Source organism: Notolabrus celidotus, chromosome 4, assembly GCF_009762535.1.
Source record: "Notolabrus celidotus isolate fNotCel1 chromosome 4, fNotCel1.pri, whole genome shotgun sequence".
Taxonomy (NCBI): Eukaryota; Metazoa; Chordata; class Actinopteri; order Labriformes; family Labridae; genus Notolabrus; species Notolabrus celidotus.
The window spans coordinates 31064465-31136553 of record NC_048275.1 but is presented as its reverse complement, the minus strand read 5'-3'; the positions used below and the strand labels follow the sequence as shown (position 1 = coordinate 31136553).

General features: G+C 39.9%; 2 protein-coding genes across 10 annotated transcripts in view; one reads left to right on the top strand and one right to left on the bottom strand.

Moving 5' to 3' along the window:
- The window catches only part of LOC117811677 (ankyrin repeat domain-containing protein 1-like), a 7497-nt gene extending 2315 nt beyond the window's left edge, over positions 1–5182 (bottom strand). For 2 of the 3 annotated variants that reach the window (XM_034682100.1, XM_034682101.1), the window contains exons 1-7: positions 4173–4525; positions 2836–2964; positions 2299–2406; positions 2017–2115; positions 1799–1897; positions 1591–1689; positions 1174–1272 (exon numbers count right to left, since the gene is read on the bottom strand). In XM_034682100.1, coding sequence (XP_034537991.1) covers positions 1174–1272; positions 1591–1689; positions 1799–1897; positions 2017–2115; positions 2299–2406; positions 2836–2964; positions 4173–4385 — 846 coding nt within the window. In that variant the 5' untranslated portion in view covers positions 4386–4525. Of the gene's footprint in view, positions 1–1173; positions 1273–1590; positions 1690–1798; positions 1898–2016; positions 2116–2298; positions 2407–2835; positions 2965–4172; positions 4526–5075 lie in introns of those variants that run through there. The other variant, XM_034682102.1, reaches the window with a different exon arrangement.
- Positions 5183–25055: 19873 nt separating this feature from the next.
- Positions 25056–57284, top strand: pcgf5b (polycomb group ring finger 5b). Of its 7 annotated transcripts, none has more exons than XM_034682717.1 (11): positions 25056–25093; positions 25185–25235; positions 35188–35458; positions 39427–40238; positions 41318–41414; positions 41768–41823; positions 44858–44917; positions 45540–45724; positions 45894–45992; positions 47909–47998; positions 56825–57284. In XM_034682717.1, the coding sequence occupies exons 4-11, from the start codon at positions 40124–40126 to the stop codon at positions 56870–56872; spliced, it is 750 nt and encodes a 249-aa protein (XP_034538608.1). In that variant the 5' UTR covers positions 25056–25093; positions 25185–25235; positions 35188–35458; positions 39427–40123; the 3' UTR covers positions 56873–57284. The 7 variants fall into 7 exon arrangements, with proteins under 7 accessions (XP_034538608.1, XP_034538611.1, XP_034538607.1 ...); XM_034682720.1 differs by having other exon boundaries at positions 35154–35453; XM_034682716.1 differs by having other exon boundaries at positions 35154–35458.
- The last annotated feature ends 14805 nt before the right edge of the window (positions 57285–72089 follow it).

Genomic DNA, 72089 nt, shown 5'->3' with positions numbered 1-72089 from the left:
ACTGACTAAGTGAGAATGGAACTTGTACTGTGAAATGTCTGCTACTGGCGATTTGTTGGCTGCACTTGTATGCAGATGACTGTGTAGTGTCATTGACCATAGCTTAATCTCTATTTACATTCAACATATATTTGGATTAAACATAAAGATGTAGTCTGGACTTTCAACATGGGAAGTATTCTTGTATCCGTTCGTAGTGCATTTGAAGACTGAGTAGTATTGACCAATCATGTATCAGCAGGCTTTGTAAAACTCTGTGGAGAGTGAAAGCAGGCAGAACGCACACTGCTGCGATGACATTGCTGATAATGGCGCCTCTGTGAACAGATATCTGCATGCTGGGGCAGCTAACAAAATAGGCAAAATAGCCAAATAGACTCCACTCTGTTTTAATAAAGTCAATTAGCAATTTGATTTTTCAAGTACCTGAATTAATCTTTTAGGACAAACTTCACAAAGGTTGCTTATTTTCCTTACAGATCTGGATCATAAAGTTGTCATTTGGCAACACTGCTGAAGAAAGCCAGATTGAGACTTCTGTGTAATTTATAATCTACCTTTTGAACTAAAACCGACTTGAAACAGATGAACGTTAAGACACCTTTCCTGGGGAGGTAATAATCAAGAAATGACTGTTTATGTTCGCCCAAACTTTCTGAAATGCTTTTGGATGATATTACTCATACCACAAATGGAAGTTGTAACACTTGGGGTTCCAAAACCAAGATACCCCTACAGATTCCGACATGGAGAGACAGAGACTACCATCATGCGACCCACTTGGACAAGCAGAGATTGTTTCAACAAGAAAAACCCAATTAATGCTTTGCTAATGTTGTGATCTCGACATGCAGTTGGTGTGCTTTTAAATTCAGCAGACCTATTTCTGAGGGCATTGTTAGGGATTCCCATACAAGACAATGTTATCTGTATTTCATGAAGTGCCACTGGTTTCCACTTTATTTCTAAAGGAAATGAATACCTAATCTTAGGGAATGGTCATGTGGTGTGCTTTAAGTGGGTCTTTTTTAGAGGCTGTAACATGTGAACATAAGTGTGTGGAAACAGCCTTTAAAAAATCCATAGGGCATGTCTGCACTGATGGGCAGAATAAACCTGTTGCATACTAGTTCAATGTTTGGTGCATGTTTTGGGGTGTTTTAGTGGACTTACACAGTTCTTGGTGTTGAGGCTTGCCCCATACATCATCAACAGCTTGATCATCTTGAACCTGTTAATTCTCACAGCATCGTGCATGGGTGTGTCTCCGTCCTTCAGATAGAGAGAAAAAAACAAAATCAACATTTTATTCGATAATTAGGTAATTCTTTTTTTTGGCTAGAAGGATCAATTTGTGCTTCTTTCACTGTATAATTTACAACATCTGTCAGGGTGTGACATACATCAGGGAAAATGTTTTCATCATGGTTGAAATTTATGATCACAAAAAAAATACTAACAGCTCTTTCAAACTGGATAAGCTGCAGAAGTCAGTGACTTGGAAAATTTTACTGTTTTTTAATTCACAAATTATTTAGTTTGCAGAAATTTCACAACTTTATGGGGGAATTGTGTTGCTTTAGTGCTTACTCTATCTTTGGCGTTGACATCTGCTCCACAGTGAATGAGATGCTCAGCACACTCACAGTGTCCCGTCCTCACGGCCACATGGAGAGGAGTGCTTTGCAGCTGAGGAAAAGGAAGCAGTTCAGTTTCATTGATTGATGCCAAAAAGAAAAACACAAATAGAGCCTTGGGTAGCTGATGACCTAGAGCAACCCCTCAGTGTGTGACCTACCTTGTCTCTGAGGGTGAACTTGGCTCCCTGGTCGAGGAGGAGCTGCAGGGCGGGCAGGCTACCTCCTCTGCAGGCCCAGTGAAGTGCAGTAGCGTCCAGCTGAAACGCAAACCCAGCTGTCAGTTCAATACCACCAATGTATTTGTTTTTCTGTTTGCTTGTTTGTTTGTTTGTTTGTAGTGCATTTACAACAGAAAATAAAAAGAATCGTCAGTCACCTTGTCTTTTTTCTCAACAGCTGCTCCTGCCTCCAGAAGTTTTTTCATGATGTCCACATGTCCTTTAAACGAAGCTTTGTGCAGAGCTGTTCTCTGGAACTGGATCAAATAGAGAGATTCTTTTTAAATACATACTTTCTTTATGCTTTTCTTTTTAGCTTACAGACTCGGCTCCACTTTCGATGTTTTTCAAAGAAGTTTTTTTTTTTCTAACATGTCTTGGAGCATACTTAAACGTGACCATGGAAAGTTTCCACAGGCAGGCTTTGCTGTGACACTCACGTGGTCAGCTGCGTTTGGGTTTCCTCCATCACTCAGGTACTTTTCCACAACAGGCAGTTTGTTCTCCATGGCTGCTGACAGAAAAAGCTGCTCATCCACATACTCTGGCTGGAAGGTAAATAAAGAGAAGATAAAATAATGGCAGAGTAGCTAGGCTTGTTAAAGACTCAGGCTAACATTTTTGAACATAGTATTTCTCTTTTGATAAGAAAAAGTGCAGGGTTTGATTGCAAAAATTAAATTAAATTTTTCAGGTTTGGGAGATATCAAGGAATATATGTTGTGTTTTTATTTAAGAATGTTTATATAACTACTACTTGAATTTGGTGATAATGCCAGTTTCTTATATCTCAGCTCTCTGCAGGTGGCCACATGAGGGCTCTGCTGCGCTTCAAAATCTCACATTTCCTCAGAGCCACAACATAAAACTGCATCATTAGTGTATAAAAGACATTTGGGGTTGATAAATTTATGTTTCTTCCTTGAAGTGCAAAAGTTTTTGTTAAAGTAAGATATTAATTGAAAGCATAATCTCACCACAATCTCAGGCTGTGGCTCGTGTTTCTTGTGGATGGGCACCCTCCTCTCCCTCCTCCTCTTCTTCAGCTGAAGGATGTTGAACAGGTCATCCACCGTCTCCAACTTCAGCCGCCCGCTTCTATCCGTCTGACAGGACAGAAACAAGAGAGACGGCTTCAGCACACAGAAACAAAAGTAACAGAGGAAAAGTGATGTGATGAGCCGCTTCTGTTCTTCTGTTTAAGGAATACAAATCAGGGTGAACTGGCCCTAAAGACTCAACTAACGGTGCACTTCACAATTCATTGTACTATGCATGTTAATAAACAGTATTCATAATATTTTATTTTGATGGTTTGTTCAGGTGTGTCCATGTCTTAATTCTTATTTATTAATCTTCAATAAACCCCTAATGCTAGAACAAAGCTCAAAGTATCAATTATTAGGTTTAGATCTAATGTTACCCAGATAAGAGCTGCTCAGACAGATATGTTGTTCTCCCAAAAAACCACTAGGTTGCAGCATGAACCAAAAGACAAACTCAAAATTTACGTCTAAACACATTCACATACAATCATCACCTTTGTTTGTACAAGCAAATGCACTGCATGAGTTTCCTTTGACAGGTAGCATTGGTTAAAGCTCCTGTGAAGAGTTTTGAGATTTATCAAGCAGACTAAATGAATAAAATGTCCTATAAATCCATGCAGGCTTGACTTGAGCATGTGCACAGGACTGAATTTGGTAATTTACCCATCTCTTCTCCAGCCCTCACTTCTCCTCTTCTTGGGATGCAAAATATATGATACGGAGCCATGTCAGTCTATAAAATATGATGCACTGTTTTTCAGTACTTTTTGAATAAATGAGGTATACATAATAATATCTGCACATCATAAACACTGAGCCGAAGGACCAACACTGCTTTGAAAGTGATAATTGGTCCCATTGGAGCATTATTGTATTATAGTTATAATAAAAACTATATTTTTATTTCACTCAAGCAGAGTGAAATAAGTAGTAGCTTTTCTACTACTGTAGAAAAACAAATACAGGCAGTAATATGTACCAGCATCTGTGACTAACCAGAATGAGCTGGACAATGATTGATATCAACCCAAGGCCTAAAAGACTGCAACTTAATCCACATCAGACAAGAACACCGTGATAGCACTACATGCTCTTGCATCAATGCATTTTTTAAAGAAACATTGTCAGGATAGTCGGCATATCAAGCACAGCTTTTCACTTCATCGCTTTAGTTTGACTGTTTTCATTCAAATAAGTGGTAAATGAAGTATTCCTGTATGTGTTCTGATAACTACAACCACTGTTGTTGTTGTTGTTGTTCTTACATTGAGCGCAGCCACGCTAACTTCCTCCTGTTCGCTGCCGCTGTCACTCTCCTCCGACAGAGCCCCCTCCACCAGCTCGCTGTGGGACTTGCAGTCATCCTGCTTCTCTTGATTCACTGCTGCCTCGTACGCGCCCCCTTTGAAGTCCTCTGCCTCTTTGCCCTCTGCCCTCTTACCGGACACCTGAAGGGGAAGATACAGTGTTAAATACATAAGAACATAACAGATCCTTAACTGTGTTCATTTAAAGTCATGATTAGTTCTTAGTGTGAGCTCAGCAGGAGAGCGTTGGTTGCAGGTTCTCTCTGCCAAATAGTGATGCTAACAGAGGAATGTAAACACAGCACAGCTCCAACACAATAAAACACACACCACTGACCTCCTCACTGCCTGTTTGAACGTTACTGAATGACTCATGTCACCATCCAAAATGAATCACTTTACCAAACTTTGCACGACTTGGGAAGAGAAACCCCCAATGAAGACACAAAGTAAAGTAAAAGAAAATTATGGAAGTGTTCTGATTTGTAGGTAAGAAGAGTTAGGCTGTCTTAAGCTTGTTGTGGTTCATTATAAGAAGCAGTATTCATATCCGTTTTCAAAGATAGAAGAAGGTATGACTAATGAAAACAATTTTTAAAAATTGTAACATAAGTTAGACGTAAATGTAGATTATTAAAACATTTAAAAAAAAAAATGGATCTAAAGAATAAAACCCCAGAAACGTATTCTAAGCATCATGAGCAAAGTTATTGCCATGCCTTATTTTCTTGTCCTAGTATGTCAAGAACACAAATTTGAATCAAATATTTGTTGTTACAACAAATTTGAAGAACTGTATAATGGTTGAAACCAACAGTAAGTCAAATATTGTCACATATCAGAAAACCTTCTTTAACTCACCAGTTCCTCAACACTGTGCAGTCCCATTATTCTTCTTTGTATGAAGTAGTTATATAGCACTGAAGGTATCTGTAAGTAGAGTAAAGTCCACTGGTCCTCTGCTCTGATGTTCAGTGTGTCTCTTTCTGTCTGCAGCCAGAGCCTCGGCCTCTTATATCTCCACCTAACCTCTGCAGAAAAAAAAAGAGGGGCCCGTCACTCAAGTCAGATCACATTACCGCCTTCATGTGCTCATTTGGCATGCTTACTGGTACCAGCATCACCCCCACCTCACCTCCACACCCAGACCCTCCCACCATCAGCACTGCCCAGTTTGTCACCATGCAAAGACGGATTTGAGGTAGGAAGGGTCACTCTGACTCACAGGGTGACATTAAATGACACAAAAGAAGAAACAAAGTGATAAAACCTATGTATTACCTTTGTCACCCCAACTTATTTTGTACAATATGAATTTAAATAATGTGGAATGTAGAAATATACAGGGTGACATATGATATTAAACCTTGTGTTGTGAGCTCACTGTTTATCTGGTTGAGCTACAGCAGAGCAAATCAAACCACGCCAACTTTCATTAGTTGTATAGACAGTTACTGAACAACATAAGTGCACATGCAGTTTTTTTTAGATGATTTTGCCTCTATCATTGGCTCACCAAACATTTGCATAAAAAATAAGCCTCCTGGGAGACATGTGAATTCAGTTCATATGCTCTCACAGTTTGTTGATTTGAAATAAAAATCTTTAATGTCATTTCAACCCAGCAAAGTTCTGAAAAAAAATCTAGAATTTTTTGTTTTAAACAGGAGAATAAATTAGTAGCAGAGTGGGAGGTTGTGTATTGAGGTAAAATCTTTTTTAATAAACCGTGTTTCTCTACCGAGTGAATCACCTTCTCAGACATAGACCATCTTTGGCAGGGTCCCGTCATTCTGGGCTTGCGGCCACAGAAATGCAGTGATATCACTGTTAGGAGACAGGTTCATGGTGGTAAGAAATAAATAGTCACACTTGCAACCGGCGCTCCTCTCACTCACTGCACTGCAGCCAATCACAGGCCAGGGTCGAAGGTCAGCAGGATTCCTGACTGACTGACAGTCGGCAGCGGATAACGTCATATCAGGTGCTGCCTTCCTTGCTTGTAAATGTGCTCACAGTAGGCTACATTACACATCTGAGAGCGATGTACAGTACATGTTCTGACAGCGATGACACCTGACGGGATGTGACTGTCACAAGCTGCCTGAGCTGACAAATCAGAGGCCAAGGCGGGATGCAGGAAGGAAAAAAATAAATAAATATATATATATATAAAGGGATTTATTAATGTTGTAATGCTGGTTCAAAGTCAGGCTCAGATACAAAGTAATTTGAAACTTGTTGACCTTAACTTCTTTGAACACACTAACAATTACTGTAAATACAGAGAATAGTTATAAACTGTTCTTTGTGAACACAGTTCATTACTGTAAAAAATGATGCTCAAAATTAGAGTTAATTGTGTACAAAATGTAATGTTGAGGTAAGGAGTTTTATTCACTGTGTTTGGACTTTTAAATATATAGATGACTAATAACATAGTGGATAAACTATACTTCATTCTTAATGTTAGACTGAACAAGGACCCTCTGTGTCTACTGTTTGGGTTGCCAGATCCACAACTCACAAACACACATTCCAAGAGACTTTTGTGTCCTCACTTTCTGTGACATAAAAAATATATAGCTGAGTTGGATAGACCACAGACCTCCAACAATAGCCGGGTGGCACAATGTTATTTTTGACATACCTTTGGAATATCTGACATACAGATCAAAGTGTATGATCAAAGTATTCTTTTATATATGGTCCCCTTTCCTATGTTGGCCCTGGACTGGCAGCCATTGTGATGAAAGGTTTGGTAGATCACAGTTATGAAAATCTAACCAACCTGTCATAGAGTGGTAGGAACTTCAAGAAGTAACTTAGCATAAGTAATGATGATGTACTGTGCAGGATTGCTACACTTGGATGCTGTCTCTGATTTATTTATTTTCCCATATTGCTTGTTTGTACCACCTGTACACAAACATGTCACTTACTTACTGTATGTGTTGCTGAATGTTATTTGTGAAATGCAGAAACAAACTGAGACAATAATCAGTGTAAAATGTGAAGTAAAAAACAACACTGGCTTTATTCATTTGCTCTTCCTTAAGTCCTTTCACATTAAAACCAAAGTATCAAGCAGATGTTTGCAGCCATATTGTCTGACCCTCCAGTTCTTTTGAAAGTGAATTTATAGCTGAGAGATATTTTTAAAGCTGACCTTGGGACTGAAGTAGACGGCAAAAGGTGGAAACTGTTTTGAAAGGAGACCTTCAGAGCTACTGCATACTACTTTGAACGTCTAGCTGAAGATGTGTCTGCTGTGCCAGGAAAAAAAAAAAGTTCAGCGTCTTGCCCGAGTGCAAGAAAGCAGGAAAGGCCAGGCGTGTGGAGCTGCACCGACTGTCCTGACTCATCACGGAATAATGAGCAGGGACATTACAGTGGTCTGATGGTTATTTTCAAACTTTTCAAAGTAGCTTAAGGTGTTCATCAAAAAGGTTGGTTTTGTAACCTGTTAACATGCCATGATCAGTCACTCTGGTGTCTTTGATATATGTTTTCACAAAACTGTCTAAACCTGTCTGAGACCCCTAAGCCAAGGGATTATTTATTACCTTTTTTTCAGTACCAACATATATCTTAAATTCCCAACATGAACGTATTTAATTAGTCTTTTCTGAACATGTTGTGGCTTCTTATACTGCTAACAATATACTTGAGTAAGCTGGTGCTACACCAATCTTACAACCCAAATTCTATAAACGTCTCTATAAAAGGTTGAAACAGCCTTTATTGTCTCCAAGGGAGAACTGTGTCTGATGATGTCTATGAATAAATCTCCTCAAGTGATGTCACTTTAGGCAATCTTAATTAGGGCCAGTGTTATCATCGAGTCACAAACCCGGAGACCCAGTAAAGTCTTGAGTGCCCAGTGTTCAAGCCCATGGGGAGTCTGAGTCACCAAAGAGGAATCCAAGTCAGGCCTGAGTTGAGTCCCCATTACCTGGTGATTTACAAGGAGGACCACTGTTTTACTCAAAACTAGTAACACTTAACCTGGATTGACTGTGTGGGACCTTTAGGGTGTGTAGAAAACACATTTAATTTATAAACGCTAGATTCTGACTGATCCTGTTAGCTTGCCTGGAGATTTAAATCATCAGTCAAGATACAGTGCTCTGCATCATGCTCTCAGTGGGGTGACACACTCGTTGATTCTGCAGTGGTGGGATCACTGCTGGTGTCAAATAAGCTCAAAAGTACCTGCAGCCCACCAGCTAATAATCAGAATTTTCCAAAGTGTGTCCTGGACGGATGGCTTGGAATTCTGGACTCATGACAAACTTGAGTCCAAGTCCTGGTCTGGATTATACAACACTGGATGGTCTCAAGACTGCTGGTGTCAAAGACTGCTAAAGCCCAGTAAAAGTTGCCATGAAGGACGAGTGTTATGCCTCAGATCAGATACATGCTAAATGATGGTATTCGTTCTGCACATGCTCAGTTAACATCATTAAACTGAGCTAAAAAGAATACTTTCACAGCATCAAACAAATTGTTTTGGGGGTTTTGAAAGTATTACAAGTGTTTTGCATGAAATGCTGAAACAGAATTTGCAGGTTGAATTTTTGTTTTGATGTCTCACTCAACATGCGTTAAGTTGCGTGAGCCTAGCTTGCACACAGTGTTCCATACTAGCTGACAAAAGTGCATTTTAAATAAAGTTTTTTGAGTCATAAAATATTTTTTCTTTTGATCCCATATTCAAATAAAGAAAGATTGACCTGCATCAATAGCATCTTCACACTGATTTAGAATGAGACTATTTTCAGCAAATAAACAAAAAAATCTTAATATCTTTAAATTTCTAAATGGTACTGAATCAATGAGAAATAAAATAATAATATTATATTACATCATTTTCATCAATACATAAAAAGATAAGTTAATGTTTTTTCTTATTGTTAAAACTTGGCCTACTTGTCTCTGTAACTGTAGTGTTAAATGCATCAAGCGCTGCAAGTGTCCCTGGTCTCCCCTACTCTCTGCCAGCAGCATCACCGGCCAAAAGCCATGAGCAGCATGAGAAGAAGCAACTTTTTATTCATTTATTTTTGTGCTGTGATGAAGTCTGTGATTGCTCTGCTGACAGTCTCACAGCTCCGTCAAGTGCAGCAAGATCATGTTTTTGCATGCATGAGCACTTGGCACATTGAGTGAGACAGTATATAAATAATGTGGCTCACCAAAATAAAGTCCCTTGTGCCCATTTTAGCGGCCGCTCCCTCCTCTCAAACATGCTCTGTATATCCTCTCATATTTGTCAGCAATCTAAAGGGGAGTGTGAGGATGACACTATCTTTAAATGGTGTGTGTGTGTGTGTGTGTGTGTGTGTGTGTGTGTGTGTGTGTGTGTGTGTGTGAGTGTGTGTGTGTGTGTGTGTGTGTGTGTGTGTGTGTGTGTGTGTATGTGTGTGTGTGTGTGTGTGTGTGTGTGTGTGTGTGTGTGTGTGTGTGAGAGTGTTCGGTGTCTGTGCAGCCTGGTCAGCAGCATGGTGTTAGTCTTAGACTGGTTTGGCATTAAACCCCTAGGGATGCATCATGGGATTCAGCAATTATAAATAGGACCCGTGCCGAATTGTTTCTCTGGAAATATATCTAGTTGACTCTATTATTAGGCTCGTAAATCCCCCCTCACCCAGTATCCTCATTTGGAGGTTGGAGGGGGCACTGCGTCCAAGAGATCGCTTGCAGCACCTCAGTTCTGTTTACGAGTGTGTCATCAGATGAAGACTATCCTTCACTCACAGACAAACCGTCCGCTCATAATTTACAACACTGTTTGCTTTCTGACAAGAGCCTGCAGGCGCCGCAGCCCCCTGACTGTCCCCTATTCATCTGTCTGAGAGAGCTGTAACTGTGACAGAGATGAAATTTAAAGGTAATTTGTCAGACTGCTGACACGTTTCAGGGAGGACAGGAAGTGGAATGACAGCAGTGATTGGACGAGATAAAGAAGTGACATGAGCAGGTTGGAAGAAAGATAGTGCTCCTTCTTATTCATATGGGAAATTCGGGTACATGGTTTAAGCATTAATAATAACTAGCACTCTAAACTGAATGCCCAGCTTCCCCAGTCATTGTGTTTTTATTGGATGATTTTATTTCTCATGATTTATGTTTAAAGCCAGCATTGAGTTCCAATTCAGGAAGCGTGCAAGGTGCATACTAAAACTGGAAATTCTGGTTTCAGCGAAAGTCATCTGAAGAAAATAAATACAATTTATTTGATCAGACTTTTGATAGTAATAACTTATAATATGATACAATTACTAGTAAAATGTATAAAGTTGTTACGGCTCTTTGTTTGTTCTGTCTTCCCTCCCTCTCTGTCTCCTTCTTCCCTGCAGTTTTCTCTTAAATAGAGCAATGAGGTTCACCTGACATAGGACTTTTTAAAGTTCACTGCCGCCTACATGTAGGGAAGAGGCATTTGAGTTGGGGACTGCTGTCCGTCTGCCTCTCCTTTAGGGGATTTGCATGTGCTTTTGTTGTGTTAGAATTTAGTTGATCTTTTTTGTATAGTTAATTATTTCTGTCATTTTATATTAAATCCCTTTTTGTAAAGTGTTTTAAAGGTGTTTTAATGTTGTCATATGGGTCATGTGTGGGATTATTGTTAGCCTCATAGGGCCGCCGATGGGTGGGGCATAACAAAAGTGCTTTAAATGAAAAAGCAAGGAGTACATTAGTCAAAAATATAACAAAAGTAACCAATACAACAAGAAGTTCAAATTAATGAACAGTTTTTACAAAGTAAAGTAAAAAGAAAAAAAGACACATATGTAGCTTGGAGCTGGACCGTAGACTGTATAAAACTTAGACATCGTCTTTCTGACATCATCCATTGGTTTTCAGAAAAATAATGGACCCAAAATGAAACCTTGATATTTAGAGAAATAATACTAACTTAACATCCACAAAGAACACCTGTATATAACTACTCGATATGTATTAAGGATTAAATGCCGATGCTTATCCCTCCCTCATTCTTTGTTTCCTCTCTGCAGGTCTGTTCTTTGGTTTTTAAGACCCTCAGAGTCTAAATTATCTGGCCTCCTGTCTAAGCTAAAATCATGTTGGAAATGTGTTCTGTTTGACTTATTAGGTCCTACAGAGAACATAAATGTTAGGAGGAGTTTAAAATGTAACAGTGCTCAATGACTCATGGACAATATATCCAGAACAACCCCAGCATTTTACTACAACAAGATGACTCTGCTGATGCACAAAGCTGTTTCAGGACCTGATTTTCAGGTTCAGGTCTTCCCTCTGGAAAATAACTCCTGGAAATAAAGTTTGTTGCTAAGCAGCACAATCCAAAAAATGGTTTACTGGAAAATAACGTATTTGTTGCCAAGCAACATTATCTTATTGGATGTGTGAGAAACCTCTGGGAAATATGAAGCCGTCAGTTTGGGATTAAAACATTCTGACTGTCTCAAATCATGACTCATGCTTAATAACACCTTCATCAGTGGGCTGAATTGACACTGAAGGGCTACAATGTCAGAGAGTTACTCATGAGTCAACACTTATATGTTTCTTTGATTTTCAGTACAAGAAAAACAAAGAAGCACCAGAGTGGAAGAAGAGAGGAAAAGGTAAGAGACTCATGATAGATAAGAGTTTCAACCCTGATCTTTTCAGCACTTATCATTAACTTTCTATAATGCAACATATCAAATGATGATATGAAGGAGGTAAAGGATCAGCAGCTTATGGACCTACATAGAATTAGACCTCTGAATCAACTGCTTCCCTTAGCTTTACCGAGCTTTACAGTGAGTTTGAACTTATTGTTAATCTGTGCAGCACACACATTGGTGTTTGATTGCTCTCACCAACTCAGAGACTCTTAGAGGAGGGCAAGGTACTTTTTGACTAACTGCTGATTGGGCAAATTAATGTAGTAAATTTAGCTTTAGCCAAACTTTATGGCTGAAACAAACAAATATCTTACAAAGCCTTCTTTTCTCTGTGACTAATTTCTCCCTTTCTAAATAACTTGTTAAAATGTTTAGGGGTTGAGGTATTTTTCATATTGCCCTTTTTTTTAAATCAAAACTTATAGATATGCGTAGGATCTTGGAGAGACAGTTGATTGACTCTAGGTGTCTGTTGATGTCCTCTCAACTAATTTCAGCCACTGAACCTGACCTCCAGCGATTATGTCCTCTTCTGCCCCCCCCCCTTCCTAAAAAAACAACTTACTCTGAACTTGAGGGTTTTTATCTCAAGCGTCTCAAGTTGTAAGAGAAGTGCCTGTTTGATCATCCTCTGCATTTAAAGCAGTCTCACAGATAACAGAGCGGAGACATCTGATGTCATGTATTTTGAATCCCTGAATACAAGTAGCAAATCATGTTGTTGTGAAAAGTGAAGGTGTGAAAGTAGAGATGATTAGATTGAGATTAGAACTCAGTGTTTTACTCGTGGACACATAAACATAAAGATGGGCTTATGGTTAGGTTCTTAACTTCCACCAAACATCCCTTAAAATAGACTTAAACTGTAACCAAGATTCTAAGTTTCGACTGGCGTTAGAAAAGTGGAGGAGTAAATTTCTCCGGCTCCATCACTCTGTGTTTCTTCTCCTTGTTCTACTTTTTGCACCTTGCATTGCTTCTGAAAGGACAGACTGTGTGTGTATGACATAGGTTGTTTTGATGCTCCTCTTAATGACCATGTAAGAATGAGGTCAGCTTGGATGTTGTGGCATGAGTCCGAGAGGTCCGAGCTGTTGCCCACCCCCCATATAAACACTTCCTGTGAGTGCTAATGGAGCTTAAGAGTGAGGTATCGCACGTGTATTAATAGTCACAGAGAAGTAATGAGGGTATTTAAGAGAGTGGAGATGTGATGAGATTAGGAAAAGGATACATACGCATATATGGACACTCATAAAAGTTGCTCATCAGGAAGATTCACTGCTCAAGGTCACTGGGTAACTGTGTGTGGCTTCACGTGTTGCCATGTGATCATCCTAATAAAAGTGGGGGCAAAGGTCAAGTGCAGGGAGCCAGCATCTGCTGAAACCAGACACACACATAGACACACATTCTCACAGCTTAACCCTTTACAAGTTATTTCTGACTGTCACCTCTGATGATGTACCATCTGTAATCCTTCTGTAATCTCCTTCACACCTCAATCTTAGTTCATCTCTGCTACAACACAAAGCGGTTTAATAAAGGAAGGTCCAGCTGGTGACAAGTCAAAGACAGAACCAAATAAGAGGATGGAATCTCAATCTCAGGGAAGCCATTCTTAGCAAACTTAAATTAAAACTCAATGTATAATCATAATTTAAAGTACATTCACATTAAGTTTGCAATATTGCTCAATGTTAAGTATGACAACTGGGTGTAAATCTTTAATTCTTAACTTACTACATTAATCATTTATATGGATGTCTTTTTAAAAGTCATATACTGCATAATTAGTCTGGTTGGTATATTTGAATGAACAATAAACTCAATTTCTAACAATGGTGCTATTATATGATGAACAGATTTCACACACCTATTGATGATAGGGTTTTTTTTGTTTGTTTGTTTTGTACATTTGGGAAGAGTTTTTTTTTTTTCTAATTTTTACTTCTCAAAAAGCAAATATAAATCACAGCACAATTGTATACTTGGGCATTTTGTTTTTTCTGAACATACAAGAACAAGAATGCCCTCCCTCTGTTCTTAATCATAACATCTGCCACAAGGCAAAAACAATCTGAGACAAAGTAATCAAAATTTTCTCTCATTTCGAAAAAACATCTGAAAATTTCAGGTGGTACTCTTTTTCTCTGCTGAGAATCTGGTCTGTTGACCTCAGAGTTGAATTTTATACTAGGCAATTTTTTCATTGAAGAAAAATTCATTAGGAACAGATCTTATTATCTTGGGAAGAACAGGGGCGTATCCAAACTTTTTTTTTGAACCTAAGGGGCTTGGTTGGGGCACTGACTATGCAGACTGAAGGCTACCACTTGCTCTGAAAATACCCCTGGGGATGAAGAGAAGGACAGAATACAGGGAGCGAAACTGTTTTTCAGTGCACATACAGACTCTTTAATACAGAGTTACAAAGTTCTAAACCAATATCCATCAGGTAAAAATACCTACTCATTAATATATTGAATCAAGACCAACAGCAAAGAATGTGACTCTCTGCTTTAAAAACTGAAATCATTTTGAGGTTGCCAGGAGTTAATATTGTAGTGACATAGTGTGAAGTTGCGGCCCCTAATGCTGAAAGCAGACGCTGAAGTTAAACCAGACATAGGGGCAACAATCCAGTGGAATTAATTCATGTTAGTCCGTGTGTGTGCACGTGTGTGTCTTTGGGTATGTATTTTCATGGATACATGTCCACAAGAATGCCAACTGCTTGCCATAAACAGGTGGAGCGGGCGCAGTAACGGGCGTCAGAGGCTGTGTGGTGAGGAAAGGCTTGCAGACACCAAACAGCAGCTTCAGAGGGATCAGTGTTGATCCACGGTTCAAGGTTAAAGACAGAGGGAGTGAGGGAGGGGGGCGAGGGCTAATAATGACCGGTGTACTAAAGTGCTATATACACTGCCCGAGAAAAATGCCTGTCATGTGACGCTCCTCTGCAATGAGGTCAGTGCCATACCAAATTAATTTACCAGATTAGTAGGACCTGCATTAGTATCCTGTCTCTACAGTTGGATACTGTTTTATAGAAAAGGATTTACAATTCTGTTAAGGCTTATACTTTACTGAAATAAACAACCTCTGATCATGTAAAACTACAACAGCAGAACTGAAGGTGTGTTTTATAGAGCAGAATAACGTGTTTTCTTCCAAGTTACTGTAGTTGTGAAAAGTTTAACAATGAACCACCAGGAGTAGTAAACTACTTTGCAAGCTCTGTAAGGTGTTTGTTGTCTTGCATAAAATCACTTTGTCAGTGTGGATGTCTGAGTGCCTGTTCTGTTACTCTGTCTCATCCTCCAGGCTGTGCCCCCCTGCTGCCCAGGAGCAGATCTGTGGTCAGAGCTGCTGTGTTGAGGGAACTCCATGCCCTGGTGCCGATTACACTCTGAAAATAATCCCCATTTGCTCATATCTGACTCAGCTGCTGTTTAGATGCCACAGGCTTCATCCAGAGGGTTGGGCAATCACCAACATTTGGCAACACTGGATACAGAAATAGGTGAAATTTGAATGGCCTAAATAAATCTCAGGGTGGTGTCCCGGCAAGGGATGACTTAGCTAAAGACTAAACCATATGCTTAGAGTTTGGTTGCAGAATTTGGAGTTGCTATTTCAGACTAAAACTCAGTCAGTGTAACATATTCAGGATTAATTGTCAATTATTACCCGGCTGTGTTAAATACTTGATTCTGATTGGTCAAAACCACATAACAGTAGTGTGTTATTTCTCCACAGTAAAGTGTTTCCAGGAACAACCTGTTGCAACATGTCAATTCAAATCAATTTCCAGAAAAGAGTACGGCACATTTCACCACTGCCTGTTGACATTGTGGCAAAGAGGTTTCCGATAGCACTCTCGTAAACAAAATTAAGGATATTTTTTAGAATGAACTCACTTTATTTAGACAGCACAAAACTTGACATTGAGGGCTGGCCAGCACCAGCAGAGAAAAGAAAAGTGGAAGGAAACAGCACAAACTAGTGAGGGATGTTCAAACACACAAGAAGCTGAGTGAAAGAGATGTTGACCAAATTGAAGAAAACATGAAGCAACCACAACCCACAACCCACAATCCACAACCCGGTTGGGCTTTCACAGTGCTAAAGAACTTTTTAAGTAAAAAGGAAACCGACTTTTGTGAACCACACATGGGGGAGAAGACCTTCTTCTGGTGTTGCCATTATTTTCTTTACCTGTTAAAAATGCCAAAAGAAGACATGTTTATTTTGATTGTACTATGAATGAGACTGTTACGTTTAATTTGATTTATAAAAGTAAAGCAGGCCAATGCTAAGACTTTACTAAGAATGAAAATGTTAAATTTATCTAAATCGTCCCGCATGATAAGAAAACTTCCGGGCATTTTTTAAACTGTATATATGATCAATTTAAAATCAATGAAACACTGTAAATTACATATTTAGGGTCAACTTATTTGTAACTAGTAGAAGGTCAGGTCACAGACTAGGTAATGTTTAGTGAGTGATTGGTTATGCAAAGTAGAATCATGACAGGATGAGATAAGACCAGGGTTAACTTTGGCAGTTAATTTAGATTTAGTCTTTGTCTTTTAACTATCTTCACTCTTCTAACACTTTTAACTTGTGTAATAGCTGGATTCCTTACCTTACTCCAAGTCAAGGGAAAAAACGACCTTTCTCCGGCCACTATGGCAGTATTTTATTTCTTGAACTTTAAAGCTGCTGTGAGGAACTTTTGTTTTGTCTTACTAAATGTGCTCTCTGACATAACACAAAACTAGCTACGAACAGAAATTGAGGTTTTGACACATTGACATATTAAAGACAACCGAAGCAAAAATGAATATTGCACCCCTTTGAATGTGGAATGGTCCACCACCAACATGTTAGTCCCTTCTTGCCTACGGAAACTTAGCTTGTTTCTTATATGATAAAAAAAAAAAAAAAAGTACTTTTTTAGTCATGCCATTATTTTTGTTAACAAAACTAATTCTGGATCAGACCGTGATGTGTAATGCCCATCAGGTTGTGACAAGATGACCCCTACGTGAGGCCCGGAAGATATTTTATTTATATTCCAATAGCCACCAGGAATACTCTTGAGACAGCAAAATCAAAGGGTAAAAATCAGAAAGAAATTACTCGAAATATACTAGTAGGTTAATTCTGAAAAGGCCATAGATCAGACTGATTGATTGATGGTTATCTTTCCAGACAGTAAGCAGAAGGTATGTCAGGAGGATTCACAGATGCTCTGTTAATAATATAATTAGCACTGACATAGCCTTAATCAGGGTTTTCAAACCATGCACTGGCACATGTGCACTTAAGCAAGCACTGTAAAAACTTTTATCAGGATGAGGACAATAAGTTAGGACAACAAAAATAAAAAAATACCACACATTCACCTGTCAATACCATGGATGCCTCGACTGCACTGGGGTTAAGTATCATGTACAAGGATAGCCAGGGATCTAACCACAACTCCTCTGATGAGGGATGACACAATCTGAGCCACAGTCCGCCCAACAATACAGTTCGAATTGCACATCAGCATGACTTTATGCCTAAAAGAAAAGTTAAGATGGTAGATCCATGGGATGATAATTTGGATTGGATTAACCCTCCTGTTATGTTCAGGGTCAGATTGACCCTTTTTAAAGTAAAAAAAAAAACAACGTTAAGTGTTTTTTCGGTATGAAACTTCTTCTACTTGCCTTAAAGCTGGGGTTGGTAGTCTCGGAAAACCAGCATGAATTTGAATGTAGCATGTCTTCAGGACTCTGTCTAACCCCTCCCCCCCTCCCCTCTGAGCTCCTCCAAAACGACGCCCCCGCTCAAATGCACGAGCGCCGCTGATTCACGACCATATGATTGTGACTGATTTAAAACCGGTCCTCACCAAAACATAATCATAGTGAAAGTTAAAAACACAAACAAACATGGCTGCTGTTAGTACTCACAACTATCATGCTAGCATTATCCAGTTGTACTGGAGACACGTTATGAGGAGAAAACTATAGTACATATAATACTGTAACAGCTCTACTGTTTGTTAAACGTGTTCAGTGTAGATGTTCTTAATTCCTACAGTGTTGACAGTTAGTGAAGGCAGCATCAAGGAGATGATTTGTGAAAGAGTGTGCGAGGCGAGCGGGAGAGAGGAGAGGAGAGTCAAGAGGAGAAGTTTTCATTCATTCAAACATTGATTGTTGTTTTGTTGGTTGGCGTGTTCATGGCCGACAGTGACCGGTTAGTAAAACTCAACGTGTTCACGAATGGGCTCGTCATCCCTACAGCGTCCGGATGGACGCTACAATACATATACATTTCTGTAGGACTTACTGAATGTCATTAATTCTTTTGCTTGTCAGAGCCCCCGTGGTGAGAGCTTTTTAGTCTCTGATACGGACTACAGTCCTGAGCAAAGCACCTCACTGGGTCAGAGGGGACAGGCCCGAGGTCGAGCGAGAGGGGCAGTCAGTAGAGTCAGGGGAAGCAGAGGCAGGGGACGGGGACTCGGAGTGCACGCCAGGGAAATGTACACGCAGGAGGATTTGATTGGCTTAAAATTTTGGGATCCAAAAACGGTGATTGGTTGGTGTTTTCCCAGGTTTACTCCGGCTGTAGATAGCAGCTTTTTTTCGCTGTTTTTTAGGAACACATTATGTATTGATTACCATCAGGACATAAAGATCATTTTAACCAGTATAACAAAAGTGTATCTAAATCTGATTACCAACCCCAGCTTTAATTAGCATAATCAACATATAAAATAAAAATGATTCCTTTCACATATTTGCAACGCCCCCTGCATGTTTATATTGCATAGATACTGTCCGTGGATCAATTTGACCCGGCAGTCAAAGTGGAGGATAAAAGGAGTAAGAATTGTCAAATAGTAACTGTTTCTGCATCCCCAATCAAGTACACACACACACACACACACACACACACACACACACACACACCCTCTCCCTATCTCTTGACCTCATCTGTAAAGTGCGAGAATGCAGGTGTTGGTTGGCATGACTTTTGATGGGAACCTTCTCTGTTCCCGTGGGCAAACTCCACCCACATTGAGGGGACTCTCAGCAGGGTAGTGATGTGTCATGGTCAAAAGCTGCGGCCCTGAGAGCCCATCCTTTATAGTGAATCAGAAGAGCCGGCTCACATCGAGAGAGAGCCGGCTCCCAGTTTTTTCCTTTCACTGCTTAGCTCTCAGTGCTCAGCCTCAGCTCTGTTCACAGCAGAACTTTGTTTTGATTGGTCAGCATGGCGGCCATGCGGCTGATCACATGAGGATATAGGATACAGGTGATGGAGGGGAGGCTGTGTATCGTGGCTACATCTGTTCCTTCTGAGACAGTCTTCTCAAAGACCGGGCAAATACTCACTGAGAGGAGAAATCGGATCAGCCCATCCAAGCTGAGGCATCTGATTTTTCTCAATGCCAACCTGCACTGAGGACATTAATGATGTCTGCTCCAGTTTGGTTCTGGTTCTGTTTGCTTGAGTTTGGTTCTGGTTCTGGTTCTGTTTGCTTGAGTTTGGTTCTGGTTCTGTTGCTTGAGTTGGTTCTGGTTCTGTTTGCTTGAGTTTGGTTCTTGTTCTGTTTGCTTGACTTGGTTCTGTTTCTGTTAGCCTGGGTTTGGTTCTGGTTCTGCTTGGTTGAGTTTGGTTCTGGTTCTGTTCTGTGGATATGTTTGCAGTTTTTTGTTAATGTGTACAATACAAAAGTTTGATTAAAATAATAAACAAAAGTAAGAATGGTTTTGTAACAGAATAAATGCACAAAATTGGGCAATCATAAGGCTTCTCATAAAAGCACTGTGTGTAAAGGGTTTTCAACACACAAACCATTATTTTTTGAAAGTTAAGGTAAAACATAAGGCTATAAAAGATCCTAAATTAAGAGCCGTTCAGGAGTCGAACGAGCCGGCTCTTCTTTGGGAGCTGAGTCAAAAGAGCTGGCTCTCTGAAAAGAGCCGAACTTCCCATCACTACAGGAGGGGAGGGGAAAAACATATACAGATTCCTTGCAAGGGAGTCCTACCAACATTATACTCTCCATCTACACATGATACACTCTCTGTCAGAGCTCTACAAAATGAGCAGCAGAAGTAAACAGGTGATAACCCTGGCACTCCTCTTTGATCATGACAGTGAGAGAGACGAGGGTGTGTCTGAAGATGAAGACCATCTTGTGGTCAATTCTGAGTCTGATGATTCTGATTATGAACCACATGAGGAAACAGATATTCATATTCCTCGAAGCAGACATTCACATCAAAAATGGGGAAAGATACAGCGATCTTCATCCCAAATATACGTCAGGCAAAACTGTCTGCAGAAAACATTATAAAGACAGAGCCACTATGATAGCAGTGACTCGTGTAACAGACATCAAGTCAGCTTTTGAGCAGGTCATGGTAAATAGTAAATAGTAAATGGACTTGTACTTATATATCTCTTTTCCAGTCTTCTGACAACTCAAAGCTCTTTTACATTACTCGCTCACCCAATGATAGTAGAGGCTGCTATAGTAAGGAACCATCAGTATTAGCTAATCTTATTCTAGACATTCACACACCGCTGAACAACTGAGGGAGCAGTTTAGGGTTCAGTGTCTTGCCCAAGGACACTTCGGCATTTGACAGCAGGAGCTGAGATCGAATGGAGACAAGGCATTCAGAGGTTCTTTCCATTTTAGGCAATATATACCTTCCAAACCAGCTAAATACAGCATCAAAATCTGGACAGCATGTGACAGAACAGGGGTCTCCTATTAATTTATCAACATCACTTCATAAAAAAGAAAAATACAAATAATAAAAATGTAATAAACAAAAATCTATGTCATGCAAAACTATTGTATTTATATTTTGGTCTTTCAAATGTACATAAAAAAATGCTTAACATGAATTTTCATAAAAAACGAGTGAGATATTAATAATGAGATTAAAACAGGTTTATTGGGATTTTTTTTTGGTTCTGATACTTCTGGATAATTAAACATGCCCCGGGTCAAGTTGACCCACACACATTATTGCTGTAATAACAGGAGGGTTAAAGTCTTGGTTGCAGGAGTTCTTTAAGAAATCAAAGGGGCCTGCGATGAGTGTCGTATAGTGAAGTTTGAGTCTGACATGATACTTTGAGTCCAAGAGGCTAAGAGTAACATAAATCATTTTCTGTTGATGTTTGTGAGGATTCAAGCAAAATCTGGGCACAGTTTTGCAAAGCCCTAAACTGATGCATTCATGGGTCTGAACACCAAATCAGCAAGAGCATGAGGATAAAAAGCACAGGATAGAAGTATGAGCTACAAAGATGTTGATTTGAGTCCAAACACCTGCCCCTCATGCTACTGCAGCTCTTTAGCTCTCTGATTCAGTTCTCACCCATACAACAACTTATGGTGTTGCTTGCAAGTATGAAGGTGTTGCTCTGAATGTGACTGGTGTAAATCATGCAGAGAGAATAATGAGTCATTCAAAGTGATGATGACTGGAGATGAGTCAGTGGAGAACCTGCTGAAGGAGAGCCAGAAAGCGAAGATGAGAGGAGGGGAGGGTGGTTAAAAAAAGAAGAGGTTAAAGAAATGGAAAGTAGCAGTGGAAAGGGTTTTAAATTTAGATTTAGAGAAGAAGAGGAGAGAAATAAGGTAGTAAAGCAAAGGAGCTGAGGAACAAAAGAGGGAAATGTGGCAGAGGAGCTAGAAGAAGAAAAAAAGGGTTTAGGGCTTTAAAGGCTGAAAGAGGCAAATGAGTAAAACAGAGACCATTAGAAAAGAGGAAATGAATTGAAGGAGAGGGGAATTCATGAAGCAGTGGTCAGTAATTGGGGGGTCCAGAAGTCGATCCACATTCCTGTAGAGTGAGGACAAAGAGTAAGGGCTGCCAGTAGTGGATGTAAGAAACAGAAACACTCCGATTTGAAAGATGGGGAGCCCAGATGTGTCTCTTAGGACTCTCTTTAGTAGATTTTCCCTCTATTAACATATCATCTTTTTTCTTAACTCATCCTCCCATTTTTCAACAGCATTCGTTTAGTCTTAGTGAGATTGTTCTTCAGATCAAATGTTTTCTCGGTCTCTATTTAGACCAGCTGAAATATTTCACAAACATTGTGATAGAACACTATTAATTTGTACACAGATATTCAAAATCCCTAGATGATGAATCCTACTGACGTTTTCTGATCCCCTGACACTTCATCTAATGTGTCCCATCAGTCATATACACTGTTCAAATGTCAAAAACGAAAAATTGGGAGCGTTGCTGGAATATTAGTGCTCTGTGATATCTGAATGCAAGAGGAAGAAACACTTTGCTTTCACCTTGAGAGCTTGTAACACCAAGTGGGCTAACATTACAGCAGAAAACAGAACACACTGCACACAAAAGGTGCAGCTGTGGCCAAAATCTGCTTCTGTTCCTTCTCCAATTCTTTTTTGTATCCTCAATTTTTCATTCCCTCTTCTGTGGATCAAGACTGGTCAAAAGAAACATAGTTATAGGTTGCAAATAATCACACTGGTGGATACAGTCTTTGTCAGTCTGTACAGTCTGTGACTGTAAAATGTCTCCAGAAGTGCAGTTGTTAGACTCTCGTCTTTAAAAACTTTTGAGGCTTAAGCTGAGTACACACTGTGAGATAATTGGGACGATTTTGGGCCTGATTCTCACCTTCTGACAAAAGTCAGCATAGTTCAAATCTTAGATGGTGTTACATCCCAAAATTGGTTTGGAGATGAAGGGAAGTAACAATATAAGTTAAACCCAGGGATGGAAGAAAAAAACCAAGTAAGCAAATTACAGAATGTCAAGTCTAAAGTTTAGCTTCTTTCCAGAAGCTGTGAGACTTGCAAACTCTCTACTTAAGTCTGTCCGCTGCACTTTGCTGCTGTGACAGCATGCACATACTGTACATATGCACTTTTCTTTTTAACATGCTGTTTTTAACTATGTTTTTTTATTCGAAGTGTGTATTTTTACGCTCCGGAGGAGAGGACGTCTCACTTCTCTAAATACAAATCTCCTCGTTCCTCTCTCCTCTGGTTTCATTTCCTTGCATATCTGGTGGGCGGGACTAAGACGCGAGGAAGAGACGTGAGGATGGGGGGCGCATCAGGGGACAGAGTTCAACAAAGAGACACCTGTGGGGAAGAAGATGTTCCTGAACTTGGAGGTTTTGGTCTTGAGGCCCCTGTAGCACCTCCCAGAGGGCAGGAGGGTAAACAGGCCGTGAGCTGGGTGACATGAGTCTTTCGTGATGTTCCCAGCTCTCCTGAGACAACGCTTCCTGAAGATGTCCCCAATGACAGAAAGTGAGGCTCCAGTGATGCGTTGGGCGGTTTTCACCACCTTCTGCAACGTCTTCTGGTCCGAGACAGAGCAGTGTCCGTACCAAACTGTAATGCAGTTGGTAAGGATGCTCTCGATAGTGCAGCGGTAGAAGTTCACCAGGATCTTTGAAGAGAGGTGGTTTTTCTTCAAAGTTCTCAGGAAAAAGAGACGCTGGTGAGCCTTCTTGACCAGATTGGAGCAGTTGGTCTTCCAGGTGAGGTCCTGTAAGATGTGGATCCCCAGGAATTTGAAGCTGGTCACGCGCTCCACCTCTGCACCGTCGTTTTGGATGGATGAGCGTATGTCGGTATTCTTTCTGAGATCTACGATGAGGTCCTTTGTCCTTTTAGTGTTGAGCAGCAGGTAATTTCAACCCACCACACAACCAGGTGATTCACCTCCTCCCTGTAGGCTGACTCATCATTGTGTTTGAACCATGTATGGATCTGCAGTCATGGGTGAAGAGGGAGTACAGGAACGGACTCATCACACAGCCTTGTGGTACTCCAGTGTTGAGGGTGAGGATGGAGGAGCAGTGGTTGTCTAACCAAACGTGTTGGGGCCTGTTGGTCAGAAAGTCTAGTAACCAGTTGCAGATGTGAGAGCTGATGCCCAGGTCTGTGAGTTTGGTGATTAATTTAGAGGGGATGACAGTGTTAAATGCTGAACTAAAGTCTATGAACAGCATTCTGGCGTATGTGTTATTATTGTCCAGGTGTGAGAGGACAGAGTGCAGCGCAATGGACACTGCATCTTCTGTACTTCTGTTATTGCAGTAAGCAAATTGGTAGGGGTCCAAGGTGGGGGGGAGACAGGATTTGAGATGTGCAAGGACAAGCTGCTCTAAGCACTTTGTGATGATGGGGGTGAGTTCTACCGGGCGGTAGTCATTGAGACATGATGGAGTGGAGTGTTTTGGTACTGGCACGATGGAGGTGGATTTGAAGCAGGTCGGCACCACAGCATGGGCCAGGGACAGGTTGAATATGTCCGTTAGTACCCCTGCTAGCTCCCTAGCACATGCTCTGAGCACACGTCTGGGAATACAATCGGGGCCTGCAGCTTTGTGTGCATTTATTTGGCTCAGCACTGCTCCTATCTCTGCTGGGGAGAGTGTTAGGGGTTGATGGTCACCAGTCAGCTCTGCCTTGGTTGCAGGTTCAAGGTTTCCCTTCTCAAAACGAGCGTAGAACTTGTTAAGCTCGTCCAGAAAGGTGATATCAGAGGAAGTGGGGAGGGGTTGATTGGCTTGTAGTCACTGATGACCTGGATGCCCTGCCACATACAACAGGGGTTGGAGTTGGAGAAATGTTCCTTAACCTTTACTATAGGCTTTTAGGTTATATATTTATGTATTCTATTTATTTATAGGGTCTATTATTCATTTTTAGCCTGTTATGTATCCTGTGCACTGCTGCACCTGAGTAACATATTTTTGTTCCTTCCTGTTTTTAACATGATTGAAAGCCAATAAAGTGAACCTTGATTATAAGGGTTAATTTACAAAAGTAGGGTAAAACAACCAAATTAAAACAAGCTTCTGTCAGAAACAGTAACAAAAGATAAGTAGATATTTCTTAACAAAACTCAAACATTAACACTATGAACTAGAAATAAAATAACCAAACATGTTAATTCTAAGGCTTTGTAGAAGCACCCCTCTTCAACTGAAGGAGCAAGTGAAGTGGGAGCAGTGCTCCTAGTGTTTGGCTTTTCATCGTTGGCTTTGAATGCAGCTTCTTGGAAGTAGGTCAACTCCTCCCCTTAATCAGGTGAACCATATAAAATGCACCTGTGGCAACATGGCTGCCTGTTTGTCTGGTTTGCCTGCTGGTTGCCACATGCTCCTTGCACTGAGGTTGGTGAGAAATCAAAAGGGTTATTCCATGCTTTTTCTTAAGTAATTTTGGACTTACTTAAAGCTAACAGTTAATTTTGTCTTGGAATAGCCCCCTGTCTGTCTCTCTGCCTTGGGTGAACTGGTGTCTGGTCTGATTAAGGTTTGTTTGTTTTAAAGATTGTTAATTCCTGAGATGTTGAACTATTTTAACCCCCCTGTTGTCCTCATATTCTGTATACACCCCGTGTCCTCCGGGTCAAAATGACCCGTCTTCACTAAACCCCCAATATAAGCAGCTTAATTGAATTTTAAACACCAAATTTTATCTTGCTTGAAGAAACAACTTGTCATTCACCACAAAATGTGTGAATACCTGAGTTGTCCCTCTTCACTTGTATTTCTATAGTTTAAGAAAAGAATAGAAATGTGCAAAAAGGAGTTTTGAATGCATTTTTATTCATCCCAATGACTCAGTTTCTTTCTTTTTTTTCCAGTGAACAATTTAAGACAATATACAATACAAAAATGTGAAAAATAACATAATCCATTCAACTAATTAGCACATGTAGGGCAGTATGCAAGTGCACAGCCTTTGCAGATATATTTCTTACACCTGCAGCACACAGTATGTGTTTTACAGTCCTCCTTTGGAGGGCAGAACTGACATCTCTTCCTCTTACTTGCCCTTGCTGGGGCTGCGGCTGTGGCAGCTGGATCCTCAGGTTAATCAGGAGTTCCTGCACTCTGAATAGCTTTCACAACTGCTGCAGAGGCTTCTGTGCGGGGGACATGCTTCCTTCTTTCAATGAGTGGAGTTACAAGTGCCTTTCCTAGCTGCTCCAGGAACACCCTCCTCATGACAACTATGTCATTGTCCACCATGTTTGTTTACTCTACTATTTGTGTTGTACAAATCAGTGCTTGTTCGGGTGCCACCAAAAAGCTATGTAGAACATCATAAATGTTACACCTGCTTTTTTAGCACTCACGTAGCAGGTATGTTAGCGTTAGGGTTGCCAACTGTCCCATTTTAGCCGGGACATCCCGTATATTAGACTAAATTGGTTTGTTTCATACGGGACATCAATTGTCCTGCAATTGACCATTAACTCTTGTAAATACAGCAGACTGCACTCTATAGATCCTAGATCAGATAAAACGGCAGTGGTAGAATCACTGCCAATCACACCACCTGTCATCCAATCACAGGCCCCTCACGCGGCAAAGGCAAACATGGATAAACCTTCAAAAAAGAAAAGACTGTGCAGTTACAACAAACAATGGGAAGCAAAGAAGACATGGGTTAAGCCTGTCAGCGGTGATTTGACGAAAGCCTTCTGCACTTCATGCCGCTGGGAATTTCCAGTTGGACACAGAGGTGAAAATGACCTAACTTAGCATGCTTCTACAGAAATGCACAAGAAGGCCACGCTAGTGTAGGTGCTAGCAATATCGGTGTGTTCTTCGTTACATCTACTGCAGAAAATGATAAAATCGCAGCCAGTGAGGCCTAAAATGTGTACCATACGGTAAAACACGGACTCAGCTACAACAGCACGGACTGCCTTGTCAAGCTCAATGGTGCCTTATTTCATGACTCAAATGTTGCGAAGAAGATTCAGCTGGGAAGAACAAAAGCAGAGATGATTACAACAAATGTTTTAGGACCAAAGACTGTGCAGGATATTTGGGATGATCTGTCCCCAACCAAAGGTGAGTATTTTTCCTTGGCCACAGATGCTTCAAAAAAGGGAAACAGAAACATTTTTCCTGTCTGTGCCTGTGTGTGCGTTCGATATTTCTCTGCGTCTGAGGGAGTGCAGTGCAAGGTACCTGACTTTTATGAAGACAGTGATGAAACTGTGAATACATCAAGCTCTGATGAACTGTCTGGAAAAGCATCAGCTGGATATTAGAAACATCACAGCCTATGCATGCCAATGTCAACTTTGGAAAACATCACTTCGTTTACCAGTATCTGAGCAGTGCCAACAATTGCATTCTGAAAGCTAATTGCCCAGCACACATAGTTAATAACACCTGCAAGCACTCCTGTGATCAGCTGTCAGTGGATACTGAGTTTATTGTTCTGAAGATCTACAGACACTTCTCAGTATCCGCTTCCCAAGGAGAGGAACTGCGTGCATTTTTTGCTTTTGTTAACATGGAATAGCGTGAAATTCTGTGTCATGTTTGCACACAATGGCTCTCACTTTATCCAGCTGTTGAGCATCTCCTCCAGAGCTGGCCAGCTCTGATGTCATACTTCAGGTCACTTGGGGAGACCTGTCCTGTTGCACTGAGGAGGATTTTTGAGGATGAAGAAAAAACTACTGCTGTTGAGATTTACCTGTGCTTTTTCACAACGTGAAAAAGGCCAACTTGTAAAAAAACTGGAGGAAACAAAGCTCTGCATCACAGATGTATTCGAGGAAGTCCGAGAGTTCAAAATGAAGATGCTTCAGTGGAAACAGGACAGCTTTTTTGGATACCAGACCAAGCAGCTGATGGGCAAACAACTGCCAGCACAGAAGTCCAAGCAGCAAGAGGACTTTGTGAAGTTCTATGACTCTGCCATTGCATACCTTGACAAGTGGTTTGACTTCTCACAAGAAAATGGAATGGTGAAACTGAAATCAATTGGCCTTTATGAGGAGCTCTCTTTCACTGACCTGGAGCACATGGTCCAACTCTATGAAAAGTTCTGGAAATACAGAAAGCCAGGTAGGATACCACCAAATCTACAGATGAGAAGTGGGCTGTAGTTTTCCAGAAAGTTGGAAAAGCAAACCTGATCAACATGTTCAAGATCATCTCATTTGTCCTCAGTGTGCCAGGTTCAAATACCTTTGTGGAGAGGATTTTCTCTCTGATGGCCATTAAGTGGTCCGATTCAAGCAACAAATGCAGCACAGAGCCGATCAAAAATGAACTGCAATTATCTGTAAACTTTGACTTGTCATGCAAGGACTTCTTGCCGGCTGTGCAAAAGGACAAAAGACTGCTTGAGTCAGTCAATAGCAGCAAAAAGTATCCTTGGAAAAAGTAAATTTATTGAGTCATACTCCTCTTTTGCATTTAATGTTTATTTTGCCTGTTTTTTGATCTGAAGAGCATAGACTGTATAAATAATGGACATAGTATCCGTGATGTCACCCATCTGTTTCTGAAGCGCTGTTTTGAGGCTAATTGGCAGCGGTAGCCATAGTTCTGCTAAGAGGCAGGCTTTGAACCTCCCAGCCAACAGCTACAGTGTTCCCTCCTGTCAATCAAGTCAGCTGTGCCTTTCATTGGAAAACTCGTTATCTCAATGGGTGCATCTCAAAGCTCTAAACGTCCATCCTCGCGTCTCTTCCTCGCGTCTCTTCCTCGCGTCTTAGTCCCGCCCACCAGAGATGCGAGGAAATGAAACCAGAGGAGAGAGGAGAGAGGAGATTTGTATTTAGAGAAATGAGACATCCTCTCCTCCGGAGCGTCACGTGAAGTGACGTCGGTTTGTGATGATGACTTTAACAGCTGTTTGTGTCTGCACACATGTTCACTGTAATAACTCTGATAAATATAAACAGTAACAGAGCTCTGTCTCTGTGTTTACATGTTTAACACACACTTGCACATGAAGAGACTCAGCTCTCTGTTTATTCTGTCCTAAAGCATCGCGGATCGATTCACCGGTAAAATGCCTCATTATTAAATGATTTATTACTTTAAGGGAAAATAGAAACCATGCAACTCTTTTCAAACCCTGTGCTCATTAATGATCAGCCTTGTATGAAACTTTATTAACCTGACAGGAAATATAAAAAGTGTTTTTACTAACAGACAAACTTTACTGTCAGACTTCTCTTCATGAAGAAAACAAGAACAAATGGGGAAACTAACAGGAGGAATAACTGATCCTTGATATATATATTATATCAATGATGTTAGACTCTATTACTCTATTTCATTAGACAGTGAATCTGACAAAAACAATCAGATATAACATAATCCATCCTCTGTTATATTGAATTTATGATTTTGCGATCAGTATTTTGTTTTTAAAATTCACATCAAACACTTTTCAATCTCAGCTCATCACACACAGACTGTTCAGAAACCGACGGATGTTTATGATCTGTTTCAGGGCACCCTTAATGACTGTTTTAAGGTCCATCTTTTCTCTGTTATTAAACTCAGCTGATGTTAAGTTTCGGTTAAGTCCGAGCCGCTGCAGCGTCCAATCGGTGAGTGATATGCGATAAGGGGGCGTGTCTGTCAGAGAAAAGACTTCCGCAAAGTCTGCTCTCGTGTTTCCTCGATTATCCCTCCTCGGATCAGTCTCCTCGCTCCTCGCTCCTCTCTCCTCCAGCAGCGTTTAGAGCTTTGGGACGCAAGTTAAAATGGCGCGTCAGTAAGTACTTCCGGTTCGACCGAGGAGCGAGGAGACTGCAGTTTAGAGCTTTGAGATGCACCCAATATCTTGGAAATTGCCGTGTTAGAAAAAAATTCACCCCTCTAAAGTGTGTGCCAATCAAGAAATGAGCTATCCAGACTACACTCGTCTTTTATACCAGGCTGTAAACATGTTTATTTCTGCTGTAAAGATCGTCTTTTTTGAATTGGTGTGTAAGTGGTTTCTGGTACTTCCGGAGCCCGCCTCAAGCGGATCCTCGATGAACTGCAGTTTTAACACATCCGCATTGGACTCATATTTCTAGACCGGAGGTTGCCGCTTGGTAAAGAGTCAAATTGTGGTTTCTTCAAGGTTTCTTCATATGAGGTTACATCATGTTACAGTAAGGATTAAAGGGAATATACACACTGTCTGCATTTCCAGTGGAATCAGAATATGAATATACACTGAATTCACACATCATGCTCACACCACCATGGCACTGTTTACCTGTCCCTTATTTAGTAGTGAGAAAGTTGGCAACCCTAGTTAGCATGCTTGAACATACAGCTCAAAGCACCACTATGGATCAATACATCCTCTAAGAACAGCTTGTATGACTTATAATGTACACAAGTACATCTTTAGTGATGAAATTAAACACATCAGTGACAGACGTGTCTCAGTAATACACAATAAATGATACACATAATTGTTCGAACTCCCCTTCATACACACACACTTTTGCTGCACATAAAACACAGCTATAAAATGATACATATGTGTATATATAGCTCCTGTATCTATGTAGACCAGCGTGCCTGCACCTAACACAACAGACAAAGTGTGACGCTTGTGTGGTTTAAATAAACAGATAAAAATATGAGGTGGTGAAACTGTTGCCATGTTAAAAACTGTCCAGCTGAGTCACTAAGACACTTATTTCTTCCTCTTCTTTCTTTTCTCCTTCTCTCTCTGTTCTTCTTTTTCTTTGCTGTCTTCATTTTTCTGCTTGATGTATCCATCTGTACTTGAATCCTGATAGTTTGTCTTTTTATCTCTCTTTGTTTAACCTCTTTTCTCCATGTTTATTCTCCAGCTTAGGCCTCGATTCTTTCACCACTTTTCTCCTACCAGGTCTCAATCCTTTTTTTTCCTCAACTTAAAAACAAGTCATGAGATGTATCTTCCATTCTTTTCACTTACATCTTTTGTCTTTGCTTCCTTTTCATCCTTCCTATTCCCTTGCTCTTTTGTCTCTTTGTTCATATTTATTTGTTTCGCCCTACATACCTGTCTTTTTCCACCTCCCTCCGTGTCTCCTGCCCTGTCAACAAACTCCTTCCCCTTCTTTCTCCTTCTGTCTCCCAGCTGTAACATCTTGTCTCTTTATCCCCATCTCTCTTTTCTTCCCCTCTTTTATTCTAGACTTCATTCTAATTTAAACTGACATGAACCTCTCCTCACTAATCCTTACAGTTGGCACTAATTGGTTTAATTGGAACACCAAATTTGTAGTTAAAAACTAACTTTAGTTACAGTTACTAAACATTGAAAATTGTAGATTTAGGACAAAAACATTTATGATTTTCTGTATTATTGTTCTCAATTCATTTATTGGAATGTAATTCAATTCTACATTATTTCCATGTAAACATCTCTGGTTGCACTTCACACATATACTTTTAAGAAATGATACATACACATTATGTCAGTTTGTTGTCCTTTTCCCCTAATTTGTGTCCGTTTTTTTAAACACCAAAAAACTCTGTCCGTCACTAATTTGATTTTTTTAAAATAATTATTATTTCCATAAAATCTAGAACATAATTTAAAATCCTTCTTCCAACCTACACAGCTCTTAATAGTCAGGAACCTTTGTATCTTAAAGAGCTCATAGTGCCATATTACTAGAACGCTACGCTCCCAACATGCAGGCCTGCTTGTCGTACCTAAAGTCTCTAAGCATCTCTCCTTTGGAATCATCTACCAGTCAGGGTCCGAAAGGCAGACACCCTTAGGCTTAGTTAGTATTACTTTGAATCCAGTTTAATTAAGTGTCCATTTTGATTACCCCTTGAGTTAAACTTGGTTTGGCCCAACCACTATATAAGTTCCTTTTTGTCTCATTGTGTCAGGTCTGTTAGTTTAGATCACACCTTACGTTTTGTTGTGTTAAATTGAATTATGTTAAGTTGACCTCTTTGAAAGGACTAGTTCTTTATAATTTTGGTTTGTGAATTTGGTTTGCAAATTTTAGGTAGAATAAAAACCCAGTTTTCTTTAAAAATTACACCTGTCTTGTGCCTTACTGCTTGGTCCCTTACAGTCTATAAGAGTTGTTCATATGAGTTGATATGTTGAATCCTTCTGACAGAGTACATTCAACAAGCAACTTTGGAAACCTCAGACTGTCATACCCCCAATTCTCATTTTGATGACATGTCTAGTTTATAATATACCAGTCTGGCGTCAGCATCATTCTTTATGACCATCCTGTTTACTTTTTCCTCATTACTGGAACAGAAGGTTATGAAACTTGCTTGTTACTTGATCTTGTCATAGAGTATCACAAACAGGAAGTACTCAGTAAACCAACCCAGTAAAGACTAACTGCACTTTAAATAGAGGGACGAGGATCATTAAGCAACCCTGATATTGTCCCACAAGAGAAACCTATTCTTGTTTGTTTGTTTTTGAAATTGTTGCAAGGCAAATTTTTCACTGGAGAATTTATAATCTCAAGGACTGTCCGACTGTGACTTGGAACTGTGTTTCCATGGTGATACATTCCTCCTCGCAAAACAAGAGGTCATATCCAACAGGGTGATGTCACTGAAGACTGCTTTCCCCCCAGTGGCCCCTTCAGTGTGTCTGTGCAGGAGCAACGAGTCTCCTGGGGGAAAAATCAAAAAATGGGCCCATTTAAAACAGTTTTAATCATAATGCTCAACCCATGGGTGTGGTAATGAAATGAGCAAGGGGGTGTGTTTGTGCTCCTGATTTCAGGCATATTAGGTGCTGTAAGGTGTAGCCTTAACAGATAACAGGGCTGGACCTGAACAAAACCTCAATCCCTCATATGCAAAACTATAGGGCACTGTTATGCACTATTTGGTCATAAAGCCACTTTGGGTAAGACTAAACATGCTAACTAGCTAACAATGAAAACACTGAGACAGTGATGTTGCATCCATAGTGTAACTTGGTATTTGGAATTGGCAGAATACACAAAGTAAAGCTATGGCCAATATGATTATACTTTATGCAGCTAACTGATCCCAAATACATACTTAATATTGAACCTGATGATGCAGCTTCATGCACATCAAATTAGTGAAGTGGTTGATCCCTACAGCAAATCAGAAAACACTACTGCAATTCAGAAAACACTACAGCAAATCAGAAAACACTACTGCAATTCAGAAAACACTACAGCAAATCAGAAAACACTACTGCAATTCAGAAAACACTACAGCAAATCAGAAAACACTACTGCAATTCAGAAAACACAACAGCAAATCAGAAAACACTACGGCAATTCAGAAAACACAACGGCAAATATCGATTTTGTGATTTGTCTTTTTTTTTTGTTTTAACCCTAACCCAGTGGTTAATCTCGTAGTGTTTTCTGATTTGCCGTTGTGTTTTCTGATTTGCCGTTGTATTTTCTGATTTGCCATTGTGTTTTCTGAATTGCCGTTGTGATTTGCACTTCAGGGCCACCGTAGCTCCCTGACTCTGAAGTCCACAACCAGAGGTGTGCTCATGTGTCATAATGAACACCAAATTGGGCGCTAAGGTATATTTGTCAGGTATGCATGAGACTGAACCCCAAACTTTGCTAACTATGACACTTTGTGCTCAATTTAATTACTATCTGTCGAATAGGTGTTGAAACATTCAACATAGTGCAGAAGGAAAGCTTGGGCGTTACCAAAGTTGGATTGAGTCCTCCACTGTGGACACTAAATACATGTTCAAAATTCAACAGCAATCTGCCAAGTGCGTGTTGAGATTTGGTGTTCAAAAGTACCTAAAGTTCTTTAAAAATATACCCTAGTTCCCAGACTTTTAATGAAGTGTCAACCAGGTCAATATTTCACTTTGTACAATTCTTATAATTCTTATAAGCCTCCTCAGTACAGGCTTTTGAAGGCAGAGTGCTAAATAATAAGCTAAACTTGATACTGCATCAATCTTCCCTTGCCTCCTTGCTTGCAACTTAACAACCTTCCATCAATTTAATTCTCCTCTGGTTATCTCTTTTCCTGATGTCTCAATCACAGCAAAGGAGCATAAAATAAGAATATAGCCTACTTTTTGTGGCCTTTTTGTTATGTGTCTGTTCTTCCTCTTTTAAGAGACTGAACTAAAATTCAGGACTTCAATACTGCAAATTCATTGACCATTCCTATCTTTTTTCAATCAATTCTTTCAGGTTGCCAATAAAATCAACCTCATAGACTGTCTGAGCCGTCTGAGCTGACTGGTGTTTCCGTCCTCACCATCAGCCAGTCCAGTGTTTGACAAGTATCGTTGACTTTTTCGAAACGGCCTGCTACATATGACCTATAAATGTGGTATGCTGTACTTATACATACTACCTACTGCCTTTGAATTTAGTATGTAGTATGACTGTTCTGTTGGATCTGTGTTGCAGTATGCTGAGCCAGGCATCACTGGATTTCCGGTTTAGGAAAGCGGAAATAAACAACGGCCAAGCTGATAGCAAAACTGCTGCTTTAGCATCACTTATGATTCAAGCAGTTAAGAAGTGGTTTATATGGAATTTAATAATTTTCACAGCACATAGAAACAGAGTGCCCCCCCCCCCCCCCCCCCCACGTCAAAAAAGAAGAAAAAAAAAAATAGCGGAACGTTAGCGCTGTGCATTGTGGGAAATGGTACGTGAGGGAGACTGGTCCGCTGCATACTGCGAAATCTTCCGGAATCAGTACAACATCCTGGTTGTTTTGGCATACTGCAGATTTTGCTCTTGTTCACATACTGATTACTACAAACTGAATTCTGGCAATATCATTACGTACTACTTGTATAGTAGGCATTATTTATTTCAGTTCAGTATCCAACTTTTTAATCGAATAAGTATGAATTTTGAACGGGGAAGAAGACACAAAAATATACAGTAGCCTATACATATACCAGCGAACTAAAGTGATGTGTTTATGATCTATTGGGTACAGCCAGGCTTTTCATGAGTCTCTCTCCTTACATCCAGCTGTCTGTCAGAAATGAGTGACAAATCATTCTAAGTGGAAACAGTTCAAACAGAGGAGAAAAGAATGCTGAAAACAGAGATACAGTATTTACAGCATTCAGAGGGTTTGAAGACCTGTCGAAAAGTCATAACACCAAATACATAGCCTACTTTTGAGAGCAGTAGGTTGAATAACTCAATTACTTGGATTTACATGACTGAATAATGTGAAATACTTTGACTTTTATATTAGAAAATAAACTTTTTAATAAAATATTACAAATACTGTATAATATATAAAGGTGTGTCTTCAGGGTGTATGAAGGGTGTATTTGACAGCCTGTTTTTATATCAACCTCGTATTTATTGAATATTTTTTCAAGACACCTGCTTTCCATCCCTCTTCATCTCTCCACACAGCAGTCGGTGCGTTTCGTGTATATGACTGTGTACGTGTATGTGTGTGACTGTGTGTATTGTAGGCCAATAGTCGCTGAGTTACACAATCGCTTTCAGTTTCCGAGCCCTGCCTGCCTGCCTGCCTGCTCGCTTGCTTGCCTGGTGGCTCCCCGCCCACCGCTGCTCTCTACTGCCTGCCTGCTTGCCTGCCTGGCTGTTGGACGGACTGGGGCAGATCCGAGCCGACCAGTTCCGTGTTCTCTCCTCTCCCAGTAGGCTACAAGGACCAGCCTGAGCAAGAGGACCCGGCAGTGTCATGGTGGACATTCCTGTCCAGCCGCGGCACCCATAACTCCGGGGACAGAGGGAAAGTGTGGCCGGAGGTGAGGTATGTGTTATTATTTCTTATTATTTCTACGCGGATGGCGAATTCATCAGCCGACGTCGGTCGCGTTACGTTACAGCCAAACTTTGACGCTGCTGGCTGGACCTCCTCTCTCCTCTCTCTCTACCCCTCCCTCCCTCCCCCCACTCTCGCTCTCTCTCCTGAAACGGAAAGTGCGTCGCCGTGCACTCTCACATGCGGGATTACGGTATGTTCACGCATATAGTGCATAACTCGCGTGCGGTGCGCTTCCCGTCCGTGTCGTCAAAAGGCCTTGACATGAAGCTCTGTAACTTTTACTGTCGATACGTGCTGCGTGCGCGTGTCTGCGCGTTTGTGTATGTGTGTAGATAGATGGATATACAGTATCGAGCTGCGACATGCGCGTATGCGTACACACACGTCAGATCGTGTAGCCTATTAGGCTTAATATGAGCGTGTGTCACTGTAATGAGCATGTGTCGTCCATTGATGTTGTTTTGACACAGGTGACGTAGACCGTGACGCGCCTTAACGATGAGATAAGCGGATCCGTGTGAAGGAATAGCACGCTCCTGTTTCTGTGTGCGCGTGCGAGACTTTGTCTCATTGACGGACACTCAGGGGGATTTCTGAACTGCGCACTTCAGATTTTTTTGCATAAAAGCGACCCACGCTGAATGAAACAGGAGTCTACACTGAAGTAAACACTGTTTCCTCTGTCTGTATGAGTTTATGCAGTGAGTAAAGCTGCCTGGATCCAGTCCTGCATGTGTCCACCAATGTTTACACACCTGACGTACACACAATGTCAATATGCAGTTTTTGTGACGTCATATTAAAAAGATGGAAGGTACATATTAATCGGAAATCAGAAATACTTTAATTATCTTGGGGGGAAATTCAGTCATAAAAGTTGCTCCTATACACAATAATTAAGAATATCAAATAATATTAATAGAATAAGTAATTAATAAGATATAAATGAAAATACAATGAAAATAATGGTAATAAAAGTATGTGCAGAAGACAAGATCTGTAGAAAATAAATGGTTGAAATCCCAGAGATCAGGAAGAGGGCACTCTGGTGGTCTGTCTGGAGTCTGGCTATGGCAGTTTTGAGAACGTTGGACGCTGTAGTCGGGTTGGCAGAGGGGGGATGTAAACAGCCACCAGTATAACATGTGAGATCTCCCACAGCGCTCTTGGTGCTATCCCAGTCCGCCCGGACAGTCTGGAAGATAGACTGAAATCTATGAAAGAAGTGTCCCAATAATAACAAAACTGATATCAATGGATGCTTCATTAGAGCAACATTACTTCACCAATGAAAAGGTTTCATTTTCTTTTTGTCATTCAATTATATATTTATAATATTTCAACATTGTCCTCACTTCATTTTATGCAATATTCAGTATGGTCTTTTCAACTTTGTCTCCCTACTGTTTATTAAGTGTCACACAGAGCAGTGATGACAATAACTTTATTTCTATCATTATCCTACAGTAATTCGTGTCTTTAATACACAGAAAAACACTGATTCTGAGTTGTCCTGACGGTCATATCATTACATACCCCTACCATTCATTGTATGAGTAGCTCAACATAGTGCCAAGTAAATTCACTAAAACTCGATGACTCATTTTAAGTCTGGTGAAAATACAGTATCCCAACACATTTAGATGTTTGATAAGATAAGTACACACAACCTGCTTAGAAAAAATGGTTATGCTTAGACTGTTATTAATATAATTTACACAGTAAGAATTTAAAGGTAGCATGTTATCAAGTCATAAACAAACTGCTGTGTGTTTACCAAGGGAATGAGTCAGACCGGAGCACAGTGACTAATCCCACTTCCAGAAACATTCACTGTCTCACTCATTTCATTTACTGTAACATCAGCATTGAAAACATGTTTCTTAAAAGGCCCAGCACATGTACAAATTAAGATTTACTTCTTAGAAAACATTTTAAAGCTTAGTATTAATCGGAAAAGCTTTATTTGGTGCAGGAACCAAAATTCATTCAGATCCATCAAAAAGGGGATGGAATGGGGGCAAGTTGAAGGGTTTAGCTATCTATAGTAATGTAATCCAGGGGTAGATAAATGTAGGTCAGAACTGCAACAATCCTGTTAGATGAATTTTAGTGTCATAAGTTATGTATTAATGATTCCATTCATTACAGAATATAAGAAAATGCTTCACAACAAAACAGGTGTGATGGCTCAAAAATATGAAGAACCTTAAAAGATTGTGCAGATACTCAAACGATACAGCTGTTGGGCAAGTGAGTTTTCTGTATGTGGGTCATCTTGATAACTGGGGAGCCTTGAACTTTTAAATTGGGGCATCAGTAGGGATGTAAGCGTTCACTCAACTAAATGCTTAAATGTTGTTACCCTTACTAATCTGCACCAGAATTACTAATGGGTTAAACTAAAAATCAATACTCTTATTATCGTAGGGCTGAAGTGCTGCTCATGTTGTGTCTGAGCTATAGTAGAGCACTAGTTGTGGCTGTAACTCCAGTTAATGGCTACTGCCATAATGCTATAATGCTCTACTACTTGGATGTAAACCAGCACAGATGACAGGGGGCGTCTCATAGTGCAGCACAGTTTGGCAGTATTTGATCTTAAAACTGGAGATAAAGTTGTATGTAGGCTGTGTCTGGTTAAACTGGCATAGAACCACTCAAAAAGATTAATGCATAACCGTCAGTCACGCGGATGTTAACTTGCAAGGAAGACCGAAGCTTGGTGGTGCTAGCTCTGCTAACTCTTGGCACACATGGCAAAGCAAATTACTGTTTATTCATAGACTCTGTAATCCTGTGTTTAGTAATGTCAAATAAATGTGCTCAGTTTCGTCTGTTTTTAAAGTGTTTTGCCACCTTTGGAGTAGTTTGGTTAGTCAGAATAAAAATTTCAGTCTAAACGGCTAGGACATCTGTTACTTTGAAAAACCCCAAGAGAAAGTATTTATGGTTGTTTTCTGAGACAACTGAATGAAAGAGTATTTGGGCTGAGTATTCTCAAAAAACAGAGGAAGTAAATGTTTTAATATCTAATATTTAATTTTAGTTGTATATCCGGAGTAGAGGTGTGCAATAGGACAATATAAGATCGTGAAGGATAAGAAAGTGTTCACAATCTGCAAATGCAGAAAGGTCACTGTATCCATTCTCTCCATTGCAATTCAATGCTTATTCACGGACGCTTGTTGACGTAATCTCTGATGCACGGACTCAGCGCTGTGATGCAGACCAGAAAATAGTCTGCTACATCCAGACACACAGTGCACTGCAAAGATGGTAAACTCAAAGACAGACTCTTACTCTGTTTAAAAAATAATCACATTCTGAAATGCTTTCTAAATCTACTTGTTAATAATAAAAAACAAAAATGAGTTTAAATAATCTTAAATTTAGTTAAGACTGTGTTTAAATGATAACTTTAGTCAGACATGCTTGGTACAAAGTTCTTCACTCTCCATCAGCCGAGTTGTTCAGTTGCTTAAGCTTCTTATTAGAAGAGTGTGGATACTTTGTTAATATTTGTTTGATTTGGTAAGGGGTGATATTGCTATCTCAGTGTGCAGGGAGGGTTTCAAATGGCAGTAAAGGGTTATGAAATCTGTTGTTTGAAAAAATCTGATCTTCAAATCTCACAAAGTCTATGAGGTGACATTCATAAGTGGCTGGGTTTTATCCAAGTCGTTCTGTTGACCTTTAAAGTGACTGTTAAAGCTGACTGTTCACAGCCTGTGATCCTCATGTTGAGCTTCTCTAGTCATTATTCCTGTGCTTCCTGCTCTATATTGAGGCCCACTTTACATTTCAGTATCTGATCTTATTCAGTTCTACATTAATTATATTTTACCCCTTCTAAGGTCTTTTAATTCCAGCATGTTCTCATGAAATCTTTGAAACATTTTCTCTGAACGTAGCACAGTCCCAATCAAACCTTTTGCATTGTTTTCTCCCAGGGTAACTTCAGTTTGCAGTTCAAAGGTCATCGGACACCTCGCTGTCACAGATTGTCACCAAGGGAAAGAAGACGCCCACAGCAGCACTAAAATGATGTGCGGTCGGATCGGAAAGAGGCAACCGAGTAGATGTCCTTGGCCTCAGACTCGTCAGCTGACCTTTGACCTCTCCCTCATGGATTAAAAAATGGCACTGTGGCAGGGACGGGGAGGAGAGTGAGACATCTTACTCTCTGGAACTAAACAAGCTTGTTTTTCTGAATCAGGACAACACAGACTGGATGGACTGGTTACCTTTTTTGTTTTAATGGTACTAACATTGTTCAATGACCGCGGTCTCAGATCTGAGAGGGAGATGTTCTGAAAGTAAAAGTGACTACGAAAAAGAAAAGAATGGAGAAGGATTTCACACAGGAGCATCTCTCATCTCTCTCATGACTTGTGGATAGTTAACACATGCATCATCCTGGACTGACATTAGCCAGTGTTTGCAACTCCAAACTCATCTTGACAGAAAACCTAACCAAGCTCTAGCAGGCAACTTCAGCCTGTAACTGCAATTTTATGTGTTGGTCATTGTCATGAATGGATGTCTGACTCTTCTAAGACAAGGAGGTGACATTTCCTTTTGGCTTTAAACTACAACTCTTGACTCTGGCTCAGTGTCTTGCTGCAGAAGTGCTTAACTACTCCAAACATGGCTGCTACAGGAAGGAGGTACTTTGTGAGAGACTTTAACCATTTCATCACCTGTTACCTGTGTAGAGGATACCTGATCAAACCGACCACAGTCACCGAGTGCCTGCACACCTGTGAGTGAAACAGACACGCACACATTTCTCTGTTAATTAAGTGGACAATGCACTGCTCACATTTGGCAAAGTGCAAATACATAGCAGAAGTTCATCAAGACAATTGAAAGTAATCTTGGCAGTTGTAAATTCAACAGTGTGTTTGCTGAAGCACATTATATGATGAGCGGACTATACGTGCCATGGAGCCCTCTGTGATAACTAATGCCTATTTATTGACAACAAGTGGGTAATGCATTTCTACGTGCTAAAAACTTGCATGATGTACGAGACTAACACTGGTGCTTGTACGGCAAAAGTTTACTAACATCTATGGAGAAATGGAAGCTGACTGAAAAACACCCGGCTATAGTATCAACATCGCAGAAAATATGACTATAGCTTCAGTCATACAGGCTAACATAAAAACAAGTTTGTTATGTTTTAACAGGTGTACATACAGAAGCTGGTTATGCCCATCAAGAACAAGCAAATTTGCATTTAATTTTAAACATGCCATTTTCAAGATTTTTACATTTAGTTAATATTTGTTCTGCAATTGAAATATATATATATGTATTTATATATAGTTTCATCTGAGCATGACCACACCCAAGTGCGATGAACAAGTACAATTACCCTACTGTAAGATTGTCTTGCAGTGTATTGATTATCACAATATTGCTTTAATGTGATATTATTGCTGTGGGAAAAGTTTTTCTTATTGTAACGTATCTATCGACACATATTTATAAGCTGTTACAAATATTTAGAGTAAAATTTAGTGTTGTTTGTTATGTTCATTATAATTTTGTTTACAAAAGTAGGTGCAGCCATAAAAAAACAAATCTGTTAATTGGAATATATTTTTCTCCTCATAGTTTTCGCATGTTAACTCGCACTTGGTAACATTTCTCCAAGTGCAATAATTTGCCACTGCCCTAGAAAGCAATCCTCAAACAACTCATCTTAGCTTGTTAGCCAGTAAGCGTACTTGCTTGTTGTTACCATCTACTTCATAGGACTGCTTAAACAAGTCAAGTTGTCTTGGTGAATAGCCGTCATTAGAGATGAAATATATGATTGTTGTTTTTTTGCAGTTTGTAAGAGCTGCATTGTGCAGCACTTTGAGGACAGCAATGACTGTCCTAGATGTGGCATTCAGGTCCACGAGACCAACCCCCTGGAGATGCTCAGGTAAGATGCTCTCTCTTATTTTACTGAGATTATTTATTTGATTGTAGTGGTAGTTAGTCACACTTTCTATCTCTTGATTTTGGTTCTTTAGAGCTCTTTTAAAGTTGTCATTTTTTTTTTTTAGTTCAAAGCCTCACTATTATTTTATCCATCCATTTTTTTTAACAATGACGTCTTCTCTTTTTATAACCTCACATGATGTTTCTTTGCTCACACTCTCACTTCCCCCCATGAATTAATTCATGTCACCTTCTTAAATACTTTCCTTACCCATAAAACTTTCTCCTCACCTATCCATCATCCTTCTCTCTCCCTCCAGCACCTTTTACACCTCTCTCTCTCTGTATTGTCAGGTTGGACAACACCCTGGAGGAGATCATTTTCAAGCTGGTGCCTGGCCTCAGAGAAAGTGAGTTACCAGATGGCTTCATCAATCTGTCTCATCAGTTTACAGTCAGGGTTTAATTATGTGACCGTTCGTGGAACCACTGCAGCACTCCAGTCATATCACTAATGACCAGACATACAAAGGATTTATCAATTAACACAGACACATGATTATTTGCAGCTTTTCCACTGGTGGAAACTCCAGTTTAATCATGGGAAAATGAAGAGAACAGTTACAAGAATTAATCAGATTAGTCTGCTACTTAAAGCCCCTGACAGGCCAGACAGATAACGGCTAACATTAGGCTGTTGGTGAGCATCTGTCCGATGTTGTGTTGTGTCCTGCACCACTGGCACTAGCTGGCCCTTGTCTGTGCTGTTGGACTGATTAAGCATGTTGAATCTACAGCAGAATCAGTCAGGGAGAGAAATCCCTCTCTTTGGCTTGTAAGCTAAGCGTGTCAGCGCTTGAGATGAGAAACTAAAGCCAGAAGTCAATCCAATGACTCCTTCTTTCTTCTTCCAAAGACACAACACCAAGGGCTGCCTATCCCAGTGGCATTTGTTCCCTTTTATCTCAAGAAGAAGAAGACACTTTATGAATTTGTCTGAGTGTTAAGTTTGAAAATGGCAGGCATACAGTTCTTTCTTCCACAACAAGTTAGTATTTCTGCTGTCTTGGTCTTTTTATCTTTCGTCTCTCACTAAAAGCTGGCCCACAATAATAGACTCAATCTGACAGATGTTGAAAATGTAAGAGACTTCACACATGATGACAAATGACGATAGATTAAACAGTTTTGTGCTGTTTGTGCAACTATACTGCCAACACAGCATATTACACACTAACACAATCCATTCACCAACAACTAGAGTCCTGACTCTCACAAACAAAAAATCATGCAAAACATGGCTTTAGAGTAGACAAACATGGTGGACGATGGAAAGCTATGAAAATGTCATGCTAAATGTAGCTGCTTAATCTTGCCGCTTATTGGCCAACACCCACCCAGCATGAGTGCCTACAAGAACAAAAAATGCCTTTTCTGAAATGTTCAGTCTTGTCGCTGATGACCTTGTTTGCTTTCCTGGATCACACAGAGGCATCAATATTATTTCCAGTCTGTTTTATAAGCAGCTACAAACTCCTCCCAGGAGCTGTAAGGTGTGTCCAGGGACAAATCCTTAGCCCAGATATGGATGGCATGGAGGGATGCATCAGGTGTTCTTCAATGCAGTTAGTGCTTTGATGTTGACTTACAGTGTTTGAGGCTTAAAAACTCCACTTCCTGTTTCCAATATCTTGCTTGGATACAAGTTATTTTCTGCTGTTTTCGATCGTAGTCTCAAACTGATTTAAATGATAGCACAAATTAAGTTGTGCATCATGGAGCTAAGTGAATAATTGTGCAGTCTCTTGTGTAAAACTACACATACTACCTTTTAGCAACTTAGCAATTGTGGAAGACAATCACCAGGAGCAGGAGCACCATCTATCTGGCCACACTGTGAACAAAGAATGCCTTAGTGGTGATTTGGTTAGACTGCAGCAACCAATTTGAATAGCATGTAACCACCTAACAACACTCAAACAACTTCACAAAAGCACTTGGTAACCACCAATGCCTTTGGATTTACTTTAAAATTCACCCAGCTACATTTGTGCAATGTGCTAGCAAACTGTTAAGAAACTAACATCTGTTTAGCCCAAGCAAGATTAACTGACTCAGCACTCAGTGATGTATGGACATTGGTTAGTATTTGTCAATTTTTATAGACCCTTGCAACTTCTATTAAAGGCAAGACCTAAACTGGGATACGATACAAACATAATCGCAATTTTACTATTTCTATAAAGACAGCAGATTAATTATTATACACTACATTAACATGTAGTATATTAGATATTGTACAAAGCACAATCCAGCTGCTCTATAATATGATCTCTCCAAAGATGTAAGGGAGTTCTTGTTGAGTTTTAGTTGTCAGTGCCACATTTTTTTCAGATAGAATAAAGCTGAAGGGTTTATAACAAGTTTATGAACAACCTTCTCTCTCTGTAGCCAAGACATACAGAGGCTACGTCAACACGTTGAACCAAAGCTGTTGTGCCATTATTTTATGACTCCATAACTTAACCTCAACTGACAGAAGAATGGAAACAAAACATATTTACTTTAGTAGACATTGTGCCCTAATGCTCATGTGGCTAAATAATCAGCCTTTTGTGAATTTGGTGTCATCGTTTTTGACGAGCAAACTGATGTATTTTTTCTTCGTGTCACGTCCAAACAGAGGATCTTATTTTTTGTAGCCATGATGAAATAAGTGCATGTGGCTCATGTCAGACGATACATTCCATGAGCCTATTTTAGTAAGACAGTTTAACACCTGAATAAAATCATTACTTCAGTCAATTTGAGAAACTAAGGTCTTGTCCTCATAATGGGATTCTTTCTTTGCTTTTATTGCAAGGTGAGTTGAATTCTTTCAAACACAAAGATAATTTTAATTGCTTATACAACATCAAAAATCCTGATTTATATATAAAAAGAGTTTTGTTTGACAGTGTGTGCCTGCTGAAAGCTAACTGATGTGGTCAAACTGAGTGGCTGATTTGAGGCATGCTGGGATACCTCATGGCGCACACCAGGCTGGCAGTGCCACATCTCCCTCATGATGTTATAATCATCCTTTTTAAGGGAACGTTGAGGGTGCTGGTTTGGCTCAGTGGTTAAATCATTCACCCCATGTACAGAGGCTGTAGCCCTTGATGCTGAATTCACTCGTTCAAACTCCTGGTTAACACACATAGCTGTCTAAACTCTCTCTATTCTCACCACCATTTCCTGTCTGTCTTCAACTGTCCTGTCAAGACAAAAATATCCAGAAAAAGACAACTCAATACACACCAACAAATTTACTAACAAGCCTGGGCTGATAGGAGCTTACATGGATTGGTCACATTCAGTGGCTACATACCCTGAGCATTTTGCTTTGTTTCCAGGCCCTTTGTTAACACTGTTTTCTTTTTTTCTGTTGTTCTTGTGAACCAGAGGAAGAACAGCAGGAACTGGAATTCTGGAGGAAGAACCAGCCCAAAGAAAACGGCCAAGGCAAGCTGTTTGTTATTCAGATCGTAGAAATTCTCAGCAAATACATGATCTCTTTTTAGAAGTATTTTGGAGACTTTGCTAACCATCTTCATTAAAGTACTGTGTGTGTGTTTTTAGATCATAAATGTATAAAACTAACTTCTGTGTAACTTACATATCATTGGGGGGAGGTTTTGTGATGACTATTCTACAGTAAATTTAACTTTAGTGGGTGATTTAAAATTTCTGCAAAACAGATTCTGTCTTATAACTCTATTTATCTGCAGAGTCAGATTGTCTTTCCTAATATTTTGATTCATGGATGGGTAAATAATCATCACATTTAAGCTTCATTTGAATCTGGGTCAGGGGATTTCTTGCTCAAACATCATGCACCATGCATCAAGCTTTTATGGTGAAGACAAGTCTGTTACTGCTCCCTGAAGGCACAATAACTCAGTGTAATCATTCATCATCATTCAATTATGCTGATGTTATGTAATCGTTGTATACATCTTGTCTAATCAGGCACTGTAAAAGCTATTTTTCATTTTTTTTAACACCTTATATTTATGCGAAATGTAAAGCTTGAAGTTTTGGCAAAGCAGTGACATCATTCATTGTGTCTTTTGTTTTTAAACAGCGGAAACCTTGATGTGTCAAAGGCTCAGGCTGCCAGGTGTTGATGATGGTGATGGTGACGGTGATGGTGGTGGTGATGACGATGAGGATGGTGGCAATGACGACTACCACAGGAGTGACCCTCAGATAGCAATCTGCCTGGACTGCCTACGCAACACAGGACAGTCAGGAGAGAGCACTGTCTCGGTGTGTTTTAAGAGAATTCATGACTGGTTCATGAACAGTCAGTATCGAGTGTTTTGTAAAGGTTCTTGTGTTTTTTGGGGTTCCTTTCAATGTAAAGTCTACATTCAGTTTTTTAGCTAGCACTCTCATTAAGTCAGGGTCTAATAGAATTTGTCTCTTGTCCAATTAGGATTTAATGAAGAGGTTCATTCGCTGCTCCAGTAGAGTCACCGTGGGAACAATTAAGAAGTTTCTCAGTCTTAAACTAAAGCTGCCCAGCTCTTACGAGGTAAGGAACGGATCCATTCCACCAGTTTAGAAATGTGTTTAAGGAAGTATATTTCTTATGATTACAGTGTAAAAAAATTTCCATGAAAGCTGAAGGAAATAAAGCCTTTAATAAAATGTTAAATTTTTGAATGGCCAGTCTCAGACAAATTCAAACCCCCTTATAAGGCTTCATATCTACATAATCTGAATTTAAGAATAGGAATAGCTCAGCTTAAACTAAATTTGTGGAAACAGACAAATGAATACTGATGCAAAATAAGAGAACATAGATTATTTATATATGGTTGCTTTATATGCCTGGCATCCCTGCTGCTGGGTGTCAGACAGAGATTAACAGCATACAGAAGGAACAGCCTTTTTAAAAAAATGTCCTCGCTAAAGTCTCATCATGAGTTCACCTTAGTTATTTAGAAATGAAGGATTACATTTTTGTCCAAAAACACAACTTACAACTGTAGAGGGCTCAAATAAGAGAAAAAGGATAACTAACTAAATAAGTAAGAGATAAACTTATGGCTGTGTCCACCAGGGGCGCCAAAATCAACACATCCTAAAATGTCCTCCCAGCCTTTAAAGATATAGTTAAGGCAGAGTTGTGAGGTTCAATGTTGAGAAAGTGTTGCTTTTATCTTGTTCTATTGACTAAAGTTTATAAGACTCTCTGCTTATTTAGCAATAGGCTAATGCTAATTTTCTGTTCTAAATATAGACAATGATTTTGACTTATTAACTGATTACAATTTATTTTCTGCTGGTCTCATATAGTTCATTGTAACTTAATGTCATATGAGACTGAATGGTTTAAAACTTGGCAAACTACAGTATGGTTTAATACACTTCGTGCACAATTATTAGGCACGTGAGTATTTTTGTGAATATGTTAAAAACTATGTTAACAGTCGTTTTCAAATTTGTCAAGAAGTCAGATAGTGAATATATTTCTTCAACTGTGTGGTTAAAATGATGCTTTTCAAATTACGTTGGCTGTATTTTTAAATAAATGCAGAATCTGCAGACAAAATGTTGACAAATGTTGGCTTAAAGCTCCCTTGAAGAGTTTCCAGTTGGTTATGAAACAACTTGAAAGTGATGCTGATATCCCTTCATGACCTAATAAATTTAACAGGACCACCAGTAACAAGACTGAATATTTTTATTTTGTTACTTCAAATTCCTGAAAACACTGCTGCAGGGTAGGTGTCACAAGAGGTGAAGTAACACAGTTCAATATATCGTTAAAAGTGAAAGTAGAAAGTAGGTTGTTACAAATTTGTCAGACAACATTATTTACACAAGTAAAGGACAGCATAAGCAAAGAGATAAGTACTGTTTTGACCACATCGGGCACCTAGCGCAACACAAACTGAAAGTTCCCTACAGGAGCTTTAAAACAAACAACACCTCTGGGCATTCAAACTAGTAGCACTCTCCGCAGTTTGGTAAACCATGCATGAAAAAGCAAAAAAGCAAATGAGTCATGGCTTCAAAAGTCAGGTCAAACTTTGATAAGGCTAACTGTGACTCAAAAACTAGCCAGTGTTTATACAGGCAGATGCTCATTAATATCCCATTCACAAATCAGCTTTATAAAAGAACAAAAGTCTGTTGGCTCTAATATTTGCAAAAGACTGAGCTAAATCAAGTATCACACACTCGCTCAGTCAGTCTTTCACGCATGCGGTGCAGCCTCCCACTCATTACCACAGTGAACTTCCCCTTTCCTTTCAGTGTGTGTATTAGGACTGACATCCTTTTTTATTTGTGTAACCCTGAGTTTTGTGTCTTTGCCTCCTTTTTTTAACTGTTGATTTTGTCCATTTAATTAAATTGGCCTGTTTGTCTAATACTTCTCCCTTTTGGAGAGATTTGAAATTGAACTTTCTCAAATCCTTTTTTTTTTTGTGCTGTGCCCAGCTTGATGTGCTGTGTAACGGAGAGATCATGGGCAGAGATCACACTCTGGAGTTCATCTACATGACCCGATGGAGGCTACATGGAGAGAATGTAAGTCTGTCACCCCCACTTCCTGTTTACGTGTATGTGTGGGTGTGAGTGTGAGTGTGTGGGCATGCTCTTGCGAAGATGCATCAGTACAGGAAACAATTTCTGTTTGCATCCATTTTAGATTATCTTTTCACACTTTGGAGTCTTATATTCAATCATCACGTTAGACTTTGACCCTATTGTTCAAATGTTGTTTATGTTCAGGTTTGAGTAAGGCTCAAGTTAAGTTTAGGGATGTTGTTTGGAAAGGTCAATGAGTAAGAATGAGAGTAAACAGTCAGTTTTTTCTCAGAAAGGAAGTCTTTATTACTCAGATTCTTCTCTTTTTCGCCCACTGTCAAATTTTGCATAATCAGCATAAATATGAAGGACATTCTATAAAGCCTCTTTTAAATGCCATCCAAAGAATATATGACTTTCCTTATTGTGAAAGTTATGAGAAGACAGAAAGTAGTGAGTCAACACAAGAAAGTTTTTACTGAAATTTAGAGTAAGTTTCCTAATTCATGGTTTTACTCACATAGACTAAACATTACAACAACCCACCTGAAGTAAATGTAACCATCAGAGTAGGTTTGAAGTTATACTACTTGAAGTTTAAAGTGTTGTATCAATAAAGTTGATTTAAAAAAAATTGAAAACATCCATCATAATAAAAGCAACACTCAAAAAGTGCCAAGAAGTCAAAAGTTAAGTTATGTAGCTCAAAAATATTATGTTAATCCAAATGAATTTCATAAAGAAAACTGATTTATAGTGACACATTTTCTGAACCAAATTAATTCCTATATACCAACGATTTGGAATTGATTTGAATGCATTCAATAAAATAAGCTACAACTTATATTTTCACACATTTTTGCTTTATTCAACACATTCAAACATCCACTCTTATTTACCCATAGCTTAATTGATTGTGATAAATCTAGTTTAAAGTGGTGTCACAGCACATATAATCTACTCTGTAATATAAGTTATTACTTTGTTTCCGTAGTTTGTTCAATTGAATGTTTTCAGTGATGCCACTTTGTTGTTATTGTTGTAATTTTTCTCAGAGTAGTCAACACATTATCAAGCAATAATTGGTAGTACACTTTACTTAGGTAGAGTCAGCATTTCACAGTAGATTTTGATGTTATTTATTAGCAATTAACAGCTAATTTTATCAAGATGTTTATTTGTTAAACTTAATAATTCATGCTGTTTAGGCTTTCCCATTAGACAACATGCAAACAACCTTTAACTACTTATGAATCATAATAGTGTTGACCATATTCACATTAACCTTGTTCCAAACCCAGTTCTAACTTTAACCCGGAAACAAACAAATAAACATCAAAGTCATGCAAAAAAAATGAGGACTGGAAAAAATGTCCCCACAAAGATAGAAAAAATTGCAAACACACACACACACAGAGCAGCAGGAGTTGTCTTTGTTACGACTGAGGTCAGTGTATGATTTGTGTGAGTGCAATCATTGCTGTACATGTTGACTGAATCTGCGTATCCAGCGTTTGTGTGTCTAAGTGTTTTAGAGTGTGTATTTATTTGAACTATGAGCAACTGAAAGGTCCTGTCCCAACATGGACAATGATTGAAGGGTGCAGACAGCTGGCACCACAGGGGGTAGCAGATACTGGGTCAGAGGAGGGGAGGTGGTGAGGCAGGAGAAGAGCAGGGAGAGGAGGCAGTATGAAATGGGACGTGTAGTTTCTCTGCTCTAACTTTGCTCACATGTCCTTGTAAAGGGATATTACAACTAAGAGGAGTAATTTTCTTCCTCAGAAGTTCCTTCTTAGAAACACAAAAAGTCAACTGTTGCTTTTTTTCTTACAACGCAGACATGGTTTGACCTGAATGATCCAGTTTGAATTATTATCCGTGTTATGTAATATTGAGACACAGATTGTCTGTTTGGCATGCGCAGATTGTCAGAAATTAAGATTATGTTGCTTTTCCATCTGGGCCTTTATCCCATTATGCAAAGTTGTGGACCAACATGACAATACCTTATATACAAACAAATCATTTTAATCACAGTGATCTGGTAAATTATCCCAGTAAAGCCCAGATCAATATCACTATGCTGACTTGTTGCTATCAGTCATGGTGATAAAGTGAGCGTTTTATAAAACACAAAGGAAGTCATTTTTTATACATGCAGGCACCTTTCCTACTTAACTCTATGACATTAGGTCATCTTGTAATTTAGAAACTGAGGCCCACCTTGTGTGGTCACTTCACACATTTACATGGGAAAATAAAGTTGATTCCATAACTATTAACAGACTACCACAAAACAACTGTCTCGCCCTTTAAAAGATCCATTAAAGTTCATTATTGCACACTGCCATGCTTCTAATGATCTTTCTAAACATTTTGATATTTAATGGGTCGGATGGATTAGAGCTTGTCCTTGTTCCACTGTGAGTAAAGCCTCTTGTAAAAACTTTGATTTATAATTGCCAGTGCAGCCTCTGTGAGTCTGGACCTGGAAACAAGCAGAACAATTGCAAAGTGAGAAGAACAATCATTGCAAAATAAAAACAATACAATTTGGGCTGACTATTATTGCCACATAGTCTTTGTGTTGGCAATGTAGCAGTCAGTTTGTGTCGGAATTTACTTATGAAAGTCTCAAGGACAGTCGGACTAAGAGTAGAATAAGAACAGGACACCAGACAGCGGAATCTTAACAGTTCTTTCTGTAAGCACTGTCTTAAGACATTTAGTCATAAGTAAATAAACTGGTCTATAAAAGCTATTTTTAACATCTAGGTCTCATAAAGGAGTTTGTATAGCAGTAGCAACATGTCAACGACACATGATGTCACAGCGCTCACATCCCAAGTGGCAGAAAGCACGTAGCAATAAAAAGGCTGAGTAGCAGCGTTAGCTTTCGACTGAATGCTGCTGAAAAAGAAAAAATAATGACGAATTTGGAAGTACACCGTTACGCAAGGTTAAAGGTAGAAATCAAGTCTGTCACTTCTTAAGTCAGAGTTTTCAGTATCCCAAAGCTTTCTCTCTTTTTACCTAGCTAGATCACGATGCTAATTTAGCAAAGCTAACCAAGTTGGGTCCAGGTTATGTTCAGAGTTTCAGATTTAAACAGGCTGTAAAGCACCATCCTTATAAATCAAGTACAAAAAAATGTACTTTGGTAAAATGAAGGAATCTGTCAAATCCAACTGACCAAATTTTAAGCAGATACTTGTCAAATTTACTCCCATTGCATCATGTCCTCTGCTGAAGGCCATGTTGCAGGATGTTGTACCACTCAGTCTAACATTGGTTGGCACTGATGTCACGTCCTTGGTGGGAAATTGACGTCAGAGCATACCTTCTATATTCTAAGGTGTCATTTAAAGTTCCTGCATATTAAAAATAAATGTAGCTATTAAAGAACAGTAATGTAATAGACCAGTTATCAATTTTTATTTAGCCTCATGTTTTTTGACCTGAAAAATTACTAGAATATTAAGGTTAAAGGTCATAATATCACAAAAAACATATTGACTCAGTTCCAAGGTCCCCTTTCGGATTGCTGTTGCCTTGTACTTTATGTCCTTGAAGTACAAGGTAAATTCAAACTCACTCAAGGCACAGTTAAATTTGATCCATAGTCCTAAGGCAGGTACTTGCATAAAACCAAGCCCTACGTCTCTCAAATGTATCCAGGCGACATTTTACGAAGAAAACCGTCTTTCCAGTGTGTCTTCAACCTCCACTTTGCAACACTTCCATGAGCTGATACAACAGGCAAAGTCAGATAGAATTATTTACGTCCTACCGGGTGACTCATAAGGACACACACCAAGAAATTATTTTTGAATCCTGTTTGAGCCCTGTCTGGGGGACAAGGTAAGGAGAGCAGTGACGAAGAGGGTGAGTGAGACAGATACGAAGTCTGAGAGTCACGAATGGAGACAGAAGGGGGGTGGGGTGGGGAGGGTATCTAGTCATTCATCCTTCTGTGTACTCCACAGCTTGGCCTTATTCGCAGCCTCCGACAGGAAACTGCCTCCTGATTTACAAAACATGACACCCAAATTATATCAAGATAAACTGTTCTGAGGTCTGACTGGGTAATGAACATACTCAGAGGACCGTTGTTTCTGAATGGCAGTTAATTATATCGTTCAGTAGTACAAACATTAGCTCAATCTGCTTGATTTTCTTCAAATTAACTGTCAGCTTTTAGCTATAAATGTGTTTGTTTAAGATTTAATAGCTGTGTCACTAGATGTAGCATACCAAAGACTAAGTACAATTTGGGGACCTGGACTGTTCTCTCAAAATTTGAACTGTAAACCATGAAGTGTAACATTGTACTGCAAAGACAGATGAAAAAGGTATGAGCCTCATGTGTGGTCACGCTTAGATTGCTTACACAGTCTAAGCTATTGACTGTATGTGAAAATACCCATGAGATTGGTGCTGACATCTCACATCTTGATGACTTATTTTGCAGCCAGAGCCTGCACAGTAGGAATCAGCTGCTGGAGCTGCGGTAATAAGGCTAGTTTGTACTTCTGCGTTGACCATACGCAGCAGTGGTCGACGGGGACGTGAGCATTACATATATGTGCGTCGATGTGTCCGTGTCGCTCTGCCGAAACATTTGATGGCAGTGTGTTCTCTCTGATAGTTGGGAGGCCTGTTTCTTTACCGCTACGTTTTCTGTTTACTTTTTCACAACAATTTCAAACGTATCATGTGAATTCAAAAATAGTGAGGCGACGTGGAAGGAGATGAAATACACAGTAGATGTGCGGCGATTCCAGAAGTGCTGTAAATGCAGGATATACAATAAGGCAGAATGGACCAATCACAGGGCTTGCGGTCCATGTTGATACGACGCCTAGATACAGTTTGAAAGAGGTCTGCGTTGGCTATGTGCGTAGGCCCCCCATGCAGACCTACGCAGACCTACGCAAGCACATAGGCTACCTTATTTATTCTACGTAGAAGTATAAACCAGGCTTTATCTTCCTGCCTGTACACCAAACTAACAAAAAAAGAGTTTGAACTGGCGTGCAGTGAATCTTTTTATATGCACGGCAATGAAGGATGACCGAACATATCTTCAAGGCACAGGAAAACTAGGACACACTTGTTGACTGCATTTGAAGGAGCCCTTGAAATGGAACAGCCTTTGACACCACTCTGATGCAATCAGTCTTTAAATGCCTCACTCAAATGACTCAGCCTCTGATTTAAGACACATCTATGACAATTATAATGTCACCTCCTGTTGACTTTTAAAATAACTCTTGTATTGTATGCATATTTGAGTTATAGAGAAGAGTCTCAGAAGTTGTCCTCTGACTTAATGGCTAAGTAGTTGGATTGCTTATGGTAAATGCTTTTCATAAAGCACACAAAATAGACCAAAATTATCATACGATCAAAGTTTTAGCATACACATAACACTGAAAAGTGAGATAACCATATAACAGCGACCTGAGCCTGTCCAGTGTCCAGATAAAACAAACACACTCATGGTCTAAATGCCAAACGTCCACTGACAGTTATGTTGCATAGACAGAGCCATCCCCCATTGTCATTCCATGTTTGCTTTGTTTAGTAAAGGTTATCTCTGCCTCTGAGATTGTTGAAGAAAAGAATAGTTCTATTGCTTGGACTAAAAAAGGCTCTAAGCTGAAAATTACAAACGTCCTCTGTGACAGAGTTGTTCCATCTCTGCTGTAAGAGAGAGGCTACGGATTCAGCTCGTTAGCAGTAATCAGTTTCAGGTGTTGGTTTGTTCTGAAGCAGGAAAATCTTTGGCCTGAAGGATATGAAGATGGAGCTCGACCTCTTAAACACATTTCAGCAAGGGCTCCATCCAGAGAAAGATGAACCTGGTCACAACCCTCAAACACTAATCTCTCAATAACTGGAGTTTGAAATATGGTCTTTAAGAAGGATACCACCAACACCACCGCCAACAACAACAAAAATCAGATAAGCACTGCTTGTTAGTGTTTCAGCAGAAATATGTCAATTTTACTTCCAACCTCCCAATTAGTTAGAAGCCTGCTATAGAGGTATACATCTTCTTTTAAAGATTATTGTATTGTCATTTTTGCCTTGATAGAAAGGATTTCTGGAGAGTTAACAAATGCAAATGTGGGGGGAAGGGCGTAGGATAGACAGGGATTAAGGGCAAGGGCTGGGAATTGAACCTAGAGGACTGTAGCCTTAGTATATGTGGGCACCTGCTTTACCGACTGAGCTAAACTGGTGCCCAGTGTCCATTTCTTCTTTTATGTCCCCCACTTGATTCCCTCTGCATTTTGAAATTTGCTTTTTATTCTAACACATTCTATTCAATAAGTGATTTCAGATGCCTTAAAGCGAAATGTTGTAAACTGCATTTATAGTGGGGTTTTGTTTTTATTTTTTTCAGTGAAAATTGTAGTCCACTTTACAAAAAAATCTGGTTTGGAAATTTGTGGTCCCCAGAGCATAAACCTTAATGATTTTAATGACTCAATGAGCTTTGTTTTATTTGACCAGAGTTTCCATTTGGCCAAAATTCTGGTTCAAGACAAGCGATAACTAAGACACGTCAAGAAGTCCGATCAAATTATTATAATTATGCACAGTCCTAAGAGGATGAATGTTTCACACAGGACATGCGGACTGTGGACACCAATAATTCAGAATGTTGACAATATACTAAAGAAAAAAAAAACTGACATTGTTTGATACATCAAAAACTTTTAGAACAAATTTCGATCATCTCTCACTGCATGTTGGATGATTCTTTGTTTCATCATTTTCCACCAGAACAAATCTCTTAAAACTCTCTGTAAGCTAAACAGAAAGTGTGTAAGTGCAGTATAATTAAAGTGGTTGTGGAGCAAAATGCTAAGTGAAAGGCTGTCTGAGAAGCAGACACAGAGAAGCAGTGACTGTCTGGTTAGGTTGGATTTACTGTAGTTTTTTTTTCTTCGAGACATGATGCAGCAAAATGCAGAAAGCAGGAGCAGATGACAGCAGCTGTACTCTGCTGCACCAGCAGCCTCAAGCTGCCAGAAATAGGAGACAAGACTCCAAATCAGGAGACACACTTTATACTTTGCAGTAACTCTGACACACTCACCTATCTTCATTCAGAAATTTTCAGTAAAAGGGCAGCTCACACCTTTTGATTCTAATGTGCTAATGCCACTCCCCAGCCAAAGGGGGCAAGAAGAATGAGTTGACATTTCTATTATTTAACCCCATTGATGGATGGCTTACTGATAGGGCCTAACGGCATCAAACCAACATGGCAGTCAGAGTTCAACGATCCCCTGTAAGAAGCTGTTGTCAAATTCTAAAAAACTAAGAATGTATCAAGAACCACATTCAGCTCTCCTTCTTCTCTTCTTCTAACAACTGTTAACCCTGCTGCTATCATCACTACCACTCATGGTTTAAGTTTCTTTGTAGTGATCTCACCTACTCCGCTGCCGTTGCTAATATTGCTGGACAGGATACAATATTAAAATATCCATGTTGTTTAGGCTGCCGATTTAGCATGCTAACCGAAACTAACGCTTTAGCATGCTAACCGAAACTAACGCTTTAGCCTCATTGGTTTAATGCTAACATAAGTTAATGGTTTTACCTCACCTTACGGTCTATGGTGTCAACAAGCAGAAGCAAAATGTGCCGGAACTCTTTTCCATGGATTGATTTGACATGACGTGTGATCAGTTTGCCTCTGGTGTAGCTCATGTTAGTGAAAGTGGATAAATGTTGTCAAGGGGGTTTGACCAATCAGAATCAAGCATCTTAAAATGATCAGAAAGAGAGCTGCTTAATGAATCTGGAAATTTTTCAGTGCTTTACTCTGCTGTCAGAGAGCCCATTCTTTCTTTTTTTTTGCACAATTCTTGCACACAGCACATACGTGTTCCTCCGCCTGCAGAGCACTGATTAGCTGTCCCTTTAACTTAACCAGTTCTCTGTATTTCACATCAAGTGCCCAATTTCAGACCATGAGTGAATAACAAAACAGTGGATTGTAAGGTTTTTTTGGACATACTGTTTCAATTGCTCTTCAGCAGAGTAAGCAGCAGCCAGGCATCTATCACTTTAACATGTCTTCTGCATCAGACTTTTGGCCCCTGTCCCTGCAGAGCAGAGCCAGATGGATCCTGGAAAAGTTTAATGGAAACAGTTTAATATTCTTCTTTAAACCAAATTCAGAGAACCTGAAATATGAAGTCAGATAGAGGCCGAGGCAGCTGGCTTGTCTTACTCGATATAAAAAAAGGAACACTGAAGCTTCAACAAACAGGTTCAAATGTAAAAAAAAAAAAAGAAGAAAAGGGCTGGCCTCAAATGACTGTAGATCAAACTACTAGAATTGCACTCTTCATTCCCTCCCCTCTGTGTTACTGCCTCGTAAATATGATACTAATGAATCAAGTCTTTAAATGTTCTCTCCATCATTTTAAATAGATTTGACAATCTTTGGCCTGAACATCTCCACCATTTTGACCATAAAGAGGTCCATCACTTGATTCAAAGTGAACACCATATGACTCAGTAAGATTGGAGTACAGGTTTTTTAAGGGGTTTGTGTGTTTCAGCTGGAGGGATGTTGTGTTGGTGCAACAAGGGTTAATAAAATTGTGGAAATCCTGCACACAGGATTTTCGAGCTGCAGTGATTCAGTTTTAATCAAAGGCTTCCTCTCCGTGTTGCTGCAGTAGCAGGAGTGGTGTGTTTGTCCTCTGAAGTGTGTTTATGTTTACAGTACGATGACCAAATGATTGATTTCTTCTTTTGAACACTTTCTCTCTTTTTATGTGTCTCCCTCAGACGTATCCCATGGTTCTTGAGTACCGGCCACGAATCGACTTTGGCTGAACCACAGATGCAAGAAGAAGACCGTACACACACTTGAACATACACCCCCCCCACACACACACACACACACACACACACACACACACACCGACACATACTCCTGCAGAAGTATGAGTGCAGAAACAGCTAAGAGTAAACAAATATCCATACATGTAAGCGCAAACCCCGACATACATGTGCCCAAAACGTGCAGAGAAAGAGATTTAAATGTATTTTTGTACAGCCAATGATGAAGTGCTTATGTTGTTATGGTAAAGAGGTTTTATGCTACATAGAATAATATATGCTATAATATATATGATATTTTTAAATGTATGTCCCTGTGCCTAAAAACCTGTTGAGAAATGAAGTATGACCATATCTTCACTTTGCCTGTCTAACTCTGTAGATTAAATGTTGATTTTCTACTGTTGATGGTTGTTCAGTCTCATTTTACCACACTGAGGCTCACTGTCTATGAGTATGAGTCTAAAAGAGCCAACACTGGGCCTGAATTAAGTCTACTGAGCCTGAATGGTCACTGTTGGAACATCTACAACTTTATCATCGTCTACAACTTTATCATCTTCTGCCATAAGCTAGAGTTGCAGTTGAGTCACCAAACCTTGAGTCACCAAAGAAGAATCCGAGGTGAGCCCCCATCGCCCGAGGATTAGACTTCAAACTAATTACTGTATGAACCTCGACTGACAAGAGGGACCTTTTGGATGTGTAGAAAGTAAATTTCATATATTGGGATTCTGACTTTTACTGTTGCATGTCTGTAGATTTAAATTGTCATATAGTTACAGTGTTGTGTGTCTTGCATATACTGAGCAAGACCCCCTCTCGGTGGGACTGCAGGTGTTTAATGAATTCAAAAACACCTGCATCTCCTTTGCTCTTATACTGAATAATGACTAACCAAACCTCTTGGACCAAGTGGTTTAGTCAAGTTAGACGCTAACCATAGCAGCTAGCTAAAAGCAATGATACCATCAACAGTCCGAGTCACTGTACCTCACTTATTTTCTCGGGGCGTCCTCTACACGTGTCTGTTTAAGTATGAGCTTGTCCCAATTTTCCCCTCGGTGGTTCTTTTGCATGTCTACCAGGTTGCACTGATCTTGCTCATGCAGGTAAACCTAGGGGCCATCCCTTGCTCCAAACTGAATAAATTATAAGGGCCTCATAGGGCAAAAACTAACAAACACATTAATGCAGTCTTTATCAATATAAATACAGTACATTTTAGTCCTCCTTTCTGCTCTATGAAGGAACGGTACAGTACAGAGTAAGGTCAGGTGTAACATTTGCCAGGTTAGCTGGCTTAGTGAGAGCTGTAAACCATGCATTTAGCCAGGCAAATGTTTTTATACAAAAAGTAATACATGTAAACTGTAGGTCAAATATATCTAAAAAGGCAATATGGGTGAGATGGTGTTAAAATCCAAACACTTACTGTATGTCTGATATGTGTATATGAGCTATGCCCCATTGGAATCTGCTCTGATTTGTTCATAAACTCTGTCAAACGTTCATAGGGGCAAACTTTAGCAGTTAACCGCTAACTACATTAACTGAATTGCAAGAGGCTTTAGCCATACAATACATGCTGTAAAACTTTCTTCAGCTGCCATAAAACAGTGCTGGGTAACTCTTAGCAGCTCTCACAACCTTTGGGAATGCGAGCGGTCAAGTGAGAAACGCTCATGTTCTCGTTCACGAGGTGCAAATCGAGCCATTCAGATCATTGTTGGATGAAGTTGCTAATTTGAACGCTGCTTTTAGTGTATCCAGGCACACCACTGGCCATAATGTCCACTTAGCTTTCTCAGAATAACTCACATCCTACACTATATACTTTCTGTTTCAATTATTGTCTCACCATTTCTGCAATCATGCATTAAAGAAAGCACATTTGAAAAATAGGAGTATTTGTTGTTTTACACGAAGACCAAAAGACACTGAATATCAATCAATTCACCATTTAAATATATTTTCATACCACAAAAAATTTTTTTTTTGTCATTTTACTGAAGGAGTATATTGTTCTGTTTGTAAAAGTATCTAAAAATAACCAACATTAATCCACCATGAGCAGGAATAACTTTCTGTAACAGGCTGAAACATTGAGCAGAACCAGACTCATGTTAAAAGGCATCTGCCATGACAGCAACAGATATGTCAACAGATTATACAGACTTTAAGGAGCCACAAGAGAATAAACTGACTAATATACGCAGCTACAGGCAAAAAAATGCTACTAAATAAAGACTGTTGCAGAGGAAGTAAGCAGGAGATTAAAACACTGGTTTATGGTAACCTGAAGGACTAGTGAGCAAAAAGGTAAGCCTTTACCAGCCCTAACTATAATCTTTACCAAAAAGGAAAGTTTTGAGCCTATAGAGGGTGTCTGCCCTCAAGACTTAGACTAGTAGATGATTCCAAAGGAGAGGGGCCTGATAACTGAGATTTGACCTTCCATACTCCTTTTATAGACTTTAGGTATGATAAGCAGGCCTGCATACTGGGGATGTAGTGTTCTAGAGGGGAAAAAGATCACTGAGAGCTCCATAAGATATAATGGTGCCTGACCTTTAAGAGCTTTGTAGGTCAGAAGAAGAATTTTAATTAATTTCACAAGGAGCCAGTGTAGAGAAGCTGATACAGGAGAGATGCGCCCTTTTTTCCAAGTTCTAGTCAGTACCAAGCAGCAGCGTTTTGGATCGCTTAAGTCCTAACATCAGACTTCCACCAGATCAGTGTCCAGTCTGTCTCCGATCCGCTGCTATTCGGCTTCATGCTCTCTCGTCCGTTTACACCCACGACTGCATTTTCAGAACGCAAGTAGCAGGACCGCCTGACAGGTGGAGTCATGTGACCAAGGTTTTCCCACGGTAATTACTGAACCAAGGATTATCCTCATCCATGTTGTCTTTAATGGTCTCTGAAAACCTCTGACTTGTTGACTCCAGGCCTGGCCTGGCTCCGCTCATCATGACGGTTTGTTGTTGTAGTTAAGTGAAAAACAATCTGGTGATAACACAGAGTGTTTTATTCCGAAAATTAACCTGATATTTTAATTTTGTTTTGATGCCTGACCTCCTGTCCCGCTTGATCTTCTTTGTTGAAATTTATGCATTCTAATAGAAGTCTTGCCTATCTAATCTGGAGGGCTCCAACCTGCCGAATCAGATACGGAGCCGGAACGCAAGGGAGAGGATCCAGTGGAAGTTAACACAATGATCACTGCATCCCGACAGGAAGTGTTTGATTTTTACAATGTCAGCTGTCCTTTGAATTTGCTCTGTGTGGCCATGATTAGATAATGCCTCTGTAAGATGTCTTGGACTGTTCAATAACTTCATTCATGTCTGAGTCAAGTTGCAGCAAATTGCATAGATTAAAAGGTTAAATGAATCGGTCCAAGTACAGAACCTTGTGGAAGTCCAGGACTAACCTTGGTGTGCATTTAGTTCACCAGGGTCAACTGTAGTAAACAGTCAAGATATATTTAGGATTTCTTGCCAGTCTAAATGCAGTTATTCCTTTTTTTTGTGATTTGTCATTGGTCATGGTATATCATTTAGTATTACATACCACCTGTTTCATAGTGTTCTTACTTCTCGTTCTCTGGTCACTTCTGATGTTGAGGCAGAGACAGATAGAGCAGAGTTTATATCAGCAGAAACGGCAGACACTATTTGGTCAAATGGTTTCATAGAAACAGGCTCAAAGACTGCTGATTGAAAAAATATGATCTTATCAAAGAAAAATCTCCCCCTTACTCAACTTCTGCATCATTTGTGACTTGAAATTACACCATTCCTCTGAAACTTTGTGACAGTAAAATACACATGGGCAACTTGAAACAACATGAAGATTTCAAGTACCCTACATTTGCAGAAAGCGACTAAAATATGCTTACTAAACAAGAGGGATGACAAACACAGCTCACTTTTAAGAGTTTGTCGCTTTAGTAATACAAATAAACTAGAAATGATTCACTTTGAGAGAGTTTGAAAGGGTTTGAAGTTTAAGACGGAGAGATTAACACAATAAATCTAATTTTACATGTTGGAATTTAGCTCTGTTGGACCATCTGCTGTCTTACTACATTTTCACTGTAGTTAAAATGCAGTGATGCATCAACCAGATTTGGATGTCACATGAAATGTAACTGGAGCATCAGTGGGTTATGTTCTTGTGAAATCACCAACAGCAATAGCGGGGAACAGTTCAGGCTAACTTCAGAAAAATGGGTCATGAAATATCTCCGTAAGAACAAGACTGGATGGTGTCACTCAGAGCCTCAGAGTTGTAGTCTGGTTAAGGTTCCCAGCCATGTCATCGTCGTTATTTATTCTTCTTGAACTTCAACTTAAATAACTTGCACTTGTTAAGAAATTAAGGGCACCACTTGTTCCATAAGCAAGACAGCATTACTCTGTTACATATCATTGATTTGGAACGGTAAGACTAAGGCATGAAATTACTGTATTTTAATCAGAAGAGACAAGTTATTGAATTAAAGAAAGATATGTACGTCACAGAGGTGATGCGGTATTGAATTATTGTCCGTTTCTTTGAAGCTTGAACTCTACAGGGAGACAGGGTGAATAAAGGGTGTCTGCCCTGAGCAGCATCAAAATCTATCCTCCCGTGGAGTCCAGACGCTGGTAGTGGAAGTGTTGCCCGATGATGTTGTCAGAGGCTGGCTCAAGAGATGACGCTGATGAAGCTACAAAGACTGGGTGGTAATGAGGAGATGGATGATAAAGTTGTCTGGGGCTGATGATGCTGGTGAAACTTTGAAGACGGGGCAGTGATGGGGAGAAGGAGAGATAAATGGTGATTAGAGAAGCATATGACAGGGAATAAGAGTGAGCATGCATGTGGAGTGAATGCACAATGAATGAAGTGAAATGAATAATGAAGCAGCATGCAGAGTATAAGTCTTCCTAGCTGAAATTTGGTAAGAGCTCCATTTCTTTTGTCAATCTCTCAATCTGTATCACTTAATACTCCATCAGGGGTCTGGATTCATCTTAGAAAAAGGATGCACGGATAACTACTTGGTGTTAAATGAGTGTTCATTGCAGATAGGAGAGGGTAAATAATACAGATGAAGACTATAGTTACAACGATAACATCAGCACAAGACAAATGTGTGAAATAATGCCAAACAGTGGACTAAAGTTTTGTGGGAAACCAGAAATATACTGACGGAATATTTAAACAAATTTTAAGAAACTCTGACCCAAACACTGATGTTACTGTAATGAGGCGTTAAAACCAAATGCCAATATAATAATTTGTGTTAGTGAATTACAAGTAAAGTCAATTTAAAGAAGTGAATAGACTTGAGTTCTGGTCTGGCAGCAGATGACGCTAGTTTCCAAATTCATTTTGCACGGTTGAAGCAAATTGTGACCCAAATGAATTTGCTAGAGTTGAAGAATCTGAATTCCAGCGAATCACCCGCGGCGTGATAGCCAATCAGCATGCGGATCCTCCTGTGATCTGACGTATGGACAAGTGGAGGTTCATTCATCTGAAGTACTGTATATAGTGTAAGGAGGACCCAAAAGCAGCACAAAAAAACCCAAATACAAATAAATAAACAGTATTTTTCTCTTGTAGGAGCAGTAGAGTCCAGTCTCCTTGGCTGACCTTGTCAAACCAGTCACAAAATCTGAGAAACCCTCAGAACAGTTCACAAAACTTGGCAACAGTACCATGGGGGAATAGGCAGAAAACGTTGTCGAGGAGGCAGCAAGATCAGAATCGGGTATCAGCCCGTAATAGCAAACAATCCAAGAAGGGACAAGGCAGAAGACAGGTTAAAGACAGGCAGGGGGTTGGAACCGGCAAACAATATCAAAAAGGAGTGCTAGAAAGTCTGAGAGCTGGGAACAATCAAAAAAAAAAAGAGTTCTTCTTCTTCTTCGAATGATATTCCAGCAGGCTGTACACTAGGGAGTGTAATGCTGCCCTCCACAGGCTAGGTTTTAATTCCTACTTATATTCTGGCATACAGCCCAGTTGATTTTAAAAACCGTAAAACCACTCGACAAATTAGTGGAGACTGCGTATCAGGAGTAAAGATAGTCTTAAAGGAAAAGAGAGCGACCTCCAGATCCGACAATTCTCTGTACAATATCCGCCTTTCATGCCCATATCTTCTACAAGAGAAAATGACATGCTGAATTGTTTTGGGCGTTCCGCACTGACATAACCCATTTGGATGTTTCCCTATGACTTTAAGGTATTTGGCCAGCCCACAGTGCCCCAGTTTAAGCCTGGTTAGGACCACCTCATCCCTCTGCCCAGTATTTAACCCGTTTCCTTTTAATTGATGGCTGCACAGAGAAATACTGCCTTCCTCTTTTTTCTTCTGTCCATTCTTTCTGCCACTGTTGCTCTAGTTTTTCCTTACAAATACTGAACCATTCACACCTTCCCATCAAGACCTCAAACTCCACTGAGTCTTTTAGCAGAGACTGTTTCGCTAATCTGTCCACTGTTTCATTACCTTCCATCCCTGAGTGATCAGGCACCCACATAAACTCAACGGAGCACCCGGATTTTTCAACCCTGAGCAGACAGCATAGGGTCTCCCACAGCAGGTCAGGACGAGCCCTAAATGTCCCATGTTGGAGAGCCAACAGAGCAGCCGCTGAATCTGAGCATATCATGCTTGTAGTCAGTTTAACCTCCTCCACCCACCACATAGCCCAGAGAATTGCCAAAAAATCGGCTGAAAAAAATCAACGACCTGTCAGATATGCGGATGCTCCCTTGGATCCCAGGATTAGCCACATACATCCCAAATCCAGATCTTCCAGAGACTGGATCCACAGACCCGTCAGTGGCAAAGAGTTGGTGGACTGGGGAGGTTTAAATACTGTCTTGATATAAGATGAGTAGCAGCTGTGTGCTCAGGTGTGCTGAACTCAACCGACAGAACACGTTTACCTAATTATAATACATTACTATCTAAGGATTTCAGTGATGACATACGGGCATTCAAGCTCATATCCTATATTTGTAAGAAAATGGAAGACATACAAGACCATTGATAATCTCCCTTGATCTGGGGCCCCACACAAGATCTCATCCCGTGGGGTCAAAATGATCATGAGAACGGTGAGCAAAAATCCCAGAACTACACGGAGGGACCTGATGAATGACCTGCAGAGAACTGGGACCAAAGTAACAAAGGCTACCATCAGTAACACACTACGCCGAGAGGGACTCAAATCCTGCAGCGCCAGGCGTGTCCCCCTGCTTAAGCCAGTACATGTCCAGGCCCATCTGAAGTTTGCAAGAGAGCATATGGATGATCCAGAAGAGGATTGGGAGAATATCATGTGGTCCGATGAAACCAAAATATAACTTTTTGGTAAAAACTCAACTCGTCGTGTTTGGAGGAAGAAGACTGCTGAGTTGCATCCCAAGAACACCATACCTACTGTGAAGCATGGCGGTGGAAACCTCATGCTTTGGGGCTGTTTTTCTGCAAAGGGGACAGGACGACTGATCCGTGTTAAGGGAAGAATGAACGGGGCCATGTATCGTGAGACATCGCCAAAACCTCCTTCCATCAGTGAGAGCATTGAAGATGGAACGTGGCTGGGTCTTCCAGTATGACAATGATCCCAAACAAGCCTCTCGGGCATTCAAGGAGTGGCTCCGTAAAAAGCATTTCAAGGCCCTGGAGTGGCCTAGCCAGTCTCCAGACCTCAACCCCATAGAAAATTTGTGAAGGGAGTTGAAAGTCTGTGTTGCCCAGCAACAGCCCCAAAACATCACTGCTTTAGAGGAGATCTGCATGGAGGAATGGGCCAAAATACCAGCTACAGTGTGTGCAAACCTGGTACTACTTTTTTTGATACTTTTTTGCCCCACTGTACTTCTGCGTAGATGCGTCCACGTCGCGCAGCAATTCTCTGCCGAAATGCTTGGGGGCATCGTGGTCTCTCTGATTGTCGGTTGCCCCGATACGTTTCCTGTTTACTTTTTCACAGCGATTCAGAGCATGATATGTTGATTTACAGCTGATACATGTTGCTGTTTATCATACAGACATGATTACAGGGGAAAATAGAGAGAAGGAGATGAAATAAACGCCAGATGTGTGGGAATTCCTAAAGTGCTTTAAAAGCAGGAAATACAAGCTGTCGAGCCGACCAATCACAGGGTTTGCGCGTCGATTCAACGTGTAGTTACATTTTGGAGGAGGTGTGTGTCAGCTACGTGCATAGGCCTCTGCGTAAGTACGGGAGCTATGCAGACCTAAGGTGTAGGCTACTCTGTCAATTCGACACAGAAGTATAAATCAGGCTTTAATTTTATAAAAGATAAACATCAGAGGGGCCTGCACAAATAGGAAGCAGGCATCAGAAACCAGGATACAATTCTTTAGCAAATATATACAGGGAAATGAATAACCAGGTTTATCTGTGTGCTTAGAAACGCCATACCCCAAATATGAATAAGGCAAATTACCAGTATTCTGTCCATGTAAACAAACTAACTGATCATCAACAATAACAAGCACCCACTTATTTATGACCATCATTTTGTTTTAAGAGAAAGCATAAAATGTTACAGTTTTAACCTTGAATGGATGATTTAAGTACATCCTTTGTTATTGGTCACACTTCACCCAAAAATATACAACCAGCCACACACACACTCTCACGCACTCACATTCACGTTATGTTTTATATGTTGTGGTGCTCAGGGTCAGAGAGTGTGTCTGCTAATAAAACAGGTGAAATATGTTTGTGTCTGGATGTTTGAATGGAGAGAAGAGACAGAATGGTAAACAGGCACACACACACACACACACACACACACACACACACACACACACACACACACACACACACACACACAAGCACACACTAATAATAATGACCTTTATAAAGGCTGTACATAGCAGGTGTATCAGTCGGCATGCCTATGCTTAGTGTGAACGTGTACACTCTGACAGAGTAACACATTTTTTTTCACACGTATCCCTCCAGCTGTTGGTTTTGCCCTTGTGATTGTTTTTTCAGGTCAGAGTTATGTAGGCCAAAGGTCCCTGTAGGTGTCTGTATGACCCACAGTAAACCTGCTGACCTCTCAGCTCTGTGTTATACCTGCTGTGTGTTTTTTTCAATGATGAATGGGAGGCAGTAGTCAACAGATATTTTCCTTAGCAGTTGATTATTTGAAACACCTGAAAGAAGAAAACCTGATTTAATTTGACACTTTAATAGAGAACCATATATAATATTTTATACTCTAAAAATATCTAATGTGCTGGACTTCAGCTTCATGAAATATGTGCAAAATGAAACACCCAGTACCCAGAATCCTCCTATTAGATGGGACTCTGCATTACTTAAAAAAAAGGTGTTCACTCACTCTAAACGTTAACATATTCAAAGAACAGCTGGAATAAGCTGATAAGGACTATGCATTGGGACGGATTGGAATTGACAGTTTTTTCAACCTTAAAGCCTTAAAAAATATATATATTGCACTTAAATGTTCACAAATCTTTTATTGTTTATGATATATGATCTATCCTTCACTTGTGAAAAATCAAGAAGCAATCAATTTTATAATTTTCATAGAAATTGAAGAAATTAGGGATACTTTTTAATACAGAATTTTTTTATGGAAAGATGAATACATTCTAATAATTCCAGTTAATCATTTTATGCTCACCCTGCAATTTGTCTCTTTTTTTCTATGTGCAATAACTTAACTTAACTATACATAAGTAAAAAGTTTGCATAGTGTGAATATTAGTTTTATTTTATATTTCATTTTGACCCTTAATATAATTCTATTTTACACTAAGTGCATTGTTGCATTCTCATCCCTTGTTGTAAGCTGCTCTATCAAAAGAATCTCCCCAATGGGAATCAATACAAGTAAATTTTATCTTATCTTATTGTATGTTTTCTCACAGATGTCAGTGTCTTTTGAAAGGTGTCTTCTTCAAAAAAACAAAAAGACAAATGAAGTATATGCGCCTTGAGATTGAAGAGATGTTCACTAGATTACCACTTTATAATATTCTACTGAATCAAATTTTTCTTTTAGATTATGTTGGCTTTTTTGCCTTTTCTGGATCACACAGCTTGAGAAAGTGTCAGGAAATTTGGGGAAAGAGATGGATTTGATTTGCACCAAATCATGTTGTGACCGGGAATTACATGAGGATTATAGTAGCCTCTGTACATGAGGTGCCTCCTCTCCTAACTGAGCTAAACCAGCGCCCCTGCAGATTACAATTTGTATGGATAGATAGATAGATAGATAGATAGATAGATAGATAGATAGATAGAGAGAGAGAGAGAGAGAGAGAGAGAGAGAGAGAGATAGAGAGAGAGAGAGAGAGAGAGAGAGAGAGAGAGAGAGAGAGAGAGAGAGAGAGAGAGAGAGAGAGAGAGAGAGAGATAGATAGATAGATAGATAGATAGATAGATAGATAGATAGATAGATAGATAGATAGATAGATAGATATTGTCCTTTGCAAGGAAAATCTTGCCACAGTGTGTATAATATAGAACGTGCATAGAAAACATACATACTTAACATCCATCCTTCCCACACCATTTGTGCATATCTACCCACACATCTCACATATGCACACGGGACATGTAGAGGGGTGATTTATTGAGTAGTGTGGCAGCAGACAAACTTCAAGATAACCAGCGCACCAAACTAATCTGCTGCAACAGGAACATAATGAACTCTTGATGTGTACATGTGGTCTTGTTCACATATACACACAGGACATCTAGAGGGGTGATTTATGAGTAGTGCAGTAGCAGACGGGGCAAAGCTCCTGCCAAACCAGGCTCTTTACAGTACAGGGATCTGCATCTACGGCTGGATGGGAGCAGTGTGACGAATGAGTAGAGGGGGTGCCTGGGGTCAAGTGTTATGCTGCGTGCTCTGTAGGGCAGACATGATTGGTGTGGGGAGGCGGATTATTTTGGTGGCACTGTGTGAGTTTGCTTCTATTTGAGATGGTTAACATGTTGTACTAACAGGGGGAACAGCAGAGGAGAAGGGGTGGGATAAAACTTTTGTAAAGTAACAGCAGGAAGTGGGGGGCAACAGAAAGTGCTCTGAGTTTACAAATGACAAAGAGTCTTTGTTGGCAGCATTTGTGAATGTCATTGGTGTGTTTTTTATTTATTTATTTATTTGTTAACACAATGTTGTCATCAGCTCACACCGACTCTAGAAATAAAGAAGAAAGAATCAATTTGGCTTAATTACATCAGAATCCAAAAGATCCAGAGATATAGAGACCTTAGTGTCACAAGGATGCCCAGATATCATCACACACATACAAGGTAGGTAGGTCAACACCTACAGGAAGACAACACAAAAGCTATACCAACCTTTGCTGTTTAGAGAAACCTGTTTAGCCTATTCTCACATGATCTGTACTTATGAATCAAGATGTAAAACAGTGGAGTTCGGGGAGGTACCACTGACTCTGACATTATGACTCGGCCTAAAGTGGACCTGTCACAATCATAAGTGTTTGTGAATTGTTCTCAAGTTAAATTTATTTTAAACAAATGTTACATTACTTAGTTTTGAATGTCTTTAAAAAATATGCTCTCTACTCTGTTTAAATCAAGTCCCATTATTCCCATGATTCAGTAAGAAAACCCCCTAAAGGGTGTGTGTGAACGTATCTCTCTCTGCAGAGGGTTTGGTTTCTGATCTTTGCCGGTGCAGAGTGAAATAATGAGTTCTATCAATACTGAGAGGAACAAGAAACCACAAGTTTACCCAGCTGAGAAAAAATGAGTCTGCACACTCAGAACACAACCTGCACTGTGGCTCAGTGAAGCTGCTGCAGGAAGACAAATGACTTTGACTTCCTGTTTGATTCATCACACCTCGTCAAATGGAAAAGTAAAGTGAGACAATTTGTATCAATCACCTTAATATTTTTGTGTGCAGCAATAAACAAACTATAAATGCGATATGTAATCTCAGAGCTCAGAAGAAGTTGATACATAAATGGTAAAGAGGGTTTTGGATCTTCAATACCAAGTACGATTGGGAGACAGAGGGTATTGTGGACCAGTAAAATCAACATTGTAGATTAATAAATCTGTTTTTGGATTAAAATGGAGAACAACAACAACATATAATTACAAACAAAAATGGACTGAATCCCTAAATCTCTGGATTTACTCATTGGCTTGCTCTTATTAAACTCATTTGTCAGTCTAAGACCAGTCTGGTGTCCAAACACATCACTCTCTGGACTTTAAGCCTCCGCTAACTGTTTCAGCTCTGGACTCCTGCCAGTCTGCCGGACAGCAAGACAGTGTGCCGTGACTTCAGTGATATTGAGGGAGACTGTGTCTGGCACCAGATCGTGATACGTCCCATCCCTGCAGCTCAGTTGTACCCACAGCTGAGTTTTAACCTTGGATCAAACCATGTCCTTTTATCATATTATCCTGGAAGGACACTCCTCAGTGGGCAGTGTGATTCTATGGCAGACTCTGAGGCTGAATGTCATTTCTGTCCGTGAGTGAAAGTTCACTCTTGGCCTTGAAACAGCCGTTGACGTTGCTTCAGCCACAGAAATGTGTGAATACAGATAACAGAGCCAGACTGAGTGTCACACAGTTATGTTTGGATGGCATGCTTGTTTTTTGTTTCCTATTTGACTACTTTTTACTGAAACATGGTGCTGGAAATATCTGTCAATCTGTCTCTTCTTGATGATCTTGAAGAAGCCACTGAACTGTCACAACCTCGTGCACCCAAGATGTCAAATGGAACATGACAAAGTGTTGGTATTTAAGAACAGGAGAAAGGAATTTGTTTGACCTCCTGTAGGATTTGCACACCCAAGTGTGCATAACTTTCAGAAAGGTATGTAACAAACAACTGAGAGGTTGTTGGAGAAGTTGCTATTAATTCATGCTCCAATCACCATGAAACCCACTATGAAGACAACTTGGTATAGCGTCTCATCATCATACAGGAAAAAACATGTAGGAAGTGCAACAAGTCTGCTGAGCCCATTAAAAGCCCTGAATCTTTGGATCACCTCCTTACAGCATGTATTTGCTGCTGTCATTGTCATCTAATGATTATGATGTGTTTTAAAAACCAGTGTCATCATTAGGCTGAAGTGTTAAAGACATTTTTATGACTACTGTGACTTCACTGACTGGATGTGAGATCAGATGTTCTGGGTTCAGTCTTAGATCATGGAACATCTAAATGTAGACCCTATTCATGATATGTATCATGGTTGCAGCTTCATAACACGATCTCATCCTGATACCATCCTAACATTTAATATCGACACTTGACACAGATATCAGCATGTCAAAGGTTGGCCAAGTTAAACAGCAGATGGCACGGGACATCCTGCAGCAGGAGGGGAGCTGACACTGAGTCTGCTTAGACAAACAGCAGCCGGCAGGATCCTGCTGAGAGGGTCGGCATGTGAGACACCAGGGCATCACGAGTGCATATTTTCACTGTGGTCATAGGATCAATGTAAAGTACAGTATATCCCAAACCTGCCATTGTGTTGATTCTGAAGCTTTCCATTTTTATGTCATCCTTGATGTTTGTCAGAAAATTATGTTGTACTATACTTTTAAACAAAACCTCTGTTTTATTCCCCCATTATTTATTTTCCCTTTAATCAGTATATGTTTTAAATAATCTCCTTAACCTCTGGTTCTCTTTTGAAGTGTTGAATTAAATTACTTTTGGGATGCTAGCTTACCCCAAACATAAAGCTGCGTTTGCAATTAACATCATAGTTTGTTGTCGATCTTCTAGCTCTATCTCTTTTTTTCTGTTACTATACATCAGATTTTACAAACATCATATCATTAAGCTGAATAATTTTCATTTGACTCCAAGTACAAAAGGCTGATTTTAACAAAAAAGGGACTACCATTTGACATACCAGTCAATGAAGCCATAGGATAAGTAATGGAAATAGCATTCTTACTGTAACATCACGAATAACTGACCTTTTGAACATTCAAATTTGGCATTTGGCTGTGGCTGTTTTTTGGGGGCCAGAAGTGACAATGTTTGGCGGAGAACATGGTGCCGGGTAGAAGTGAGAGGTTGAGAAAACTCCATGTTAACAAAAGTCCAAAGTCAGCACATGTGGACAATTCATTAGTTAGCACTTCAGAAACGCTGCCAACACTTAAAAAGAGCTAGTTACTCAGTTTTCTCATGTATGCTTGCATCATGCTCCTCCAATTCTACTCCTCTGTTTGCGATCCTCTCTCCTCTGAGCAGAAGTCTGGGATACTCTGTGACATAGCAGAACCCAACGTACTTCTGCTTTGACCAGGGACCAAAGTAATAATATCTAAGAGCTTTAGGATTCAGGTTATTGTCGCTGTCCATAGTGCTGAAGAGGAGAACAGTGACAGCTGTCTTTCAGAGTAAGAGATGCACATCATAAACAGCTGATAAGTCTCTGAAAGACACAGCAGCAACAAAAGCTCTGCAACACAATTTTTGCCACACCCAAACACGAGTCTCATCCTGACGAGAGGGGAGTTGCGAGAGCCCGTTCAATGCTACTTGCAGTTTTAATATTGTCCTTGGAGAGGTAGCTGACTGGAGTCATTTTTTTAACTACACTAAAGATGCTAGAAAAAGTGTTTTGAGCAAGCAATGGCTTTATTTTACAGCGCTGCAGGTTGGATAAGACAGTTTGAAGGATGGATAACAGTCTGGAGATGCATTACTTCTCTTCTGTCACATGGACAGCAGAGATTAGATAGTTACAATGACAGATTGATGAGCACAGAACAGCTGACACATCAGTTTTAGTTGACTCCAATCTTGCTTTAGCTTCTTTTCAGGTTGTCCACAAATTGTTCTACAGTAAATATACAAACAATCGAAATGTATTTCAATAGACAACAAAGCTCCTATCCCCAAATGTGTGGCCGACACTGCAATAAACTGGCATTATCTGACAACAATAGAGCAGAGGTGTGTTTTTTCAGATTGTGGCATGGGGATTCAAGTTACGACAGTGTAATAAATGTTTGTCTGAACTGCAACAGTGTGACAGGCAAGTTATGTCACCACAGACGTCATAAATATGAATCTCTTCAGTGGATTTGAATGGAGGTTAAACAAAGACAAGACAACTATATCATACCAGGGGGTGACATGTTATTAATAAGCT

Excerpts from the sequence above, each read along its gene's own strand:
- pcgf5b (XM_034682717.1), top strand. The coding sequence starts at position 40,124 with ATGGCTGCTACAGGAAGGAGGTACTTTGTGAGAGACTTTAACCATTTC. Across the intron at positions 41,415-41,767 it reads AACCCCCTGGAGATGCTCAG|GTTGGACAACACCCTGGAGG; the intron begins GTAAGATGCTCT and ends CTGTATTGTCAG. Across the intron at positions 41,824-44,857 it reads GGTGCCTGGCCTCAGAGAAA|AGGAAGAACAGCAGGAACTG; the intron begins GTGAGTTACCAG and ends CTTGTGAACCAG.